General features: G+C 47.9%; 6 protein-coding genes and 1 non-coding gene across 11 annotated transcripts; 6 read left to right on the top strand and 1 right to left on the bottom strand.

Annotated features, from left to right (window-relative positions):
• Positions 1–13,898: 13,898 nt before the first annotated feature.
• On the top strand, positions 13,899–21,352 carry brox (BRO1 domain and CAAX motif containing). Of its 3 annotated transcripts, none has more exons than XM_067241545.1 (13): positions 13,899–14,015; positions 17,454–17,583; positions 17,724–17,830; positions 17,933–18,029; positions 18,176–18,271; positions 18,386–18,458; positions 18,640–18,745; positions 19,021–19,110; positions 19,413–19,498; positions 19,676–19,757; positions 20,096–20,246; positions 20,546–20,705; positions 21,007–21,352. In XM_067241545.1, exons 2-13 carry the CDS (start codon positions 17,483–17,485, stop codon positions 21,088–21,090), a joined length of 1,233 nt encoding a protein of 410 aa, XP_067097646.1. In that variant the 5' UTR covers positions 13,899–14,015; positions 17,454–17,482; the 3' UTR covers positions 21,091–21,352. The 3 variants fall into 3 exon arrangements, with proteins under 3 accessions (XP_067097646.1, XP_067097647.1, XP_067097645.1); XM_067241546.1 differs by lacking the exon at positions 13,899–14,015 and adding an exon at positions 16,761–16,800 and having other exon boundaries at positions 17,482–17,583; XM_067241544.1 differs by lacking the exon at positions 13,899–14,015 and adding an exon at positions 16,764–16,800 and having other exon boundaries at positions 17,451–17,583.
• On the top strand, positions 14,009–16,501 carry si:ch73-91k6.2 (alpha-1,6-mannosyl-glycoprotein 2-beta-N-acetylglucosaminyltransferase). The gene has a single exon (XM_067241543.1). It carries the CDS (start codon positions 14,066–14,068, stop codon positions 15,305–15,307), a length of 1,242 nt encoding a protein of 413 aa, XP_067097644.1. The 5' UTR covers positions 14,009–14,065; the 3' UTR covers positions 15,308–16,501.
• A 1,717-nt stretch (positions 21,353–23,069) lies between the features above and the next one.
• LOC136947982 (protein FAM177B) lies at positions 23,070–26,136 on the top strand. 2 transcript variants are annotated; one of them, XM_067242226.1, is made up of 5 exons: positions 23,070–23,207; positions 23,673–23,828; positions 24,295–24,337; positions 24,442–24,536; positions 25,213–26,136. In XM_067242226.1, the coding sequence occupies exons 1-5, from the start codon at positions 23,205–23,207 to the stop codon at positions 25,405–25,407; spliced, it is 492 nt and encodes a 163-aa protein (XP_067098327.1). In that variant the 5' UTR covers positions 23,070–23,204; the 3' UTR covers positions 25,408–26,136. The 2 variants fall into 2 exon arrangements, with proteins under 2 accessions (XP_067098327.1, XP_067098326.1); XM_067242225.1 differs by lacking the exon at positions 23,070–23,207 and adding an exon at positions 23,218–23,385.
• Positions 25,944–26,025, top strand: trnas-gcu (transfer RNA serine (anticodon GCU)). The gene has a single exon. It is a non-coding gene; the product is annotated as a tRNA-Ser (tRNA).
• A 238-nt stretch (positions 26,137–26,374) lies between the features above and the next one.
• Positions 26,375–37,013, top strand: tmem63a (transmembrane protein 63A). Its single transcript, XM_067242125.1, has 24 exons — positions 26,375–26,471; positions 27,348–27,529; positions 28,269–28,348; positions 28,461–28,530; positions 28,647–28,684; positions 28,827–28,969; positions 29,456–29,507; positions 29,733–29,841; positions 29,994–30,064; positions 30,326–30,406; positions 30,731–30,854; positions 31,204–31,337; positions 32,608–32,719; positions 32,845–32,894; positions 33,139–33,292; positions 33,537–33,643; positions 33,731–33,817; positions 34,576–34,641; positions 34,869–35,031; positions 35,143–35,248; positions 35,446–35,613; positions 36,108–36,223; positions 36,351–36,395; positions 36,550–37,013. Exons 2-24 carry the CDS (start codon positions 27,368–27,370, stop codon positions 36,679–36,681), a joined length of 2,370 nt encoding a protein of 789 aa, XP_067098226.1. The 5' UTR covers positions 26,375–26,471; positions 27,348–27,367; the 3' UTR covers positions 36,682–37,013.
• A 3,755-nt stretch (positions 37,014–40,768) lies between these two features.
• On the top strand, positions 40,769–44,455 carry rsph9 (radial spoke head component 9). 2 transcript variants are annotated; one of them, XM_067242238.1, is made up of 5 exons: positions 40,769–41,109; positions 41,312–41,486; positions 41,629–41,758; positions 42,027–42,173; positions 43,888–44,455. In XM_067242238.1, the coding sequence occupies exons 1-5, from the start codon at positions 40,883–40,885 to the stop codon at positions 44,046–44,048; spliced, it is 840 nt and encodes a 279-aa protein (XP_067098339.1). In that variant the 5' UTR covers positions 40,769–40,882; the 3' UTR covers positions 44,049–44,455. The 2 variants fall into 2 exon arrangements, with proteins under 2 accessions (XP_067098339.1, XP_067098340.1); XM_067242239.1 differs by having other exon boundaries at positions 40,883–41,109; positions 41,312–41,480.
• A 94-nt stretch (positions 44,456–44,549) lies between these two features.
• On the bottom strand, positions 44,550–47,194 carry mrps18a (mitochondrial ribosomal protein S18A). Its single transcript, XM_067241953.1, has 6 exons — positions 47,019–47,194; positions 46,605–46,636; positions 46,235–46,339; positions 45,691–45,814; positions 45,419–45,491; positions 44,550–45,202 (listed from the first exon to the last, which is right to left on the bottom strand). Exons 1-6 carry the CDS (start codon positions 47,170–47,172, stop codon positions 45,058–45,060), a joined length of 633 nt encoding a protein of 210 aa, XP_067098054.1. The 5' UTR covers positions 47,173–47,194; the 3' UTR covers positions 44,550–45,057.
• Between the last annotated feature and the right edge of the window lie 21,701 nt (positions 47,195–68,895).

Genomic DNA, 68,895 nt, shown 5'->3' with positions numbered 1-68,895 from the left:
GGAAGTGATGTTACAGGATGTCTTCTGTCCAGTGGGAGTCTCTGCTCTAGGCTCCTGATTCTGTGTGCTTGTGTGAAATTAAAAAACGTTTGCAGCAGAACATGAGTTTATTAGATGATTAATTTATTCGGTTATAGTGATGTCCTACACACTTTTTATTACTGCGACTGGGAAACACTGGATGTGTGTGCATGTGTGTGTGTGAGAGTGTGTTGTTCATGGAAAGTAATGTTGGTATGATGAAGTCAAATAATACATATATATATTATTTGCAATCCCTTTTTCCAAATGCATTTACATGCATGTTTGGTTAACATGCAATGAAAATTGCATGTCAATCAAAAATACATTGTGCATTTCATATTTCATAAACATTTTTGTAAAAATGTAAATGAAAGGATGACAGTGAATAATGATTTAGGAGAGTGTCTGACTGAGCTGTATGTAACCTCCATTAGAGGAACCAGAACAGATTCATGCAGCATTTCATAAACTATATTTATCTGTCCTGCAGGACTGAACTGACTACAGCCCAAGCCGAATAGTTTTTATGCGTGCTGTAACATCTGGAAATAATTTACACGTACGGTGAAAGTTATCTTGAGAAAGTCCCTGTGTGCCTCTCTGGTCTTCTCAGAAGGACGGTGGTATAGATACCAGATGCAGGTCCTGGTTATTCTGACTGATTCTGTTCTGTTGTGTTGCCACAGACTGATCGACCGTCAGTTAGAGAAAACCAGGTGCGTCATAAAAATGTAATTACTTCACAATAGTTTTACAAGGTTCTAGACAAATTAGTTTCCCCATGAAATAAAGCCCAGTGCGTGTGTGTGTGGGTTTGATGTGGTCCTGTTCCTGGGCCTCCACCCAGGAGAAATCACACGCCTGCTGAACACAGAACCTTCTCCTGATTGTGTTCCTTCATTTGTATCAGTCTGGAACCCAGAGGAAACCCCACTGATGGACTGAGAGAGATAGGGGGGGGGGGGGGGCGAGAGAGAGAGTGAAAGAGAGAATGAAAGTGAAAGAGAGAGGGAGATTGAGAGAGAGGGAGGGAGAGAGACTGAGAGAAAGTGAGTGAGTGAAAGAATGTGAGCTATCTCAGTAAACTGCACTGTCCAACAGAGAGATAGCTCTTACTAAACAAAACAGCATCGAAGTCAAAAGAAAGAAAACAAGACACTGCTTCAGACTTTCACCTCTGTCTTCACCAGACAGTGTCTGTTTACCAGCGTTGTGATGACTCAGGCCAGCCTCTCTTCAGACCAGCCAGGAGCTCACGCTGACATTGTTTCCGTTCTGGATGTGTTGTGTTTTTCTAACTACGTTTGTGTATTTTCCGTGGTACTCATTCAGACGTAGGTTTGTGTCGTTCGTCACTGTAAAGGTCAGGCTCATGAGATGGAAACCGGGGGGCTGGAATGTCCAGTCACCCCGCGACCCGCTGCTGTGGCAGGAGTGACGTGCTGCTGGCCTGGCAGCGGAGAGAAGGTCTGGTCCCGGACCGCCCTGCAGGCTCCCTGGTAACAGACCAGACCCTGAGGGAGAATCTACTACGACTCTAGTTCTGAGTCAGTGGGGCTGTCATCAGTGACCCACAGTTCCTGCCTTGCTTTCATCATTCAAATCAAATCCATTTCTACAGACTTTTTTCACAAGCAGTGTCACAGAGGGCTTCACAGATGCCCTCAGATCAATACTTAGAACCAACCTAAACCTCAGATCAGCACCTTAACCAAGCTAAACCTCAGATCAGCACCTATAACCAACCTAAACCTCAGAGAAGATAAGGAGAGCTCTAGAGGAGCGGCTGAGCGAGGGGGGATGAGAGGGATCCCCTCCTCCAGAGACGATTGCTGGGCGTCACTCAGCTGTCTCCGATCGACCAGTTAAGTCTGACGAGAGGCAGCGAGGGACCCGTGCGTTCACTTCCTGTGTGAACCGTCACCATGCATCCAAAGGATGACACACTTTCTGTGTGAACCGTCACCATGCATCCAAAGGATGACACACTTCCTGTGTGAACCGTCACCTTGCATCCAAAGGATGACAAATGCAGCTCGTTTGTGACCTGGATGCATGTGATGACGTCTCACGGATGTCGCAACGTTTTGAAGAATCTTCCCGTGACTGGAGGATTGCTGTCTAGGTCTCCTGGCAACGCCGATGGGAAGACCAGTGTTGCCAAAACAATCTCACCGGAAGTCGCTATTGGCTCTCTAAAAATCCTTAGCTTATGTGATGACGTTAATCCAAACCAAATTGAGCCTGTCATCCAAACCCAGCACAGAGGGGGAAGTACAATCACAATTATTTTGCCGCAACAAAGAACACAGAGATTTCGAAATTAGCGCAAAATCCCCAGATTTGTCGCTAGTCGTTAGAGAACATTTTTAGTTGTTAAGGAAGGTGAAGACACGACACCCAGACGCTGTAACACAGGACTGTTGTTAAAGCAAAGCTTTAGTCACGTGCTTCGAGCGTCTCTACAACCTCACAGAGCGCGTCATGGAAAGAAGACGTAAATGTGTATTGGACTGTAGTTACATTGTTAAAATACAGCAACACGGGGGGGGGGGGGTGTATGATTTTATCCAGGATTTTATATGAATGTTTCACATCCTGACTCCTGTTAACGATAAATCAATTTCCAAATGGAAGGAAATAGTTACAATCCTCAGGTGACTGAACACCTCCAGGAAAGCATTCAGGCTGGAACATGTCAACCCTGGCGTGACAAACACCCTTCCAGTTCTCAGTGTCACTGGTGTTGTGGTTGGCACATCAAGACCACAGATGAAAACTGTTTGGATGAGAGAATATGTGGGGCCTGCAGTATTTATTGCCTGCAGTGTTACACTTTGTCCTTTATCCTCCTTCGTTCACGCCAAGCGCCCAAAGCCTTGACTGGGCTCACCCCGAGAGAGTGTGCCAGTTCTGATAACACAAGTGACAATGTGAATTTCAATACTTGTTAGTAAACATGTTCCAGGGTTATGGAGAGCGACTTCCTCCTTCCTCCCTAGCACTGTTTCCCTTCTGGCCTTGCTGAGGCGCTGGCACGAGATTATATATAACATTGTGTTGCTTTCCGCGGTGAAAGATATTCACCTCCTGCTACAGCAACAGCCTCATCAAGGTATTGTCTGCGTTGTCGCAGAGACAATGTGTGACCACATTAAATAAGACTTTTTCCAATAGTGCATGAATAGCATTTCCCACCTCTCTCAGTTGAGGTTCCACAGAAACCGACAGCATGATTTAAGTCTTCCTCCAATCTTTTTGCCTTGTTGCACTCCATGACTCCGTGAAGATCTCAGGGCTTTTGTTGGGACCTTAGTAACCTTAGTAACCTTGGGACCTTAGGGACACTAGGGACACTGCTACCCCAACGTACACAGTCTCAGTCCGCCAACCTTAAAAATGGTTCAAAAACATACATTTTGTCAAAACTGCTGATAAGATTATGACTTGAACTAGTGACCCCACAGTCTCCAGCTAGTCTGTATCTTGCTGATTTATTGAGAAACGTAACTTTCCAGAGAGAACAGAGGTTAAGAAGGGTTGGCACAACCGTCCTCATTACAAGTTTCGAAATCCCCCAATGTTGGACAGCCTTCCGCCTATTATTTTGGAAGTTACTGAAGCTGTTGGCCTGTTTTTTTTACCCAATTTTCATCTGTAGACAAAGAGGCCAGTCAGCCGAGTAACAACAATATTAGACTCAAAACATAGTTTGAAGAAGCCACAGCAGCCAGCTCTAATCAGCTGTAGCTGAATCTGATAACTGGTAACAGATGCACTGCTAACCACACTGTGAATTTCTTCATTAATCTTCAAACATCGGATCGTCCGTCTAAGATTCATCATTCCTTCCAAGACTTTATAACAACCCACAGTTTGGGAATGTGGTTGTTATCGCCGTCTCCAAACCCAACTGCCTCAGCTACCAGATTCTGTGTAATTTTCATTATACATACTAACAATCAAAATAAAAAACTTTAAGAAAACAAGCTCTGTGTTAAAAGCTGCTCAAACGCAGGAGCAGCAGTCGACATTCCATTCCACACCACTCCATCCAGCCAATCAGGCAGCGTGTTCTCATTAGCATCACGCACGGCGGGCGATCAAGAACACATCTCCTTACATAGACTATCACAAGGTGTACCTGTCAGGCATGACCCAGGACAGCTTGATGGCTGAACAATTGTGCAAAAACGTTTTGGATTCCAGGAAACGTTCACAGATATGGAATGATTTGAAATATCCGTGAAGATTTCTTTCGTTTGACGTGATTTGCTTATCTGAGAAATATGTGTGTGTGAAAGCAATGTATTTAAAGAGCACTGTTGTTCTAGTTAGATTACGATGGAGATCAAGTGGATCCCAGTTTCATTAAAAGCATCTTAGTGGTTGAGAAAAAAACTTGAACATTTCCTGGACAAGCAGTCGTGTAACTGCTGGGAAGCTAGTTATAATGGGATCCAACGCTTGGTAATATCCTGCCATTCAAAGACAAGCATTTACCATCAACGATATGTATATTGTTTTAGCAGATTCTTTTATCCAAATCGATTCACTGTACAAGGGGTGATTTTAACTTGCTATGTCTTGACCTGCAGTCAAATTCTCTAACCACCAAGCCATACCCTCTGAGATGCGTCCCTGCATGCAGCTTTATCACCGCACATTAAAGACTGTTTCCTGGAACAGAACGCTACTGCTGGGAAGCACATCGTCAGGGGATCGAACTATTCTCAGTGTCCTCACATTCAAGGACCCTCTGCCATTAGACCAGGAGGACGTTGTGTGTGACGTGGGCTGAAACCTGACGCAGAAGAGCGGCTCATGTCGGATTAGGACTTGTTTTGTATTTATTCGAGGTTTAGATCGGTCGCTTGGAAAATGTCAAGAGGAGCACATAATTACACCTGTACCTATACTTGTTACAGATGATCAATAGGCTTGAACGGGATGCTGGGCCCTGTGAGGAAGTAGCATATTAAGACTTTTTACCTAATAACTTTCAGTTTCACATAACCTACATAGTTTTTATTTTCCTCAGTACAAACGCGAAACCAACATTAAGATACAATCTACTGGAGTTCATGACCTGTTCTCTGGAGAGGAAGAGATTGTGTGTGTTTGAGAGAGGGAGAGGGAGAGGGAGAGGGAGAGGGAGAGGGAGAGGGAGAGGGAGAGAGAGAGAGAGAGAGAGAGAGAGAGAGAGAGAGAGAGAGAGAGAGAGAGAGAGAGAGAGAGAGAGAGAGAGAGAGAGAGAGAGAGAGAGAGAGAGAGAGAGAGAGAGAGAGAGATTGTGTGTGTGTGAGAGAGAGAGTCCTGCTTTAAACGTTTTCTATTTCTATCCAAATGTTTATGTTGTTCCCTCTAGGATGCATGTCTGTGCATAACATCTCTTCTTTTGTTTTCACAGGGTTGTTCTTTCAGTCACTGCCAACCACATTAAATCAGATAGGATTATTGTGCAACCAGAACCTTCCTATTCTGTCTGTGTGTGAGAACAGGCACCGTCTCCTTGCAGCTCTCTCTGCAACAACAACCGCACAGCCTACTGACACTCTACCCAGCATCGCTGTAATAGGGTCCAAAATAACGCTACACTTAAATGTAATACTGCCCAGAGGACAGTATTATGGGGCTCTTTCACATTCAGTTTCTGTGCACAGCCCATGTACTGTGTACGCATGCAGGTCCACATATACACTGTGCTCACAGCCTAATGAAACAGCAGTAACAGTTTTGGTCAAATCTTCAACCCTTCACCTGCAATGTTAGGACTGCAGGCCTTGAGTGCATGTTTGAACTGTTGGAAAGGAAGCTGTCTATTTAGGGCAGTGACAACAGTGTGTACAGTTAGGTCTGCAGACAGGACAGGCGCTATGGCAACGCCCAACTGACAATTACAATGTGATGTCATGTTGCAATTGAGCTTTTTTCCCAACCTGTACAGGGGGGATTTGAACCTTCCTGACCGGCAGTCAAGTGCTCCCTTTCTCTCTCTTCCTCTAGCTCTCTCCCATTTTCTCTTTCTCCCTCTTCTTTCTTTCTTTCTTTCTTTCTTTACCTCTTTCTCTCCATGTCTCCCTATGTCTCTCGCTCTCTCTCTCTCACACACACACACACACTATTGCTACCTTTTCACATTCAGTCCACATGTAGTCTACAGCAGCTGCTGTTTCCTCATCACAGACAGCTGTTCCCTCATCTGTCTCTATGCTCTGACACACTAGTGACATGTCTTCATTTTGTATTTTTTATGTAAGTCTGGAGTTTCTTCTGTAGACAGATGGCTGGGTCGGTTTTGAAGGAGAAAGGACTATGGTTGGAGGTGAATGATAGCAGTTATCTTGACAGGCACAGTACAGGCTGGTACGGGGGTGGGAGCATGTGCAGTGAAACCTTTCATCGGTGGGGTGTTTCTCCCACGTATCTCAGAGAGTGAACACCAGCTTGGAATCTATAGTATCTGGAAGTGGACATCTCCAACACAAACATGTGTACCTCAATAAGTCACCTAAAGTCCAAAAGTTAAATATGGAACTGTGATACGACTTGCAGGCAAAGACTACAAAATGTTTACAATTTTTTCTGTTGGAATAATTTGTTAGTCCAGATTTACTGTCCCCTGGAGAGAAGGGGGCGGGGTTTAACACAACTTGAATTTCAGTCTTACATGTTCACTCACCACAAGTGTTTGTTATTGCTAAATAGATCAGTCTTTTAAATCGTCAAAAAGATTGTTTTACATGACGTGAAACACACATTATTAATCAGTCGTCTCTTCATCCACAGCTGGAGAAAGAATGCATGTGACGTGTGTTATTCTGTGGTAACAAAAAAGCTTCCAGTGTATTTAGCCTTTAGGTTAACATTACGGTACATCAAGGCCAACTTTTCTCATTCCCCATAAGTGGATCTTCTTAAGAACCAACTTGTCTCTATCCAAGTTCTGTCTAAAGCTGGATCCCTTGATGTACATTCATCATGCATCCTTTCAAACACTGCTCCCTTCTGGAAGGGGAACTAACAGTTCATCTGTGAAGCAAGGCTTTCCCACAGCTGCCTATAGTAAGCTTAGGAGAGGAAACAGGAGAGGAGACAGGAGAGGAGACAGGAGAGGAGACAGGAGAGGAGACAGGAGAGGAGACAGGAGAGAAGACGAGACCAGAGAGGATCTGGACAACAAGCCCAGATTTCCTCCAGGAGAGGCAGAGTTAGCTGAATCCAGATGTTCTGCATTCATAACACAGGGTACTGTGTGTGAGGGTCACAGTCTGTCTTCTGCATTCATAACACAGGGTACTGTGTGTGAGGGGTCACAGTCTGTCTTCTGCATTCATAACACATGGTACTGTGTGTGAGGGGTTCTGCAATGCACTGTACTCATGTAGCAGATGGTTTCATCCAAAGAGACACAGTACAGGGGGAGATTTGAACCGGCAACCTTTGCCTGCAGTCAAATGCTCTGAGCTATACCCATTTGTGAGCTTCTAACCTTTAAGTTCAGCTGGTATGCACTGTGTAATCTGTGTTGTGAGTAGTTCATGTAAAAAGAATGTCAAGAATGTTTTTATCTTTTTCTTGGCCATAAGCAGCAATTGACAATACGTTACTTTATGTTGAACTGTACCTGCGAACTCTCTTATTAGAGACTGCATCCATGAAATGGTTTCATGTTGCTCTTAATAGATGAGATTGTCTGGTCAGTACAATGCACATCCTGTACCCGTTCATAGGCACTATTACACCCTCTTGGGTGGACCTGACAAATATACCACTTTGACCTTGTCTGTGATGATGTCAGCTAGAAGACAGAGTGTGAAGCTGTTTGGGCTTCTTTCAGAAGGCGGTATGGGTGAGGCCAGTCTCATCAGCTCATATATAACTTGTATTCTATCTCTGAGAGAATAACATTTCCTTGAGTCACATCCAGTCCATAGATACAGATAGACACAGGTCCATATAAAGTGCTTTGAGGGAAATCCGAGAAGGATTAAAAAAGTGAATCATGACTCAGTCGAGCCCCTACCCTCCCTCAACAAACACACACACACACACACACTCACACTCACACACACATTCTCTCTCACACACACTCACACACAGATACACACACAAAACCAATCTCTAATTTCCTGGCTCCAGTAACTGTCCAAGTGTTAGGGGCAGGGCTGCATAACTGACATACTCTCATCTGTTTTCATTTATCTCATGTCATGACCATGACCAGCCGGCTTGACTCTGCTCTACCATTCTCTATTCTACTCTACCAATACTGTACTCTACTGTACTGTACTCTATCCTACCCTACCATTCTCTATTCTACTCTACCAATACTGTACTCTACTGTACTGTACTCTATCCTACCCTACCATTCTCTATTCTACTCTACCAATACTGTACTCTACTGTACTGTACTCTATCCTACCCTACCATTCTCTATTCTACTCTACCAATACTGCACTCTACTGTACTGTACTCTATCCTACCCTACCATGCTCTGCTCAACTCTAGTCTACTGTTTAATACTGCTCTACCTCTATACTCTGTACTGTTCTACCATACAGTCCTCTGGTCTAGCATCATTAACGTTACTCTGCTATGCTGTACTGTGTCTCTACGCCACTATATTTGTACCCTTCTCTGCTCTTTGTGTTTACAGTGTCGTGCACAGCGTTGTCCTACTATTGCTTCCAGCTGTCTGTTCTACAGGGTACAGGTTGTCTGTTGTTCTACAGGGTACAGGCTGTCTGTTGTTCTACAAGGTACAGGTTGTGTCATTGCTCTGAACAGAACCAGCTGGTGTAAAAACCCAGGAGAATGTGACACGGGGGCTCATGTGTTGTGCATCATGAGGTCATCGCTTGCAACATGCAGCCCTGGGCAAGATGTTCTGGTGAAAGGAGAGCCCCTTCTCTCTGTCTTATGGCTGTCTGACCTGGAGTCAGGGTGTGGGGGCTGGGGAGAGTGTGTGTGTGTGGGAGTGAGGGGGGGTTGCAGTCAACTCTTGAAGACCATGAGGAGCAAAATGAATACACTTAATTTTAGAATGGGGGATATATTGAAAATTTGACATGTTTGGACAATTCCTGATTCTGTATTGTGTTGTAATGGTGTCTCCTGCAGCCTTACACCCCCACCCGCCACCTACGGTCTTCTTCAGACAACCGCCTGGTGGTCCCACCGCTCAAGACCGCCCGGTCCCAACACAAGCTCTTCTCCTGTCTGGCCCCCCAGTGGTGGAATCAACTCCCCACCTCCATCAGAGACACTGACTGTCTCTCCACCTTCAAGAAAAGGCTCAAGACGCACTTGTTCCGGGAGTACAACGGTACTTAGGAACGGTTCGCTTGACCCAATGTTAGTTTCCTCAAGGATCACAATGACTCTTGCTTAGAGACTCTTTGCTCTTGTGGTTAGTGGTAACTGATTAAAAGTTTTGGTTCTCGCTGTGATATATTGTTTTATTACTGTTGCTTGCTTTTTCCCACAGGTACACTTGCACTTATAGCTGTTCATGTTGTTTGGTTGTGACTTGTTTAACTACATGCTCTTATGGTTCTTCCCTTTGGCACTTACTTTGGTTGTTCACAATGTGTGCTTCATGTTTTGGCTACTCGCGATGTTTTTTGGCTATCTTGTTGTTATGATCAGTGACCTATGCACTTTGTAAAGCTCTCTCTTGGAAGTCGCTTTGGATAAAAGCGTCTGCTAAATGAATAAATGTAAATGTAAATGTAATGGAGACAGACAACGATTTGGGTTATCTAAAATGTTAATATGTGCTACTTTTATTATGTTACTAATCAATGTAATGTATGCATGTCAAATAATAACAAATTCAAAAAACTCATGAAATGCGATCTACTCGAATCTAGGCGTTATTGTTTGCAAGATCATAAACAGACCGGTTGGCGCTTATACCAGACTTGGTATTCCACCGCAGTGTTTGTCAGTGTACTCCTTCAAACAGTTAGGACACTACAATGAAGTCAGAGCGCTAAATGTGAAACATATTTTCAAGGAAAAAAACAACTCACTTATATTTTCCAAACACTGGCTGTACTTTTTTTAGGGGGAGTGTTTGAATATCCCGAATAGAATATTTTAGAAGACTACACCTTGGAGTTTTGTGTGTAAGCTAGGCTTTGTACGTCGACATGGGCGTTGGTGATCGTTCCTGAAGTTCTGGTGTGATTGTGCAGTGCCTGGTGAGTGCGTAAACACTGGCTGGCACTGCTCACTTTCAAAACACACTAATGAAGCTTGCGCAAGTTCAGTCAGGCAAGACCAATCTCTGCACTCGGGCATAATCGTAGTGTACACTACTCACTCCCCCCGCTAAGAACGCCCTACCTTCCCCCGTTCCCTGGTCGGGCGGTCACTAGGGTTCAGGTCGATTAGCGCTCCCGCTATCAATTAATGGTGTCCCATGATCCGTGCCTTTAAATATGATTCTCTCCCTGTGTAGTTTGTCCATGCTATCAAGTGCGCGACCCTACACCACCCCGTCGCCGCCCGGTTCCTGTCTCAGTCTTCGGCTCGATTGGTCGTCGGCTGCCGCCACCAGTGTCTGGACTCCGTGGGGGATTCTTCTTCGGGCGTTGGGCAGGCGCCCGTTGATCTATATAATTCCCCGTGGGGTTCAAGCTCCAAACACCATAGTACATTTATTAGTCTGTAATAAACATCTTTCACTCATTCCAGGTCTCTCCTGATTGAAATCGTTTTCACGGCTCCACATGATCCACAGCCCTCATCTGGACACAGAGATACACCCGGATGAAAGGGTTTCTGTTCCTTTATGTTTAAGACTCAATCGAAAGCGAGAGACGACTCACGTGAGCACGTCATGGGCACAATCGACAACTTGGCCCATAAAACAAAGAAGGTTTATTGGTGATGAATCATATGTCATTAAATTATTTACACTGAAAGCACAATAACAGCATGTGGCTTTAATATGAGAGTCTTCTGAATGTCTGTTCTTGATTGTTCTGAATTCTGGTGCTTAGTCAAAGCTAAAATTAAATTTGTTCTTTGCCAGTCAGGCAGACGATTCTTCCACATCAATGTAGAAAAAGGACACATGATTATTTAATCCAGAAAAGTGTGTGAACATATTCCTGACGTATTTTGAATAATTGCTTGATCAAATGTTCATTTCTTTACAATGTACATTTTCCACAATATGACTGTGAAATATTAGTCCTTTCAGAGGACATTGTGTATTTATTTCATTTAGTCATTTAGCAGATGCTCTTATCCAGAGCAACGTACTGGGACATTCCCCCGAGGCAAATAGGGTGAAGTGCCTTTCCCAAGGACACAACATCATTAGCACGGCCAGGAATCGAAACTGACATTGCAGTTTGCCTACAGAGCCAACAGGTCTGTGGATGACACCGTTAACATGGCCCTCCACTTCACCCTGCAGCACCTGGACTCCCCAGCATCCTACGCCAGGATCCTGTTTGTGGACTTCAGCTCTGCCTTCAACACCATCATCCCCACCCTGCTTCAGGACAAGCTCTCCCAGCTGAACGTGCCTGACTCCACCTGCAGGTGGATCACAGACTTCCTGTCTGACAGGAAGCAGTGTGTTAAGCTGGGAACACAAGTCTCTGACTCCCGGTCCATCAGCACCAGATCTCCTCAGGGCTGCGTCCTTTCCCCTCGTGCGAGGAAGATTGTGGCCGACACCTCCCACCCTGGTCACTCCCTGTTCCAGCTACTCCCCTCCGGCAGAAGGCTGCGGTCCATCAGGACCAAAACCTCACACCACAAGAACAGTTTCTTTCCATCTGCTACTGGCCTCTTCAACAAGGCCAAGGACTCCCACTGACATTCATTCATCTATTTAGCTATCATAAGTCCCTCTAATGGCAATTACAGTATGCATAAGCCACCTTATCTCAGTATCTGATTGCACTATGTTGACCACTCACGCTGCTCATTCTATTCTTATTTATATATATATTTTATTTTATATTTAAATTGTTTTATTCTTAGATTGTTTAGTTCTTAGAAATAGTTAAACTTGAGTATTTTTACTTAATTTAAGATTCGTATATGTTTAGTGTTTTGCACCTCCCTGCCACAATAAATTCTGTGTTTGTATAACATACATGGCGAATAAACCGAATTCTGATTCTGATTCTGACAACTTCTGATAAATAGCCCGATTCCCTAACCGCTCAGCCATCTGACCCCATATTAAACTAGTTTGCTCTCTTTAATTTTCCTACGGATAAAATCTCTCCAGGATAACGTACATCATATAATTGAACAATGCTCCTTGATATCAGAATCCCAGAAGGTCTCCGATGTCGTATTAATAAGAACAACGTGTTCACTAAGCAGATACCAATGCAGAGGAGGGATTTGAACCTGTGCCCTCTTGAACTGCAGTCGAATGCTCCTACCCTGAACTATACCCACCCACAGTAAAAAATTACAATACACTTTATAAGAAAGGTAAAACAAGATTAGTATTATTTATGGGGAAATTAAAATGTACTCAGGTTGGAGAGAAGCAGACCCAAGGGTTCAAGCGAACACACTGGAAACCTGATAGTCACACCGGTGTAGTCTGTTGTTGCCATCTAGAGGTGAAAATAAATAAACATCCATTGGTCCTTCTCATTCTTTTACAACTTCTGACCCAAGTCACCTTAGTTGTGGCCCTACTTAGCATACTTGAATTACTTGTACTCCCCTACTTCTTGAAATACGTGTATTCCAAGCATACTTGTAATCCTGAATTGTTGCCTTATTTTGCATGCTTGTTTGCATATTAATTTGCCCCTGCCGTCGCAATAGTGTAAATTCCTAACTGGGTTCAATAAACTGCTGCTCTGCTCGCTCTAACAGGCTCTGCTCTGCTGTAACAGGCTCTGCTCTACCCTTTTTTGATGTGTACACTACTCATGTTGAGTCACTTCTATTACCTCTGTTATTACTGGAGTTTAGAGGCCATCTGGGTTGTGAGTAAATAAAACGTTTTTCCATTTCAGTTGCACCCTGCCTGCTAGTTACTTTGCACTGTTCCCAGTAAATGTGGTGCTTTTGCACTGTGTCACTCCTTACTAGTTTCTGACCCTGTATGTCACCTTAGTGTGGCCATACATACTGGTTATTCTTAGTTGTTGCCTTACTGTGCATGCTTGTTTGCATATTTTGTTGCCCCTGCTGTTGCAACAGTGCAAATTCCCCTTTGGGATCAATAAAAATGCTACTCTGCTGTACTGTTTACTGGTAGTGGTTACTTTGCAGTATACCTAGTAAATGTGTAAGGCTACCTTTGCACTGCTGCCCCCCTCCCTCCCTCCACTCCCCCCCCTCCCTCACTCCCTCCACTCCCCCCCCTCCCTCACTCCCTCCACTCCCCCCCCCCCCCCCCCCCCCCTCCACCACACACATACACAGTATAAGCAACTGCAAATACAAATTTCCCCGCAAATTGATTGATTTGCATGAGCTTTAAAACTACCACCTCATTTTACCCAACTAGGTTTGACTCGTTGACGAAGCACAATTGTCGTTTCCCGTTGGCTGGATAGTACACGTCAGCACACAGTTTTTCTAAGTTACTCCCAGCTCATAGCTGTACAAACCACCCACTTCCTAGTTAGAGAGCTATGACACATGACACCTCTACGGGTAAGTCGTCTCAACAGCGTTCCTCCATAAGTGGAAACATTCAGATAGGATTAAAGTCAAATGTATTTCCTGAATACAAAGCCATTAAGTTTTCTATCGAACTTTACCAAACAAAACATACAGTCATTCGATTCTCTGTTACTTCGCTTCACAGGTGTTCACGAGCTAGACATCATCATCGGTTTCGACCGAACAGAGAATCCCACGTCGACTCAGAAAAATAAACCATAACTTTCTGACAAAGTGAGGTTCACGGACACCGCAGTCACGAGTGTCCACTATGTTGCTATTGCCAACCACATGAACTGGATAATGAGGACGTTCACTGTAAGGTGATTCACAAGCTTTGTTTTCTATTTAAAAGCTGCCATTAGTTACGAAAATGAGGTTTCGTATTCTTAAAAAGAATCTGCTTGTTGCATTGGGTCTCTCATTCATATTTGTTACGGTCATGTTTTCAACTCGTGTTTTAATATCTGGCAACGACACAAGTAGTGTCGCTCATGAGAACGTATTACCTGGAGACACGAAGTTTCAATTCGACTCCGTACAGGACATGAAAACTTCCGTTTACAACGGCAATTATAAACAAAACATTCAGAACAGAGATATGTTTTCCGCTGAACCTCAACTGGTTCTAGTGATTCAGGTTCACAACCGACCAGACTACCTCAAAATACTAATAACATCGTTGGAAAAAGCAGCTGAGGTCCACAGTTTTCTGCTTATTTTCAGCCATGACTATTTTTCAGAGGAAATCAATAGCATTGTGCAGGGGATAACCTTCTGCAAAGTCTTGCAAATCTACTTCCCCTTCAGCACTCAGCTGTATCCCTCAGAGTTTCCTGGACAGGATCCAAGAGACTGCCAGCGAGACCTGTCCAGAGATGTGGCTGTTAAGGCGGGATGTCTTAACGCTGAGCATCCTGACTCCTATGGCCACTATAGAGAGGCCTCCATTACTCAGACCAAACACCACTGGTGGTGGAAGCTGCACTTTGTGTGGGAGCGAGTGCATGCGCTACAGGGATACAGCGGCTTCGCTATCTTCCTAGAAGAAGACAACTACATGCTACCTGACTTGTATCACCTGTACAAGGACATGTTAGCCTTCAGGAAGACCAGCTGCCCGGACTGTGACATGCTGGCTCTGGGGAACCACGACAGCTTGTCAGCAGACTTCTTCAAACTGTCTGACAAGGTGAGGACCACTGGTTGGATGTCCACCAAGCACAACATAGGCATGGGCATCTCCAGGGAGGTGTACTACAAGCTGATGGGCTGTGGGGATGACTTTTGCTCCTACGACGACTACAACTGGGACTGGACTCTGCAGCACCTTTCGGGCGGCTGCATAGCCAAGCCTCTGAAGGTACTGATGGCCCAGGGGTCCAGGGTCCTCCACACCGGAAACTGCGGCCTGCATCAGAAGGAGAACTGCCGGCCAGAGTGGGCCCTACAGAAGGCAGAAGAATTTCTCCAGCAGGCGAAGGACTCCCTCTTCCCACAATCCCTTGAGCTGTCCATCGCAGAGCCGGTGGAGCACAAGATCCATGTGAAGAATGGGGGTTGGGGGGACATTAGAGATCATATTCTCTGTAAAAACTATGCCAAACGTCTCTAAAACCGTGGGTGCTTTTCTTTGGTCTCACGTCGTATGGGATGTACTGAGGAAAATAAAGGCCATTATTACTTGTTCTTTTCAGGGTTTCCAGAGGTTGCAGCCTGTTAGGATTTGTGTCTGTGATTGTCCAAAAGACGGGATGTGTTTTGGAGACGGTGTCGAATGCAGCTCATTTTAAAGCTTGTTGATGTTTCTACCAAACACCATTGCCAAAGATTTCAATCATTTTGTCATGCGTTGTGCACACATAGACATTTTAATTTGTAGCTTTTTCCCATCAGGTTTTCGTTTAGTTGCGTTGAATTGAATTTTTAAGCTTACTTAATGTGTTAAAGGTTCATGTAATGCTCCTGCATCAGTTAGGCATAACGGTAAACATTCCTGAACAACTCGCCAAGTAGTGTGTGCTAACTGGTTTGCTTTAATATGGCATTTCTGTATTGGTACACATGCTGCTTACAGTAAAGATAAGCAAAGATGCAGACACTATGACATATGCTCAATGCCATGTTTGGAAGTGACACCGATAAATTATTGCTATTTTGCCACTAAGTCGGTGCTCAGGTTGTCGTGGACTAAACATTACAGTACTTATATACATACACTAATTTGAGTCATAAAATAATACCTTTCTCTAGCCCTTGATGAAGGTGGAGAAAGATAATTTTTGTGATTAGGTTTAGGAATACTTTGTGATCTTGAAAAGTATAAAGCTAAACATATTGCTTCTACTGACTGACTTAGCTGAGGGTGAGTTTGCATTTTCATGTTATTTACATAGAGTATAGATCCTATGTGTGAGGCCTGACCAAATTAAGACGTATTGCACAGACACACACACACACAGATATTTGAGGGAGTTTGTTTCATCTTGGACGTGGGGTTCTTGAAGTTAACCATGGAACTCAATGCCTTTACAGATGGTTCTGCTATCTTGGTAATATACATGATGATTGTATCCTTGATGATTGAACTGTATCAGATTTATTATTGCAAAGCACAATCTTTTCAATGTAGCTTCATTTTATGTAAACTGCTGTTTACTGGGTGACTGAGAATGTGTTTGGAAGTTACAATGATGAAATGTAAATACTGTACATCTGTCTGTCACTGTCTTCTGAACGTATCACTTGAAATATCTTGGTAGTTTTTCCTCTGAATGTTTGACGAGATGGGAAAGTAAAAACGTCCTTGTTTTCCTTTGGTTGTATTGTCACCCTCATTTGTCAGAGAATTTGAACACAAGTTGTAAACTATGGATGACAACATTAATGAATAATGTTGCTGCGCTGTTGCATAAAACAGGCGTACACACAGAAACTTTAGGTAACTTCGCCAGGAGTGTCTAGTCATGTGATTATTAAGCCCCGCTTCAACTGGTCAGGGACCTTTATGATGCATTTATTTCCGGAAGTTGGCTATCTGGCTGGTTAATCGACTACGAAGCAGGATTTGTTTACGTTAGTTAGCACATTAACAACAGTATAGAAAAGGTAAAAAATAATAATATTGTTTTAGTAATGTCTATATTTCTGAACTGAAAAGTAGTTGTTTTTTCAGCTTTGTTACTCGATAACGTTGAAGACAGTTAGCTTGCTAAGCTAGACTTGCGAGACAGCTCTCTCCCAAGCAAATGTTAGCTGTCACTGACTGTACTGAGCATACGTAATGGAGATGCTTTTTTAAATGTATGCTTTATAAACTTTATTTCATCGACACATTCAGTCGATAGTTAATCTGTTGTTTTAAAAATCGTGTAAGCTTGTCAGCTAGCTGACTAGTAGCATGCTAAACATTAGGCCAAGAAAGACCTATTCCCTGGGCGGAACAAAACGGCCATTCTCGCCCTTTATTCAACGCCTCCAAGTTAATTCAAAATTCTACATTCCTTTGTCTCATTACAACACAAAACATTACTATTAAAGGCAAAGCAACAATTAAAGGTATCATATTAAGACGTAGAAGGTTGTCTCCGTGGCGTTAAAGCGAACACAGCTTCAAACAAACGACAATTTTTACATTCAGTATTTGATAAATGTACGAAATAAAACAAGGAAACTATGTCAGTCTCATAAGAGCTATCCACCCTTTGAAAAGAAGGTAACATATCCTGGATTTTCATGGGATTCTATATCGCTTCCAGCAGATCTCAGGTTTCACCATTGAATCCCCAGAATGGCGCATTGGTTCCACCGAAACCCATTGAAAGCTACAGCGCCCGTCTCCTTTAACTTCTATGGAGTTGCTGGAAGCCAAGCTGCAAACAAAATATGCAAGTATGTCATTTGGTCATCGAATTGAGTTTTAATGTTCAGTATCATCAAGATGCTGCTTTGTGAATGTATTTGTTTCGCCTCAATCGCTTTTGGACCAATGGGATTTGATGCAGTGGTTTTCTTTGAACTTTTCCTATCAGTGACTTGAGAACCACCAGAGCCAGGCTCCTAGAGATGTTCACAGATCTCACCTGCAACCCTGAGATCATGAAAAATGCTACAGATGCATATTTCTCCCTCCTACAAGGTTTGTTCTGTTCAGGTGTCACCCTCCTTCCCCCAGTGTCTTAAGTGATGAGGAACTATGTCTGTATCAACAAGCTCTTGCTGGTCTCTCTGAATGCTTAAGGCTTCATCGTGTCACTGGATGGTACCACGCAAGAGAACAAGCTACGGTTTATGCAGAACTTCAAGTGGACCGACACTTTACAGGGGAACACACCAAGGTAGAGACTGTTCAGAGGCAAGGAGGCATGACACTGGTTTTTGTCTTACATTATAATAACTGCTGGTCATCTCTGTCTCTCTCTGTCTCTCTCTCTCTGCCTCTCTCTCTGTCTCTCTCTCTCCCTCCCCCTGTACTGTATGACAGTGCTCAGCAAGATGCCATCTTTGAACTGGTCTCCATGGCTTTCAATGTTGCAGTCTGGTACACCAAGTTTGCCTCAAGACTAGCAGGAAAGGAAAAGTAAGTGACAGCAGTGTAGCTAGAAGATATTATTACATCGTAAATAGTTCCCTTAATGAATGCCTTGTCAAAACTACACACATGATATTCCTCCTGGTTCCACCTCTTTTCCAGCATAACGGAACCTGAGGCTAAGGATGTCCACCGAAGCCTGAAACTGGCTGCCGGGATCTTTAAACACCTCAAGGTTTCTGACTCCTCCTTCTGCTGTTCCTCCAACCCCAAGCATGCTACATATAATAACATAACAGTGTTTTTAATGCATGCATCTAGCAGACACTTTCATCCAAAACCTCTGAGCTATAAATGCACACCTGCCTCAGGTGTGGGGGTGTAAACACTGGTCTCCCTGTTGTGTCTCCCGGCAGGAAGTGTATATCCCTCGCCTGATCACGCCAGCTGAGAAGGGCCGGGACCTGGAGCCCAGGGTCATAGACACCTACATCGTACAGTGCCAAGCAGAGGCACAAGAAGGTCAGGGTTCACACTTGACCTAGATTGGATGTATTGATAAGAATAGCAGCTCATAAAGGATTAGGAATAATGTATTTATTACAGGTTTAGATTATTGATTATAGGTTTAGACAAGCCACTAGGAAACTGTCAGGAGGAGCAATACCAAAGGATTCCAGCTCACTTGTTACAAATGGGAAATAAACCTGAAACGCTGCTGTATCTTCAATGAATCTCCGGTTATGGACAGAGATTGTCACCTGCACCGATAATACTTTTTTCTCCCTTTGTCATAGTGACCATCGCCAGGGCGATTGAGCTGAAGCACAATGCCACTCTCATCGCTGCCTTGGCGTTCGAAACAGCCAACTTCTATCAGAAGGCTGGTAAGGCATTCATATCTGATAACAATCACATTTGACATGTTATTATACCTTAGTGTGATTTCCTGTTGCATCATTATTCATGATGTTGTAAATAAGCATCAAGATGTGGTCTGATTGGTCGTTCCTGCTCTCCTCTCTCCTCCTGTGGCCTGATTGGTCCTCCCTGCTCTCCTCTCTCCTCCTGTGGTCTGATTGGTCGTTCCTGCTCTCCTCTCTCCTCCTGTGGTCTGATTGGTCGTCCCTGCTCTCCTCTCTCCTCCTGTGGTCTGATTGGTCGTCCCTGCTCTCCTCCTGTGCTGCAGACCACACTCTGAACACCCTGGAGCCAGAGTGCAGCGGCAAATGGAGGAAGTACCTTCAGCTGAAGCAGCATTTCTACATGGCCTACGTAAGGACGGGGGGGGGGGGGGGGGGTAGGCAGATGTGCTGTTTTCAATGTATAATGAAACCTACGCCCCTGGTTAGATATGCGTGTAGGCTATTCTTTGCCAGCTCTACAGGGTAACATTTAAACCCCAGTCCTGAAGTCAGGATTAGTGATGGGTGTTCTGTGTCTTGCCTACAGGCCTTCTGTTACCATGGACAGACCCTGCTGGCTAGTGACAAGTGTGGAGAGTCAATCCGATCACTCCTAGAGGCCGAGAAATGTTAGTATTCTAGTCCACTTCCTGTCCCTGTCTATTCCATGTTCTTGTCTCTGTCCCTTCCCTCTTCCTGTTCACTTCCTGTCCCTTCCCTCTTCCTGTTCCTGTTCACTTCCTGTCCCTTCCCTCTTCCTGCTCCTGTTCACGTCCTGTTGTCCACTGTTCCGTAGACTGAGCTGAAGACACTGAAAGAGCTACAATCATGAGCATTCATTCCCTTTTACGTCTCTGTTGTAATGAACAAATCTACCTGGCATTAATGTACTTGTGGTACCACAGGACACTTTCCAGGTCACTCTCCCCTCATCATCAGCAGCAGTTGTTGTGTTGTGAATGTGCAGGTTACTCCAGGGCCGAGGCTCTGTGTAAAGAGTACCGTCAGACCAAAGGCCCAGGCAGCACAGCCAAGCCCTCTGAGCAGCTGTTCTTCCTCAAGCTGGGTGGCCAGATCAAGATCACCCTGGAGAAGTGCCAGAGAGAGAACGGCTTCATGTGAGGCTAGCACACACACACACACAGATATAAACAGACGTGTGAAGAGACACTCAATTATGCACAAAATATAAATATATACTCCCCTGTCAAACACACACAAATAGTTTCAAGTCTATATGAAGTACGACCATACACAGACACACTCACTGTCACAAAATATGCGAAGTTTATAGAGTCTCATGTATGAAATGTGATCATATAAAAGTATATTTGCCTTGCCTTGAAAGTTGAAGTGTGAAAAAATGATGTTTGTGTTCAGATAAGTTGAAATGTTAAAAGATGAAGTTTGTGTTCAGATACTTCCACAAGGTCCCTGCTGACGCACCCCAGCTGGAGCTTAAGGCCAGCTATGGCCTGGCTGATCCAATCACCTTCGAGCTCCCGCACCTCAGCGACCTGTGCACCCCGGAAGTCTACGCAACATTCGACCTCACCAAGGGGGCTAAAGATGAGAAGGTGAGAGGTGTTCACCTGTTCAGACCTCTGTGATGGGACTGTGTAGTCCAGTCAGGATCAGGGCGATGTGAGATGATCTTCCTCCCTTCAGCCAGGGATGACACCCAGGAGGTGATGATGCAGCTGGTTAACTCAGTGTTTACCAAGGGGGAGATGCCATCATTGTAGCTCTGTGATTGGGATGTTTCTTTTATTGAATATTTATAACATATTATCTGCAGTACTTTGGTGTACTATTTGGTTGAAAGCGTCTCCTGAGTAACTGCAGTGTTTGAGATCCTGAGTGTGTGTGTGTGTCCAGGCCAAACCCAAGGAGGTGGAGGTGAAGCCGGTGAAGGAGCCGGACCTGAAGCCAGAGAAGGACACAGGATGTGTGGTCTCCTAAACACACGCATGTACACACACTCTCACACATATACACACATATATACACACCCTGGCTGCTTTGTCTCCTAAGCATCATGGGAAGGGGACTCTCCGGCAGCCTCTAAAAGCCCCCACAGCCTCTACAAGCCCCCACAGCCTCTACAAGCCCCCACAGCCTCTACAAGCCCCCACAGCCTCTAAAAGCCCCCACAGCCTCTACAAGCCCCCACAGCCTCTACAAGCCCCCACAGCCTCTACAAGCTTCTACAAGCCCCCACAGCCTCTAAAAGCCCCCACAGCCTCTAAAAGCCCCCACAGCCTCTACAAGCCCCCACAGCCTCTACAAGCCCCCACAGCCTCTACAAGCTTCTACAAGCCCCCACAGCCTCTACAAGCCTACCCTACACAGAGTCCATCCCCTTTCCTTGAAAAGTAAACTTCCATAAGAAATGTACTTTTTTATTTTTTACTCATATGAAGTACTGTGTCTGCACTTCCTCTGACCAAGGCCTGATCATTTAAGCTGGATGTTGACTGTACTGTAAGATGGGCCTCACAGGCAGGCTGTAGGGGCCTCACAGGCAGGCTGTAGGGGCCTCACAGGCAGGCTGTAGGGGCCTCACAGGCAGGCTGTAGGGGACAACTTGGATCAGGAGAGGGAAATCAATCAACAATTAACAACAATTCAAGAAAAGGATGCATGGAATCTATTAATACATTTCGTTTGTTTTTATCTGTGGTGTTTTTTGAGGTTGCATGACTATCTATTGCAGTTCATTTTATACATGGTAGATAGTTGTTTTCTATTTTCTATTCAGTTTATAATACATTTAAATATTATTGGCTCTGTTTTGAGGTTGAGGTATTCTTAACTATTGGGACTGTAGGGGATTATAAAAAATGATTTTGTGTTAGAATCTTAATTTATTGTTTTCCTGTATACATAATATATTACTAGTGAACCACTCCAACATTTCTATACAATCTATGGTAGAACAAATAATTTTTTTCTGTATTTAATTTACTAGAAGATCTAAAAACACTCCAACACAAGCCTATTTTACTGCTCTTGTAAAACTCTGTAGCTGGAAAATTGTTTATACTGAAATCTGATGTATTTAAATGAAATCCTCTGTCTAGCTGCAGACTGACACTCAGACAGCATTCCACAGGCACCACTGGGTCATACTGATGGTTTGATCTCCTGTAGGGTATAAACATATTTGAAAACCTTTCTGAAGGAGTTTATGTATTTGTTGTACTTGTTCACACACTTCAGCTGCAGTGCTGCGTGACCCTGCTACCTGTCTGCAGTCAGTTACACTGTTTTTAGCCTTAAGAACTTAACTGTGTTATGTAAAATGAATTAATCTCATGTTGATGATTTATCTATGAATGACAATGATGTACTCATCTTGCAGTGAATGCATTTAAATATCTGTTAATCAGTTACATTTGGTAATAACTGTATAACCATGAATCAAATATGTCTAGGACATATACAAGACAATGCAGTCCTTGACATAATATAGGTTTACCTTCCACGTTATTTGTAAATGTAGCAATGTGCAGAATACTAAAAAATATAACTAGTTGAAATAGGAAAAAAGGCTTGGAGACTAAGATTGATCTTTGTGCCCTTATGTTAAGAGCAAACCATCAATGTGATTTGAGTAATGGGATTCTCACTGAAAAAATTTGGATTTTTAGAGGACCCGTTTTCTTTACTCCTTAATTAAAGCAGCTGTTTATACTATGGTTTGCTGTGTCATCATTACAGTGTACACACAAGCCAACTGTAGCTCTCTCTCATCCAATCATGTCTTGTCTTTGACAATGTGTCTCAATAAAGTTACGACTATGAAACTGGAATCTGCTTTGTGTGATGAGGAACAGGGTCTGAGAAACACCAGTAGAGAGCACAGTGCACTTCACATGACATGACCACATTCTGCACAGTACAGCCGGCCCAACCCTTAGGTCTTGTGTTTGAAGCTCTCAGAAGGAGGCCCAGCCCTCCTTGAGAGTGAAACTGACATTGGTTCTACTCAACAAGAGAACTGAAATGGGTTTCCACCCAAATCAGGTAGGCGTCACCCTTCCAGGAACGTGTTAGACAGGATCATCACAGACATGGTAACTGATGTAGGACACCTGAATTCTGTTTCTTTCAGTACTCTTTAAAGCTTTTCCTTTCGTCTGTCACAGTGCATGTGCTTGTAAGATATATGTTCACTGCAAAAACCTGCTGGGCTGCTAAAGTACCAGGAAAATACATTTGTATGTGTCAAGGATGAACAACAATCTCCAGGAAGTAAGTGCTGTTAAATATGCGTACAACCTGTTGAAAGCAAACATCTCAAATTGTTGTGTGTATCTAGGTCTTTTGTTTCCTGTACCTTAAATGAACAGAGCGAATGTAATCATATATCTGGTCTTTCCCTTAGCAAATACAGGCCATGTGAGGTGTGCTAAGTCTATGATGGCACATGTGTACACACACACACACACACACACACACACACACAGGGCATTAACATTAGCATACTGTGCTGGACATGCCCAGGTTTCAGACAGCTTTTGAGACTGTATATCTCTCAGGGTGTTGACATCCAGGAGACTGAGTTTGGGGGTCCCTCCTTGTCCAAGGAGAGGAGGGTCATCCACTTCTCTAGCGGCGAGACCCTGGAGGAGGAAGGCAGCGAGGAGGAGGACGGAGAGAAGGACCAGCCAGCCTTCACAGAACCTGCAAACACAGTGAGTTCAAGACGTCTCTGGGCTTGGGATGTTTTTCTTTTTTGTTCACCACACCTGGTAGCTGAGATGTAGTTAGTTTACACTGTGCCTGGTTGCTCAGATGTGGTCAGTTTACACTGTGCCTGGTTGCTCAGATGTGGTTAGTTTACACTGTGCCTGGTTGCTCAGATGTGGTTAGTTTACACTGTGCCTGGTTGCTCAGATGTGGTTAGTTTACACTGTGCCTGGTTGCTCAGATGTAGTTACTTTGCGATGTGGCTAAATACAGACCATTCCTTGACTCTGAACACTGAAATACTGTTATAACAATACACTTGTGATCCTGCTGTATATGTATGTCGTTCTGGGTAAGTATTTGACAATGAATAAAATGTGAAATATTTAACAGTGACTGGTTCTATAGGGTCATCATGATGCCCTGTCTGGCAATAACTCTCTCTTTCTTCAAACCGTGTGTTCATTGTAGAGTAAATTCTCCTGGAGGACTGTGGCCAGGAGGTCTCTGCAGAGTAAGTATAATCATGTGATTAAACCACATGTTGTGCAATATCTGTACTGTGGGTGGGTGAAACAAGTGTTGATCTATACTCTTAATTTTATAATTTGCTTTTAGCGTGTGATTTTCTGGGGGGAAAACTGGCTGGTGTACTTGGACTGAACGCAGCCAAGTACCAGTATGCCATAGACGAGTTCTGCCGTGACAGCAAGGTACCTGTCCAAAGCCCTCCATGCTAGCCTGCCTGGTTCTCACACACAACTCCACGCTCACAATTCAACATTAAACACTTAATGGAGGATTAGGATAAGGGGGATCTAGAGTTTCAGATCTCCATGGACAACAACAAATAAAATCATTTTACAATAGATTTTTTACAGCCTATACAAAACAGAATGATTCGGATCTGTAACTGATTAAAACGGTACAGGAATATATTTTCCGCTGTACTTTCTACATGCACTATTTGAATGTCATCACATGTACATGTAACTGAATGAAATTAAAATGTGTAATATAGAAACAATGTGTAGAACTCTAAGGTTTTAACTGTAAGGTATACACAGACAGTCAACTACCACACATTGTAATGGTTATGTCATCATGTCATAGTTAAATAATTTGACAATGATTAGAATAATGAAATAGGAATAGTAATAATGAAGTAATGGAGTCAGGTGGCTGAGCGGTGAGGGAATCGGGCTAGTAATCCGAAGGTTGCCAGTTTGATTCCCGGTCATGCCAACTGACGTTGTGTCCTTGGGCAAGGCACTTCACCCTACTTGCCTCGGGGGAATGTCCCTGTACTTACTGTAAGTCGCTCTGGATAAGAGCGTCTGCTAAATGACTAAATGTAAATGTAAGTAATGAAGGCCCCCTCCTGCTCAGCCTGCAGATCGTAACCCAGACGAGGCCTCGTCTGAGGATGGAAGAGAGAAGGTGCACCTCTCTCCCAGGAACAGTGTTGCATACGGAACAACCGGTTCTCCTGCGTTCCTCGGTCCTCCAGCCCCTCGTGAACATTCTGGACACACAGGTGGAGGATCTGTCAACACGGGGTACCAGGAGGACCATGAACAATGATTAAATTACATTTTGATAAACAGTTGTGCTTGAATGGAGAGATGTGCTGTGCTTTCTCTCTCTCTATCTTTGTCTCTCTCTCTGTCTCTGTCTCAGGACAGAAAACGTCAGTCTTAAACACTTAAAACAATACTTATATGGACATACAGCTGCAAAATGTATATAATAAATCTAAATAAATACTGGCAAAAATAAACTTCTCAGCGAAGCGACAATAACACAATCTGACCACGAAGGGGCGCTGCAACACAAAAAATCCGCGGGATGAAGTGAGGTTAATTTACTGATAGACAGCTGCCGCTCTCTTTTTCTTTTGGAGGAAATGGTAAAATCGGAACAGCGCCAAAAAACCTACCAGAGGCTGTCAGAATATTACATCCGTAGTGGTTTAGCACAACGTTTTATGGATTTTTAGCTAAAGAATCCTCGGTTGCGGGCAATAAGAGGTTAAATATATCGTAGTTCCTTTAAAATATATATTTATTAACTTCCTGAATGCTTTCTTTAAAAATGTTGTATTGTGAGAACATGACATCGACGAGGTGGCCGAGTGGTTAAGGCGATGGACTGCTAATCCATTGTGCTCTGCACGCGTGGGTTCGAATCCCATCCTCGTCGACAATTTTCATTTTTAACTTAGGTAATACTGTAACTGTAACCGTTTAATTTAAAGTACTTTCGATTATATAAAATGATTACATCATAAGGATTTCCTGTATAATGGGTAGACTCAATCAATTTTTTGTATAACTCAATCAATTTTAAGACGCAGTTTATTGATGTAAATATGTTGTGATGAAGTGCAGTAAACCCATGTGTTAAAGAATAATAATAAACTAAGTAAGACAGAGAGACAGAGAGAGAGACATAGAGAGAGACATACAGAGAGAGAGAGACATACAGAGAGAGAGAGACATACAGAGAGAGAGACAGAGAGAGCACAACTCGCAGTTGCGCATACGGATGTATCATAGCCAGCTTGTCCGGTTGTGTCTGAACACCAAACGGATCTGCTCTTCAAGATTTTTGATTTTACAAGCTTTCTAATTGAAGACACTCCTGGGGTATGTTGGCACAGCCTACAACAACGTATCTAGTTGACTAGCTAGCTAACTAACTAAACGTTTGATATGTTCTGACAAAGACAGTAAAACAGCTTGTTGCAGAAGCTAGCTAGCAAGCCAATGTGACCGAGTGCAACCGCTAACAACTACTGTTAGTCAGACATACTGCTACCGTAACCAGCCAGCTATCCTGTCTGTCGCTATCCAGTTAGCCGTATACAACAACATCAACAGTGGAGTAGATCTGCTGACCGTGTGAACAGCTGTTTAGACGGGAAGCCTGGTGTGAACAGATGATGGACCACATACTAGAGCTAGGGTGTTGCCACAGACCATTTAGAGCTTGTGTCGCTACAGATCATAGGATAATAGAGTTCATCTTAAACCTTGAAGTTCAAGTTGAACCAGTAGTTCACGCACTTTACTGAGTTTGGGTGCAATGATAGTACCTATCGCAGTCGGGTCTTATAGAAGACTACAGCCTAGTCTCAGTAGGCTATAGTTAACAACAGCATGTCATTGTTTATCATTTAGAGAAATCGTGTTGTTTATAGTGTAGCTTGCTGGATGTAAATCAAAAGACTTCTGACAGTGATGGACAAGCGGGAGGCTGGCCACGCGTGACCCGTGACTGGTTAAGTCTGAAGCTTGTGACTTCACCGTCATGCTATTAAAACGATCATCTATGGGGTGCTACTCTTAATGCCTCTTTTGATTTAGGCTGTACACCTACTTCACATTTCCTTATACAACATTTCATTGTGGATACCTGAACATTATAAAACTAAAGTTCACCCGCCCCCCCCCCCCCCCCCCCCAAAAAAACAAACCCTTCATTATCTCAGTTCCTTAATCTGATTCGTGTTTTTTTCGAAGCCTCCTTCCTGCAGGTCCGGATGGAGTTCCCGTGGCAGGAGCGCCCCCTGCTTTCCGGGAACGGTAGTGTAGCGCACGTGGACAACAGCAGCTGCTTTAGCAGCACTCAGAGCACTGTTCTTAAGGGGGTCAGCTTCGGGGGCGTGCCTGTGGTGCTGCTCATCGACTTCACTGTCTTTCTGGTGTGTGTGTGTGTGTCTGCGTGTGTGTGTGTGCGCCTGCCCGTCCGTAGCGCACGTGTGCCCAGGGGCTAGCCTTTGGTTGTGTCAAGTGACAGTCAAAATGAAACACTTGTTTTTACACATTTCAAACTGCACACATAGACACACACTCTTTCACGTCCTCAAGACTACACATGTAAATGCATGCTTTGGGATACAGTATATGTTGGTAATTAAACATTGGACATTCATTGAACATACCCATTGAACAAGTCATTGAGTAATAACAAATGTAAGAGTAATGACACCAGTAATGACACAGTAATAACACAGTAATGACACTGTAATAACAGTTATAACGCAGTAATAACACAGTAATAACACTAATAACAGTAATAACGGCAACTTATATTTATTCCACTTAGTACTGCTAGTCTATGTACCCTTAGTATAGTTAGTCCACATATTTAAATTTTAGGTATATGTTTATTGTATGCACCTTCCTGCCAAAGCAAATTCCTTGTCTGTGCAAACTTTCATGGCGAATAAATCCCTTTCTGATTCTGATTCTGAATAACACAGTAATAACAGTAATAACAGTAGAAACAGTAATAACACAGTAATAACAGTAATGACACTGTAATAACACTGTAATAACACTGTAATAACACAGTAATAACAGTAGAAACACAGTAATAACAGTAATAACAGTAATAACACAGTAATAACACAGTAATAACACAGTAATAACACGCTGCAGGTGCTGCTCCTCCTGTTCTCCGCCATCAGGGGGAAGCTGTGGGACTACGGCCGGCTGGCGCTCGTCTCCGACAGCGAAGGGTCAGTCACCTGCTGCTTCTGTTTGACCCCTGACCCCTGCCCTATATGAACTCTGACCCTTGCCTCCTCGCTTTGTGAACGTTGACCCCTGACCCTGCCCTGTGTGATGCAGGTTCAATGAAACGTCCCACCGTCGCTACGGACGCACGCTGTCTAGTGGGGAGGAGCCTGAGCATGAAATGGTGAGGGAGGGGTGATGTCATCATCATCATCATCAGCATCATCATCATCGCTGCAACAGCAGTGCTGTATAACCATCTCATGACTGTAATAACAATATTCCTGTCTCTGTTCTTAGGGGTTCTGCTCCTGGCTGCCGTTCATCATCAGGATGGAGTGAGTGTGTCTTCTTTACTGTCTGCTGTTATGATGATATGGTAATAATGTGTGTTAGACAGTATGTGTTTGTTTATTTAACTGTTGTGTGTGTTTTACACCTTTATTCTGTGTGTGTGTGTGTGTGTGTGTGTGTGCGCAGCGAGGACAAGGTGAAGGCCAGGTGTGGTACAGATGCTGTTCACTACCTGTCCTTCCAGCGTCACCTGATCATCCTGATGGTGCTCATCACCATCACCTCCGTGTCTGTCATCCTGCCTGTCAACATGTCTGGAGACCTTCTGGGTGGGCACACACACACACACCTGGAGACCTGCTGGGTGGGCACACACACACACCCCTGGAGACCTTCTGGGTGGGCACACACACACACACACCTGGAGACCTGCTGGGTGGGCACACACACACACACAGATACACACAGATATACACCTAAACACACATACACACACACACCACATACACGCACATGCATACACTTACATACACCACACATTCACACACACATTCATATACACTCAGCAAGCAAACACACCAAAAATACAAACACACAAGACACACAGGATGTATGTTCCTCACAAACACAACTTAAATACAGAGCAAACATAAACTCAACATCACCCTCTGGAGCACCTGGCAGACTCATCACTATCAACCTCCAGACTCCAGAGTTGCAACAGAGATGTGTGAGGCACAGCATCCCCAAGTACAGAAACAGTGTTTGATCATGCTGTTGCAACACTCTGGAACTTGTGATTTGTCTCGTTTCAGGAAATGACCCCTACAGTTTTGGGAGGACAACAGTTGGTAATCTCCAGAAAGGGTAAGAACACGAGCCTTGTGCAAACAGCAACTTTGGACAAAGAATTAGTTTTGATATCAATGTTGTGGAGATTTATTTTTCTACATTTTACAAACCTTTTCACTGATATAGAGATGTAATTTATGTTTTTCTACTTCTACGATGAAAAAAATATTAAGTTAATAACATGATAACAATGATGTTGATATAGTTATTTAGTGTGTGGTGTTTTGGCCCCTGTGTAAGGAACAAGCTGTTGTGGCTGCACACCGTGTTCGCAGTGCTCTACCTCATCCTGACGGTGGCGCTGCTCAGGAGACACACCTCCCAGATAAAGGGCATGCGCAGAGAGACGGTGCCTTCACCTGCTTCCTGTTTCCTGTTTATCTACATCCTCCTCCTCTGTTTACACGCACGCACTCTCACAAGCACACTCACACACACACACACACACACACACACACACACACACTACAGTTGAGTTTGACCTTGCTCCCTCCCCACTAGGCCAGAACCACTCTGTTTGTGCGTCCCATCCCTAAAGAAGCCAGCGACCAGGACATCCAGACCCACTTCAGGTGAGCCGACCTGACCCACCTCACGCTGCTTCTCAGGGACCAGACACAGACGACTACTATCTCACAACTCTGTGTGATCAGACCTTGATCATGTCTCGGTCTGGTTAGGACGTGTTACCTGAGTGCTATGTAACCAGCCCTATCCTGATCTCTCCTCCCTTTCTCTCCTCCCTTTCTCTCCTCCCTTTCTCTCCTCCCTTTCTCTCCTCCCTTTCTCTCCTCCCTTTCTCTCCTCCCTTTCTCTCCTCCCTTTCTCTCCAGTGAGGCCTACCCCACATGCCAAGTGGCTGATGTACATCTGAGCTACGACGTGGCCAAACTCATGCACCTCGACAAGGAGAGGTGGGGTTGGTGGTGTGGGGCTGGTGGTGTTTATACAGGACCAGGAGAGGTGGGGCTGGTGGTGTTTATACAGGACTAGGAGAGGTGGGGCTGGTGGTGTTTATACAGGACTAGGAGAGGTGGGGCTGGTGGTGTTTATACAGGACTAGGAGAGGTGGGGCTGGTGGTGTTTATACAGGACTAGGAGAGGTGGGGCTGGTGGTGTTTATACAGGACCAGGAGAGGACTGCTTTTAACCAGACTTATGATTCACAAAGAAATCTGTTCTGAACGAGACCTACAATGAAGCATGTGGGAATGCTGTTATGATGTTTCATCTCCTAGGAAACGAGCAGAGAAGAACCTGCGTTACTACGAGCATGAGCTGGAGCGCCGGGGGAGGAGGGAGGTGATCAACCCCCGTCTGTGTGGTCTGCTCTGCTGCTGCACCACCCGCCACTGTGAGGAGGTGAGGCGGACTGAACCACTGGAGACGGGACACGGGGGGGGGGGGGGGGGGGGGGGGGGGGGGGCTGGACCTCAGGACTGAGCAGGGATGACTGTGAGACTGACCTGGACAGTCCCTAATAGATGCTGTTGACTGAGAAATGTAGATGTTGTGTAGATGTGGGAAACATTCTGCTCTCTGGTTTAGTTTAGTTTTCTAGAAATTAGTTCCTTCCAAGGACATTGACAAGTTTTGATTTGTGTGTTTTTGTAAAGTTTTGACATGTGTGTGCTTGTATGTATGTATGTATGTATGTGTGTGTGTGTGTGTGTGTATGTGTGTGTGTGTGTGTGTGTGTGTGAGGGAGCAGGTGGATGCTATAGACTTCTACAGCCAGCAGCAGGCCAGCCTGCAGGAGCAGGTGCAGACCGAGAGAGAGCTGGTCCCACAGCGCCCCCTAGGGATGGCCTTCGTCACCCTGCAGTCTGAGGCCATGGCCACATAGTGAGTCTGCTCTAACCCTGCATTACACACCTGGTAGTTAATGTAACCTTATAGGTATAAAAAAATTCTAACAAAAGGGTTTATTTTGTAGTTTGACCACTAGAAAGGTGTAATTTTCAAGATTGCGTCCAAGATGGGCTGGAAGCCCTTAAAATATCCTAACTCCTTCATTATTTGACCTAGCCAAGTAATCTTGGTGTTTTCTGGGTCTATCAATCCATTGGACTTTTCTAAATTGCACTGACATGATTACATACTTAAGGAATACATGATTTTGTGAGATTACTGTAAGGTTTTATCTTTGTTTGGGGTGAACCAGAGATGTAAAGGATTTAGCCTATGTCATGTAACTCCTACTCGGTATGTGTTTTTTGCTAAAACATAGACTTGACATTCAATGTAAAAGTTAACTCTGAATTAGCCCGAACAGAGGCCTGTGTGTGAACCCTCTAAAATGGTCACTCATTTCAATTTGAATAAGCTAATACATGCATCCTAGATGTTTTTGAGTATATAGGTGACATTATACTAAACCCAACAAAACTAAATTCACAATTTTCAGCAATTCAGAAGATGGTGGAAGACAATACTGATATTTGATATTGCTTGCCTCATTGAAATGTTGTTGCCAGCACAGTGTATATCATTTTGCTCAAACAAAATTAATCCTTGAGTACGTAAACCACCCCGCCCCCCCCACACCTCCTCCCTGGGAACAGTCATTTTCCCGCAGTCTTGCAACAGGAGGGGCTCCACCATCAAAGTTGCCCAAGATCGTTTGGCAAAACGATATGAGAAAGGAGAAATATGCAATTACTTAAGGGAAATGGTACTTACTTTCGCATAAATATGCTTGTAACCAATTGCTTTAATATATAATCGTACTTGTAATCACTTATCTATCATGCAAATATGCTCATTAGAATATTGAAAATGTCCAAAACATGTATCGGGTACCAGTATTCCTGGTCTAGGAGGAATACAAATGAGTAATGGTCATTTTAAGGACCTGACGGACGCCATTTTGAAAATGGGGCCTTTCTTGTAGTCAAACTTTGGTAAACTTTTAGGATGTTTACATCTGATACTACTGTAAACCACTGAGAAACCTTTTGTTCGATTTTTTTGGGGGTCAATCCATATCTGCCAGATAGTGTGCTTACCTGACCTGCCTCTGTTGAAGTGGGATTTAGTGATGACTGGTTCAGTGTTGCTGCCAGGCCTAGTGGGCGGGGCCCACAGTGATTGACAGCTGTCACTCATCTTGCAGCATCCTGAGAGACTTCAACGCGCTGGCCTGTGGGGGCGAGGCCAGTGACGGGTCAGTCAGGTGTGTGTGTGGATGGGAGCCCCAGCCCTCGTCTGTCAGCCCGGCCCTGAAGGTGTGTGTGTGTGTGTGTGTGTGTGTGTATGTGTGTGTGTAGGTAGATGCTGTAAAGTACTACAGAAATGTGTGTGTGAATGCCAGTAGAGTGTTCCAGTAACGTGTGTGTGTGTGTGTGTGCAGGTGAAGCAGTGGAGAGTGCAGTATGCCCCGAACCCCAGGAACGTCTACTGGTGAGAGAACCCTGTCAGACGCTACAGTCAGTCTCCTTACGTCTCATACCAGTCATGTGTTTAGAGGAAGGTGAGCACAAGGATAACTGAGGTGTAACTGAGAACGACACGTTTAACTATTCTTCTTGTCCTCCTCCTTTCTTCCTGTTCTTCTCCTTCTCTTCCTTCCCTCCCCCCACCCCCTCTTCCCCTCCCCCCCTCCTCCCCTCCCCCCTCCCCCCCTCCCCCCCTCCTCCCCCTCCAGGGAGAACTTGTCAGTCCAGGGGATCTGCTGGTGGCTGCGAGTGCTGCTGCTGAATCTCTTCCTGCTGGTTCTCCTCACCTTCCTCACCACCCCCTCCATCATCATCAGCACCATGGACAAGTTCAACGTCACCAAGCCCATCTACTACCTCAACGTGAGAACGAGAGCACATACACTTACACACACACACACACACACACTACTAGGTATGTTTGTGTCCATGTTGTTCATTGTTCGGTCAGGTAGATGTTTTGTCACTGACCTGCCTAGTGGACATAGCCTTAAGAGCCTCCTGTGTGTGTGTGTGTATATATGGATGTGTGTATATATGTGTGTGTGTGTGTATATGTGTGTGTGTGTGTGTGTGTGTGTATATGTGTGTGTGTGTGTGTGTGCAGAGTGCTGTGGTCAGTCAGTTCTTCCCCACTCTGCTGCTGTGGTCCTTTTCTTCTCTGCTGCCCACTGTCGTCTACTACTCTACCCTGGGAGAGGCTCACTGGAGCAGGTACACACACACACACACACACACACACTTTCTCACACACACCACGACACACACCTAACAGTTCCTGTCCTGTGTGTGTGTGTGTAGGTCCAGTGAGCAGTTGAGCATGATGCACAAGCTGTACATCTTCCTACTGTTCATGGTTCTGATCCTGCCTTCCCTCGGACTCACCAGGTCAATAACAACAACATCCACAACACTCATCAATAACAACAACATCCACAACACTCATCAATAACAACAACATCCACAACACTCATCAATGGGGAGTCAGGTGGCTGAGCGGTTAGGGAAGCGGGCTAGTAATCAGAAGGTTGCCAGTTCGATTCCTGGCCGTGCAAAAAAAAAAAAATGACATTGTGTCCTTGGGCAAGGCACTTCACCCTACTTGCCTCAGGGGGAATGTCCCTGTACTTACTGTAAGTCACTCTGGATAAGAGTGCTAAATGACTAAATGTAAATAACAACAACATCCACAACAACAGCGCCCATCACCAACTTGTCTGTGTATCAGCCACCATGCTATTTCATTAGACATACCGGTCATCATCACAAAATGGCATGGTAAAATGCATGGTTACAAACCTGAAACTAGTGTTAGAAGTCACAGAACTATCCATATTCTTCCAACAGATTTATCTACCCCTGTTTTATCTGTTAATACCCCACAGATGAAACTGGCCCTTCTAAATGTTAGATCACTATAAAAACAAAACATTTCTAGTTAATCATCTGGTCAAACAACAACTTAGACTGTAACAGCTTGTCTTTCTGTCAGTCTGCTGTTCCTCATAGATAACCTTGTTGACCTCAGCAGGGGAAATAACCGTTAATAAGCAGAATTCTGAAGGTGTCTCTGAAAATGACACATGGTATGGCATGTTGTTGTGTCATGGAAGGTACGTAACGTGATGTTTTCTCTCCCTGCACAGTCTGGCTGTGTTCTTCCGCTGGCTGTTTGATAAGGAGTTCCTGTTAGACGGCAAGCTGAGGTTTGAGTAAGTATTCCTGTTCTCTGACTGTTCCACCTGCAGTCTTCCTGTTCTCTGACTGTTCCACCTGCAGTATTCCTGTTCTCTGACTGTTCCACCTGCAGTATTCCTGTTCTCTGACTGTTCCGCCTGCAGTCTTCCTGTTCTCTGACTGTTCCACCTGCAGTCTTCCTGTTTTAAACACGCATTACTGACTGTGCTGTATGCTTCAGCGCTTCTCTCTCTCCCCCCAGGTGTGTGTTCCTACCTGACCAGGGGGCGTTCTTTGTCAATTATGTCATAGCAGCCGGCTTGGTGGGCTCTGGCATGGAGCTTCTCCGGTTGCCAGGGTTACTGCTGTACACCATCCGCATGATGTTGGCCCGCTCCGCCGCCGAGAGGAAGTACGTCACCCAGGTGAGTCCTGGTTGCCAAGGTTACGCACGTCACCATGTTGCCATGGTTATCCATCCCAGCGTGTCATGGCTGCAGAAGTGACCCTTGACCCCGTGTGTGTGGTGTCTGCAGAACCAGGCGTATGAGTGTGAGTACGGGTCCATGTATGGCTGGACTCTGTGTGTGTTCACCGTCATCATGGCCTACAGCATCGTCTGCCCTGTCATCGTGCCCTTTGGTGAGTACACACACACACACACAGACACATATACACAAACTCACATACACACACACTCACTCAGACACTGCAACTCCCACAGAAATCCAAACACACCTCACACACACACATATACACACTCACACCACACACACAGTCTTCCACTCTTCTTCCAGCTGTTTGGTTCCTACTCATCCAATCCCCCCCCCTCCCCCCAGGTCTGTTGTACCTGCTGCTGAGACACCTGGTGGATAAACACAACATGTACTATGCCTTCCTACCTGCTCGCCTGGATCGGCAGGTGCACCTGGGAGCTGTCAATCAAGCTCTGGCCGCACCCATCATTTGCCTCATCTGGCTGTACTTCTTCTCTGTCCTCCGGACAGGTACACACACAGATACACACACACACAGATACACACACACACAGATACACACACACACAGATACACGTCCGTATAAGCACACATACTGTATATACACACGTACTGTATATAGACACACACACATTCACATTCGTACAGATACTGTATCCATACACATTTACATTTACATTTAGTCATTTAGCAGACACTCTTATCCAGAGCGACTTACAGTAAGTACAGGGACATTCCCCCGAGGCAAGTAGGGTGAAGTGCCTTGCCCAAGGACACAACATCATTTTGCTCGGCCGGGAATCGAACCAGCGACCTTCTGATTACTAGCCCGATTCTTTAACCGCTCAGCCACCTGACTCCCCCTAGCTGGCCATACATGGCATGTATTTAAATTGACATGTATGTAGCTGTACATAGCCACACATGGCATGTATTTAAATTTACATGTATGTAGCTGTACATAAGCAGATTTAGTTAAACAGTTTTGTGTGTGTGTGTGTCAGGTTTCATGGCTGACACCTCTCTCTTCACTCTGGTGGTCATGTGCATCACCATCTTCATCTGCATCAGCTACACCTGCTTTGGACACTTCAAATACCTCAGCCCACACAACTACGTGGTGAGTGTGTGTGTGTCTGTGTGTGTCTGTGTGTCTGTGTGTGTGTGTCTGTGTGTGTGTTCTACCTCCCCCAACACCCTTCTTAATGCTCCCCTCTGCCTGCCTGTGTGTGTATCTGTGTGTGCAGGTAAAGGAGGAGGAGGATGCTGAAGGACTGCAGGAGAACAGCACGGTCAGTACTGAACACACACACCTTGACCTGTGTGTGAGAGTGAGAGTGAGCGAGCGAGTCAGGGAGCGAGGGAGGGCTTGTGTGTGTGGTAACCAAGATATACAACAGCCTTTGTTCCTGCACACGCTCACTTTTTCAGTCCTCCTGTCTGCAGCCCTACCTTCCCAGAGTCCTTTACAACACGCCCGCATCACCAGAGGGGGGGAAATCCTACCTATCGTATGGCTCGACCGAAGGAAGCCCCTCCCACACCAGCCCATTGGACGACAATCCCCTGGAGTCATAGAGGATTGGTTCTTCTGAACCAGCCAGGTCCACGCAGCCAATCTGGAACACACCCCAACATCTCCAACTGTAGGAGACACTGGGAACCAATCAGCAGGCCACATTCCACACCTCACCCTAGCTAGCCACCCTCCAGCCCCCCTCACCCTAGCTAGCCACCCTCCAGCCCCCCTCACCCTAGCTAGCCACCCTCCAGCCCCCCTCACCCTAGCTAGCCACCCTCCAGCCCCCCTCACCCTAGCTAGCCACCCTCCAGCCCCCCTCACCCTAGCTAGCCACCCTCCAGCCCCCCTCACCCTAGCTAGCCACCCTCCAGCCCCCCTCACCCTAGCTAGCCACCCTCCAGTCCCCCTTCACCCTAGCTAGCCACCCTCCAGCCCCCATCACCCTAGCTAGCCACCCTCCAGCCCCCCTCGCCCTAGCTAGCCACCCTCCAGCCCCCCTCGCCCTAGCTAGCCACCCTCCAGCCCCCCTCGCCCTAGCTAGCCACCCTCCAGCCCCCCTCGCCCTAGCTAGCCACCCTCCAGCCCCCCTCACCTTAGCTACCCACCCTTCATCCCCCTCACCTTAGCTACCCACCCTTCATCCCCCTCGCCCTAGCTATCCACCCTCCAGCCCTCTTCCAGAAACCTTAGCAGAATAAAGCGAACAGAAATCTAGGTGCCTTAGCCATAGATCAATCATGCAGTATTGACATATCTATTATCTCACATGCTTTTACCGGGTCTCACTGCCGACTCTTTCTTTGCCTCAAGTGCCCTCTTAAACTACTGGTATGCCCAAAGACCTTCAGCGATAACTGTCCAAACCTAGACGACCTTCTGACCCCTGGAGACCCAGAGACTGGGACGCACTGGTGGTCATGGTTACTGCAGCACCACTGGTGGTCATGGTTACCGCAGCACCACTGATGGTCATGGTTACTGCAACACCACAAACGTTCATGAACAACTGCACATTCCTGTTTGTACTGTACACAGTCTAGTCATGCTCAGAGGGAGATGTCTTACCAACAGATGGCAGGATTGTACCATGGATGTTTGTATGTTTTATAGAACTGCTGCTCTATGCCACCAAGACTTTCAAAGGTAATATTTGCAAAACACCAAAAGTATTGAAACGTCTTGAGTCAGGGCTATTGCAAGGCGAGTTCATGTATTTACATGTGAATGTGAGGATACATTCGTTTAACTGTTTTTCATAAGTGATGGGTCAAAACATTTTTTTAAGTGCTTTCCAAAGTGGTTGTGCTAAATTAAATTCTAGTGTGGACAGTTCTTTTTACAACGTTTGTTTAAATGTTGATTAATATGTCCAATAGATAAAGTTGAATATTTATATATGTAACTATGGGAACTGGAACTATACTTTTTATACTTTTCATGTTTTTCCTTTATGAAGTTTAATTTTAAACTAATTGTAAATCAGTTTAAATTTGAATAGTTGTTCAGGCTTACAGAGCATGGCAGTGGACAGGCCTGCAGATGAACTGGTAGTGCTGTTGTCCTCTTCTCATGTTGCTAATAAAAATTTGAGATTGATTTGGAATTAGTCCTCAACAAGCCTCATCAGCCCCCTCATTACTTTTTTTACTTTTACCTTGAAATTGAAACTTCACAGCACCAAAACCATCATCTTTACCACAACAGAACCATCATCTTTACCACAACAGAACTGTCATCACCACAATTGAAGTATACCCTGAACTGGGAGGCTTTAAAGTGAGAGTGGGAAGAGGCTGATGAAATAAGATAACTGTCTCTCTTTCTCACCTCTCCTCACCCCTCATCTCCTCCTCCATCCTGATGGGATTACTGTTTATGTGTGAGGAAAGAAAGGAAGATGAGACTGGCTCAGAGTATTTAGACTCGGCCGATGTCTGGTGAGTTAGATCAGGTGCCAGATGAAGGCTGATCGCTTGTCTGGGCTACCATCCATAGACTGCATTAAGGCATTTATCCTCTGCTAGATGTGGGTGAGTGTGTGTATGCATGTGTGTGTATGCATGTGTGTGTATGTGTGTGTGTCAAGAACCCATTGAACCCGGGGCTCTCACATTATTGCCATTTTGTCATTTTGTGCTTCATCAAACCATCAACACAATTTTATAATCTTTCTTTTTATGAGCACTGAACTTACAAGAGCCTGTGTGAGTTAGGTGTACGTGTAGGTGTGTGTAAATGTGTGTGTAAGCGCGCAAGTTAGGTGTGTGTGTGTAAGTGCATGTGTGTGTATCGGATGGTAAACTCTGCTAGACTCCGTTGGGTGTCACTGTTCCTCCATGTCACCACCATGATCGATGGAGCTCACCTCTGACCCTGCAGATTTGTATACAAACTCAGTAGCAGCCAATCACATCATCGCGTGGGCCGCTGCCAGCCAATGGGACGCCTCTCAGGGATCGTACTCCGCTGAGTTCCCACCTTTTGTCCCTCCGGATTAGTTCCTTGGCAACGGTGGTCGCTGGGGAGGTGAGTTTCCCAGAGAAGTAACCATACACACACACATTTACCCCCTCGGTCATCTGGGGATCACACACATCCTCGGACTTGAAAACGTCCACATTACGAGCCAAGATGGTGAGGTTGATTAATGAGGGTGGCATAAACAGGTGTGAGTGAGGGAGTGTGTGTGTGAGGTAAGACCCAAAGGTCACTCTGTATATCTGGTTCCAGAGCAGTGTGTGTGTGTGTGTCTCCTCCCCTCCTCCTCCCCGCATCAATAGCATGAGATTCCCCACAGAGACCCTGATGGTAGACTGTTTCTCACACACTCACACACACACACACTCACACACTCACACACACACACACTCACACACACACACACACAAGGCATTAGGTTGTTAACGTGTGGCTTCCAGCCGAAGGCAGGCTTGGGAAGTCAGAGCAGGTACTGGTGGCCTTCCCTACTGGTCCAGTCAGGTACCGTTGGCCTTCCCTGCTGGTCCAGTCAGGTACCGTTGGCATTCCCTGCTGGTCCAGTCAGGTACCGTTGGCATTCCCTGCTGGTCCAGAGTCCAGAGTTATGAGACTCATCTAAAGGCAGCAGGGGTGAGAGGGGGTGGGCAGAGCTGTGCTTAAATCGGTGGTTAGGATTGGGGATGGATGAAGTTACTTGCTACTAAACAAACATGCTGTAGCTTAGTGGTTGAATGTTGAGTGTGCTGGTCATGTAAGAGCTTGTGTCCTGGTTTCAGACAGTGTCCTCCTGTGCTGTACTAGTCAGCTCTCAGGGGAAACGGAGAGTGAGAAAATGGTCAGTCTTTGACGCAAAACCCACGATCATCCTTTTCATACACAGTTACAATAATCTCTTTTCCATGTTTTGTACTTCCTGCCTGCCCCCTTCCTCCGTCATTCTTCTATCCCTCTCATCACCCCCCTCCCCCAGGTTCATCCTCTCTTCCGTTCCATCTCGTGTCATGCTGTAGTTCCATCTCGTGTCATGCTGTAGTTCAGGGATCAGAGCATCCTGTCAGCTGTGCACAGGGATTACTGTCTCTGTCACACTCTCTCTCTCTCTCTCTTTCTTTCTTCCCTCCCTCCCTCCCTCCCTCCCTCCCTCCCTCCCTCGCTCCCTCGCTCCCTCCCTCCCTCCCTCCCTCCCTCCCTCTCTCCCTCCCTCCCTCCCTCCCTCCCTCCCTCCCTCCCTCCCTCCCTCCCTCCCTCCCTCCCTCCCTCCCTCCCTCCCTCCCCCTCCTTCCCTCCCTCCTTCCCTCCCTCCCTCCCTCCCTCCCCCTCCTTCCCTCCCTGCTTCCCTCCCTCCTTCCCTCCCTCCCTCCCCTTCCATCTTTCTCTACCGCTCTCTCTCTCAACACTACCATCCTCTCCTCCCCAGACTCATTTATCTTATCCTCTCTTTGTTCCATTTCATGAGATTTCTTAATAAAAACTATATATAATTTTTTTGATATATGTTTATAAAAACATCCAACGCATTTTCTTAAACATGTAACTTTTTGTAAGTAATTTGAATATGTTGTAGCTAATAGTTTGGTTTGCTCAACAACAAAAACTCCCAGATCAGTGCGCGCTCTGCGTTGCTGTGGCAACACGCGTAACTTGGATATTTGTTTTCCCTAGCAACCGGACTGCTTACTACAGCTAATCTCACACCTAGCAATTTTTGCCGTTTAGACTTCTGACATTTCCTATTTTTACGTATATTTTGCCAATTAAAGTCACGTATTGACTCGTAAAATGGATTCCAACACGCTATACTATTCATTGGACCTCGTTTCTGGTACTGGGTTGACTTTGAGCAGTGAGCAAAGAGCGGCCCTGCATACTTCCCTGGTGATCCTGAAGAAAAACTACAAATTCAACCGTGTCCTGCTTTGGGGCAAGATTTTGGGCATAAAGGGCGACTATTTCATAGCACAAGGAGTTAAAGATGATGAAATGCGTGACAAAAATATCCTCTACAGGTAAGCGGTATTACTAAAACAAGTATCTAATATATATGACATCTACTGATTGTTCTGTGTCAAAAGAAGCTAACAACGTTACAGTACTAGCTATATAGCTAGTCTAACTAGCTTGCACACTATCTAATTCACCTACAATCATGATTGAATTTCAATTCAATTCTGGGGTCACCTGTGTGAAAGTGTGTTCCCTCCTCTCTAGTTTTAACTGTGTAGACTGGCACCTGCTTCCACCTACCACCGAGGACATGCTGGCGGAGGTGTCGGCGGCAGCGAAGGGCCGTTTCGTGGGCGACCCGTCCCATGAATATGAGCATACAGAGACCCGCAGGCAGGGCGAGGGTGACGAGGCTGTAGAGGAGGAAGTCTCGGTACGGGTGAGCGTGATGAGCTGTTGTTGAAAGGTCACGTAAATGTTGATACAACGGTGTTTTACTTAGCGGTCGTGATTAACGGCCGTGTAATGGACTCGGTTGCGTGTTAGTCGTGACTCAGTGGAGGCTGTTTGTGGTTGCGCAGATCAAGGTGAAGGAGGAAGTGAGGCTGGCAGCCACGGTCCACACCATCGATACGGAAGTTTCCGTGGTTCCACGAGGAGCCTTTATCCGGAGTCCCCACGGCCTGGTTCAGACCAACCGCAGCTTTGAAGGTCCGCCTACGTGACACATCCACTCTGTGTGTTTCCGGTCAAGTGTGTGGTCCCTGGAGAGTTAAAAAACAGCATGTTACTGCTTGGAAATGTACCAGACAACACGTGTGTGTGTAGACAGTGAAATGTGTGTATGTACATGTGTGTATAGACAGTGTAAATGAGCATGTGGATGTGTGTGTGTATCGTAACTGTGTGTAGACTGTGTATGTAGATGAGTGTGTGCGTGTAGATGTGTGTAGCCTGTGTGTGTGTGTGTGTGTCGCAGGTCTGTCGTTCTCTGAGGCGGACAAGCTGAGAAACTTCCTCCACTTCACGGAGCCCCGGAGTCTGAAGCAGAAGTCCATCCTAGAGACTGCTGAGCAGGACCCCTCCATAGACTTCCTGGACCCCCTGAGCAGCGATGTCCCCAAAGGTACTCACCCCACTGGAGGACCCCAGACAGACTCACCCCACTGGAGGACCCCAGACAGACTCACCCCACTGGAGGACCCCAGACAGACTCACCACCCAAACCTCCCCATGATAAAACATGTTTTACATTCTGGTAAAAGTAGGGGGTCGGACCACTGACACCTGAAGCAGGGGGCAGGTAACAGTGAAGACATGCTGTTTCACTGAGTCTGTTCAGGCAGCACGATAGCTGGTGTCTGAGCTTGGCTGAACAGTGATCTACTCCAGATGGAACAGATTCCAGAGTATGATGGAGAAAGCTACGCATGTTTAAACTGTCCGTCAGTGATTAATATTTTTTGGGGAAATGTAATGTCGAGGTAAGAGATATAGCCCGGCTACTGACATCTCGTCCCTGCATTTCTAAATGACAGTATTACTGTCATGGTTTACTACACAGGGAAACCACAGGCCTAGTGTGATGGTGAGAAAGATATTCCAACCTGAGGAAACCTCCTAATCAGTGTTTCCCCTACCATTATATTAGGGGCACCCCCCACCTCCCTGGAAGGTCAAGTTATTTTTTATCTATAGCGCCCGATCACAAAATAAGTCATTTAAGGTTACCTTTCCTATAAAACAGGTCTATAGATTGCTCTTTTATTAAACAAAGTAAATGGGCTTATTTTATTTATCTTATTTACACTTATTTTAAACCTAGGGGAAACACTGTCCTAATGTTTTGAGGTTGTTCAGCTGGATTCACACTAGCAAACGATACGCGTGCATGTGTATATAACCATCTGACCAAAACACTTCGTAGTTGTCAACAAAAGACTACTTAATGTAGTCCATTTGTGAAACCTTGCCAGACCATTCAACACACAGCCTTGTGTGACAGGGCAGAAGTCACAATCATTAAGAGCTTCACTACATCTATGAACTCAACAAAGAAGCAGAAACTGAGTCTGTGCTTCCAGGAATGTGGAGGATGTCACATCACAGACAGTTTATCTAGAACATTTCTTGGGCACAAATCATGTTTGATAGTTTGAGGGTGGAAAAGAACCAAGCCTCAGAAAATAAACAGTCTGCAGGTCATTGAAAATAGCCAAAGCTCACAGACGACCATCTGGATCACTGAGGTGAAGATTCATCGAAGCTGTTTAGCCGAACGCCCTGATACACTTTTAGAAATGACTTCCAGAGAGAGGTGGTGAGGCTCAGTGTGCCTTGAATGTTTTGGTTCTGGATCTTGCTCTCTCGGCATTAACACGGTGTTCTCCAGCCCTGGGTGCCAGCCAACACAACAGCTGCAGGCTGGGTGGCCCACCTTGATCTGCAACTCACATTAGGACAAGTACACAAGTTACATACACAGTAATACAGGACAGCTCCATTCTAACCCTCATGGTAATACAGGACAGTTCCATTCTAACCCTCATGGTAATACAGGACAGTTCCATTCTAACCCTCATGGTAATACAGGACAGCTCCATTCTAACCCTAACCCTCGTACAGGACCAGCTGTGTGCAGCTACATGCTCCACAGAGAGATCGGGTGTGGTGGACAAGGAGTCTGGAAGCAATAAAATATACAGACAATATGGAACTGTTTGTGTGAGAGATGATGCCAAGTCATGAAAACATGGATGTGCTATATGTCTGCTGTGTGTGTGACTGTACTGTATGTGTATAGGGTCTGTGTACGTATAATACTGTGTGTGTGTGTGTAGGGTCCTGGAGCCTGCAGTTTGAGCGGGGCAGCAGTGTGTGTGTGGTGCGTAGCCTGCTGTGGCTTGGCCTGACCGGCTACCACGTCCCCAACACGCCCCAGCATGGCTACATCTACATGGGCGACGGACTCAAGAACATGGACCTGCCCTTCATGCTGTAGACCAGGGGAACATGGACCTGCTCTTCATGCTGTAGACCAGGGGAACATGGACCTGCCCTTCATGCTGTAGACCAGGGGAACATGGACCTGCTCTTCATGCTGTAGACCAGGGGAACATGGACCTGCCCTTCATGCTGTAGACCAGGGGAACATGGACCTGCCCTTCATGCTGTAGACCAGGGGAACATGGACCTGCCCTTCATGCTGTAGACCAGGGGAACATGAACCTGCCCTTCATGCTGTAGACCAGGGGAACATGGACCTGACTTCACTCTAACTCTCTACACACATACACAGGACTTAACCTTACCCTCAACTCTACACAAGCTCATCTCACAAAAAAAAAACTTTTAGTTGTATTTATGCAAAATATGTTTTCCCAGTTGTTGAAGTACAAAATAAACATGAAAAAAAGTGGATAGTTGCTGTTGTGACTTACTTCCATATGCCAAGTTGGAAGTTCTCTCTCACACACACACACAGTAAACAGAGAAGATGGAGTAAACGGATACGTTTTATTTGCACATCTGGGTTGATGTTACGTATACACGCTCATACACGCTCCACATCCCACCTACATCGAAGCTGTGAGACGGACTGGCTTCCAGAAGGCTGTCGCAGAGTTAAGAGTTAATGTTCTGGGCATCTTCAAATAGAAGCAGAAACATTAACTAGTCTGGCTGTTTGAGGGTGTGGAGATGACCTTTGACTCGACAATATATCAATACCAGAACAGCTGCACTCCAATGGAGTCTCCTGAAAGTTCAACGGACCAATCCAAAACGAGAGGGCCATTCTTGGAGACAGGCATGGGGTCAGTGTTTGAGGTACAGGGGTCAGGGCCAGTGTCAGGGGTCAAGGTTGGAGGTCAGGGCCAGTGTCAGGGGTCAAGGTTGGAGGTCAGGGCCAGTGTCAGGTTGGAGGTCAGGGCCAGTGTCAGGGGTCAAGGTTGGAGGTCAGGGGTAAAGGTTGGAGGTCAGGGCTCGGGTCAGTGTTGTAGGTACAGCGGTCAGTGTTTGAGGTACAGGGGCTTCTTGCCATAGCGTATGTTGTCAGAAAGAGCAACATGGCCGACAGAAACTCTTTTCTTGCACCACTTCAGACCAGACCGGTAGATGGGCTTCACAGAGTCCACCGACCAGCGCGTCAGGTACCTGCACAACAACAACACAGGGTGGGCTGTCAGGAGGGGGAACCACTGCTCTGAAAACACCCAGGCCAGCTCCACAGCTGGGTTATACTCTCATCGTCAGGTGACCGTATAACTGCATGAACATGCCATATGTGAAGGGAGGTACTAAATCAGAATTCTTTCAATTCAATGATGTGCACACACACGCATGTACACGTGCACACACACGTGCACATACCTGTTGAGCTGGGGCTTGGGCCTCTTTGGAACATGGCCCTCGGGTAGTTTGGGCTTGTGGTCAGGGAGGAGACCTGGAAGACAGCTGGGCCTTTAGAACGCTGTGGGAGTGAGGTCATCTCACTTCCTGTCTAACAAAACATCTCATGCACAAGCTAACTTGCCCCACACACACCCACACAAACACAGGTTAATCTGCCACACACACACAGGCTAACCTGCCACACACAGGCTGATCTGCCACACACACAGGCTAACCTGCTACACACACACCTGCTCTGAAGGCCATCTGGACGCAGGCAGAGATCTTGCGGTGCTCGTCAGCACAGAGGCCTGTGATTCGTCGAGGCAGCATTCCTCCGTCCGAACGGATGAACTGACTGAGCAGGAGAACGTCCTGGAGGAACCAGACCAGAATATCACTAACCCTGTACCACTGACCCTACTGAGCCTGATTCAATACTAACACACAATAACCCTGGTTCTGGACTGTATATATATATATTCATATATATGGAATGTATTTTTTCCCCATATTTCCCTGGTCCAAATATCAAAACGTCCCCTTAGCTATGATTGAACTGGTTCTGGTTATGTGCGTAAGCCATCAGCATTTAGATTACAAGTCATGAACAGATTCATAACTGAAACTGGCCCATGTAATGGCTGTGTGCCGTCGCTGTGCCAGTGAGGGTGCCGTCGCTGTGCCAGTGAGGGTGCCGTCGCTGTGCCAGTGAGGGTGCCGTCGCTGTGCCAGTGAGGGTGCCGTCGCTGTGCCAGTGAGGGTGCCGTCGCTGTGCCAGTGGTGCAGCCTTACCGTGTAGTTGTACTTGTTCTGCAGGTTCCAGCGGTACATGGGACACTTAGCTGTGGAGTTGGGGGGCTGCAGATCTGCGGGCGACTCCACCATCACCCCCTCAATCTGAGCTCGCAGAGGGAGAAGCTTGAGTTAGGGTACCACACATCCACAACCACACAGAATAATAATAATATGTATTATTTAGCAGGCCAAAGAATTTAGCATAAACAAACATATTTTAAGTATATGTTTGCAGTATTGTATGCATACTGGTAAATAATTAAAAGTGTACCAAAAAGTGTTCACAAGTATGCCGGTTCAGATGAAAAACTAACTTGAACCATAAAATTATGCTAGATGAAATGACCGACCAAATTCAAGAACTTACGATTGTCGTTTTGCCGTCTTGCTTTTCCACCACTGTTGACACACAAAACAGTTGAATCTTAAATTCTCAAACTAGAGGATTAGATAACTATGTTCAAGTGTTGGAATAGTAATTGTCTCACACAGAACCCCAGGTAGCCAGGTAGCTAACTAGCCTCGTAACAAACATTACATTACTAGCTAGCTACAGTAGCTTATTTGTCGATGTAGCCTAATAGATAGACGCATCAAGCGTGTCTTGTGGGCTCATTACCGTAAAACAAACGCGAACAGGCATATGACAATCATTCATTTCATGTTTATGACATCAAGGCTAGCTTTGGCTTAGTTAACTGGTAGCTAGCTAGCAATCGTGAATGCATACTGCATTGCTACTCGTCATTAGCCGGCGGTTAGCAAAGGATGCGATACTCACCCTCCCGGATTCCTCTTGTCTGAATATTTACAAAAGCTGGAAGTTGGGGAAAAATATTAATCCTCTTCAGAACATTTACACTGCCTCTGCTCGCAACACCTTTAACACCAGATAACGAAATCCAGATAGACCCTAACACACTGCGCGCCGCCATGTTGGAATTTTGACCTTCTGTCAGTTCCTGGTGCTCTAGGGCATTTCCGGTGTAACAGCGACGCCCTCGGTCTCTGCACAAACTGACCAGTGACTTCCAGGCGGAGAGAGTTGAAAGAATTGAACGAACATCGACAAAATAAATATAAATATTCGAAATGCGAATATAAATAACTGTAAAACAAACTAAAGGAAGGAGGGATATCGTCAGTCTCTGAAAGGGGATGTGGTGCAGGACAAATTGTTTGGGAGTCTCTTACACCCATATCCCGCAGAAGCAAGTGTAGTCTACTAGGCTAACCAGATAGGATCACTTTCATAATTATATTATTTTCTTCAAGTTGGAGTGTAGGTCTATTTGGAGCTGTCAGTTTATCATTAACTAGCAATATTGGTGTATGTTCTTTCAAGACGTGACTAAAATAAGATTTTTTTCCTTGTACTTGATGTCAGAATCAGAATCAGAATGGGATTTATTCGCCATGAAAGTTTGCACAGACAAGGACATGGAATTTGCTTTGGCAGGAAGGTGCATACAATAAACATATGGGAACCTAACATTTAAATACGTGGACTATCTATACTAAGGGTACATAAACTAGCAGTACTAAGTGGAATTAGAATTAAATAAAATATACAATAAAATATAAGTTGCCGTAATTTACAATATAAAAATACAAATATTACAAAAAATACAAATGTACAAGATACAATTTTGTAATGCAGTGCAAAAAGCAGTGTGTTTTAAGCAGGAAGTCATTAGAGTCAGTGTGAACCCTTGGCCTTGTTGAAGAGGCCAACAGCGGAAGGGAAGAAACTGTTTTTGTGGCGTGAGGTATTGGTCCTGATGGACCGCAGCCTTCTGCCGGAGGGGAGTGACTGAAACAGGGAGTGTCCAGGGTGGGAGGAGTCGGCCACAATCTTCCTCGCTCGACTCAGGGTCCTCGAGGGTAGGCAAATTGCAGCCAATCACCTTCTCAGCAGTGCGGATGATACACTGCAGCCTGCTCTTGTCCTTGGCAGTGGCATCAGTACCAGACGGTGATGGAGGAGGTGAGGATGGACTCAATGATGGCTGAGTAGAAGTGCACCATCATTGTCTTTGGCAGGTTGAACTTCTTCAGCTGCTGAAGGAAGTACATCCTCTGTTGTGCTTTCTTGATAAGGGAGCCGATGTTCGGTTCCCACTTGATGTCCTGGGAGAGGATAGTGCCCAGGAAGCGGAAGGACTCCACAGTGTTGACTGGGGAGTCACACAGGGTGATGGGGTGAGTGGGACTGTGTTCTTCCTGAAGTCCACAACCATCTCCACTGTCTTAAGAGCATTGAGCTCTAAGTTGTTCTGGCTGCACCAGGTCACCAGGTTGGCCGCTTCCCACCTATAATCAGACTCGTCTCCACCAGAGATGAGCCCAATAAGGGTGGTGTCGTCCACAAACTTCAGGAGTTTGACGGACGGATGACTGGAGGTGCAGCTGTTGGTGTACAGGGAGAAGAGCAGAGGAGAAAGGACGCAGCCCTGAGGAGATCCGGTGCTGATGGACCGGGAGTCAGAGACTTGTGTTTCCAGCTTAACGCACTGCTTCCTGTCAGACAGGAAGTCTGTGATCCACCTGCAGGTGGAATCAGGCACGTTCAGCTGGGAGAGCTTGTCCTGAAGCAGGGCGGGGATGATGGTATTGAAGGCAGAGCTGAAGTCCACAAACAGGATCCTGGCATATGATGCTGGGGAGTCCAGGTGCTGTAGGGTGAAGTGGAGGGCCATGTTAACTGCATCGTCCACAGACCTGTTGGCTCTGTAGGCAAACTGCAGGGGGTCAAGCAGAGAGTCTGTGATGGATTTAAGGTGTGCCAGCACCAGGCGCTCAAAAGACTTCATTACCACAGAGGTCAGGGCGACGGGTCTGTAGTCATTATGTCCTGTTGGCCTTGGCTTTTTGGGCACAGGGATGATGGCGGAGGACTTGAGACAGTAATATGAGGTTTAAAACAACTGTCATGTGACAATAGTTTCACTATTACGTTTCACATCGTTGACAATCTGTTAACATCTCCAAGGCCGATAGAAGGAGATAAACCAGTGAAAACACAAGGATAGGGGTGCCTATGTAATAGTCTTGTTATTCTTTCCATAGATACTGATCACGTAAGGGGACTTTGTAGGTCCAGGAGTGTGGTACTTGTCAGTTACAGTACATCTGCTTCTCTGAATAAAAAAGTTCACATCTTCATACTGCCCAGTGGCGACCTTCATCGACTTTAAATCACAAATGCATCTGAGTTGCATGCCTAAACATAGGCCAGTTGGGCCTTCAACTCTCTCCTCCCCGGTGTATTCTACTGGGTTAAACGGTCATTTCAACAACTACACGCAAACCAAGAAAGCAACCAAATCCCTTCTCATGAAACGACATCGGCTTGAAGTGGAACAGGGTCTCAAGTTATAGCTTCAGCATGAGCCAACATTTCCTGCCGCACTTTTCGGCCCTCTAAATTTACGATCAGTCATGCGGAGGAAACACGGTATTTCCAGATGTGCGGAACATGTAGCCTCTGCTGTGATTTGTACCCATGTGAGGATATGACTCCAAATATATCAGCATGTTCAAGGGAAAGGTATAAATAATAAGGCGGTAATGTATACGAACATATAACACGTTCTCTGCATTGTTGGTGTTAGGTTCCTTGTGTTGATGATCGTGCCAAGAATCCTCCACATAGCGAGGGGTCACAGACTGGTCCTCGACTCTAACCACCGAAATAAAGTTAGAACTACACTGATCCTTGATTTCTTGCTATTCTTTCTACTTTCTATACGTATCTTGGATAAATGCCTCTTCTTAATTTAATTTAATTTTAATGTCACGCACGCAGCTCCTCCACCCAGCTCATTGTCGGACGGGAGGCAGGCGGAGGGGCGGCGCAGCGACATGCCCTGGCTGTGTAGCGGATCCAGGTGGCTGGCGGAGGGGCGGCGCAGCGACATGCCCTGGCTGTGTAGCGGATCCAGGTGGCGGTTCCATGCCAGACAGAAGATGAGGAGACACCGCTGATTCTGAGATAGCGCGAGCGCCGGATCGCGTGCCTCTGAAAACACAAAAGCTGTTGATGATAAACTTTACAGACAAAATGTTTTTTTCATAGAAGACTAGAGAAGAATAAAAGGCCAACCCTTCAATCTTCACCCCTATTCTCTCCTTTAATCTTTAGATGGGGTTTGCCATTGGCATACAAGACGCCACTATTATGTTATAAAATGTAGCCGCTTAAAGTTGGACTGACAACGGTCTCAGAACTCAAGTCTGTGGACTTTCATTTTCACAACCTTAGTTAATCACGTCAAAATAAACTATATATTTTTATTTTATTCATGTAGCAGACACCTTTATCCAAAGTGACATGTGACTGTGCATACAGAAAGTACAGCAGGAAATCACGGATCAGAAGTGTCTAGTTCTAACTGTACTTAGATGGTCAGAGTCGAGGAACATCCTGTATTACCACCGTTAGACCTCAAACATCTCAGGATGTAAAAAAAAAAAAAATCTAAACTGGAGTTCAGCTCACATCTTCATTACGAGGTCATAAACATAAATTGAGGCAGAAGATCATTGGCCACTCACCTACTGGTCTCCTCACCTCCTGGTCTCCTCACCTCCTGGTATCCTCACCTCCTGGTCTCCTCACCTCCTGGTCTCCTCACCTCCTGGTCCTCCTCACCTCCTGGTCTCCTCACCTCCTGGTCCTCCTCACCTCCTGGTCCTCCTCACCTCCTGGTCCTCCTCACCTCCTGGTCTCCTCACCTCCTGGTCTCCTCACCTCCTGGTCGGAATAACGGCTCTTTTCTTTACCTCGGGGTAAGGTTGTACCTTCCAACAGAACCAGTTGTGAAAGGGAAACCATTAAGATGGCCTGGGGCCCTGAACATGGAGCTCCTCTCACGTGATTTACAGACGTTGCTACCGGATACGCTCCTTACAGGGGTCAACAGAACATTAATGGACAGAGAGGGTTCCTGTGGTTGCCTAGAGACAAGGAATGCCTCTTCATTCTGAACACCCCGTTTTGATCTAGTTTTGATCTTGAGGGTCACAGTTTAGTTCAGAAGGCCGGGTCCACCAAGACCAAACTTGTTTACAACCCTAATAGCTGTTTTTAAACCTATTTGTCTTCATCGATTTTCAGAAAGTTTCTCTGGCAGTGTTGCCATGGCGGTGATGGACTGGGTCTGCCGTGGTGGGGGAAGGGAGCTTCAGAGACAGGAAAACCACAATGGAATAATAATGTGTTCATGTATAATAGTAATGTGTTCTTTTACCACGATGATGTGTTAGTCTAGCAGACCTTTTCTCCGAAGTGACGTACGGAGGGATTTGAACTTGAGACCTCTTAATCTGCAATCAAAGGCTCTATCCCATAATGATACCCATCCCGTAACCATCACTGCTCTACTGGACCAGTGAGGTTCAAAACTGTTCAACAAGTCCTTGAATGTTGCCTAGCCCAGCAGAACTGTGGTCCGAGATGTAAAAAGGCATCTCTGGTGATCCAATCAATGAGCAGAGAGGGTTGAATGATAGAGATTACTGTCGCCCCACAGTCACAAAGACACCATTGTCTCGATGACCCTCTCCCTTCGTCAAGGACACTTAAGCGGTCACATTCCTTGAAAGAAGCCCCCAAAAATTCAGTTTAAAGTGTCCGGCCACCATCTCGCTGCCTTTGATATTCAAATGAAACATGGCCCTACACAAACAGAGGGAAAGGGGCGAGAAGAGGAAATCAGATTGCGGAGTAAATCAGATTGGATTTCCCTCAGATGAAAAGAAGTGTCCTGACACCTTCACAGCGAGCGCTGGGAGACACTGGGGGCTCATGTTGGTTTAATGTCATGGTGGGAAGTTATGGCTGCGAGGAAAGGTTAGCCGCCTCACCAGGCCTTCTGGAGAACAGCTCCACACAGCCCGAGTGGAGCTGAGGGGATGAGACCAGGGGATGAGAGGAGCTGATCACGCCACACACAGCCCTGCCCCCTTCCCCTTCATCCCTCCTCATCCCCTCTCATCCAGACGAGCAGATGATGATGAGCTCTGTGTCCTCAGGGCGGAGGGGCGTGACTTGGGGCTTGTGAAGCCGTCTGGCTGACCCGGCACACAGATGCCTTGCAGAAGCCGTGGGAACACGCCCTGTTCCTCTCACTCAAGCACCGCTGAAGAGTGGATCTGCCTCAGCGCTCCTTGTGCTTCCTAATGACGGGCCCTCACCGCTTCCCATCCCAGTCACACACTCAGCTCTGGGCCTCAGGCCTGTGTCTGTTTCCTCTGACTGCAGGAGCGATCTGCATCAGACACCCCCCCCCCCCCCCCCCCGACAGGATAACTCATTCCCATGCTGATGGAATGTCTGGATTTGCCTTTCTGTGATGGGCAAGGCCTGGCATGGAGCTGTCACTGGCGGTCTGTCCTGAGTGGCTCACTTGGAAGGGCTGATGGAAGTGACCTGAACACAATTAGTCCATTTGAAGAGAAGGGATTTGAGAAGCTCATGGAGGTGAGGAATAAGTCTGGTGAATCACCCCGGCACAGATTTGATGCTGCCAGCTTCAGACCTGCTGTCTCTCTCCCTCCCCATGTCTCTACCCCTCCCCCTGTCTCTACCCCTCCCTGTCTTTCCTCCCCCCTTTGTTTCTCTCCCTCCCCCCTGTCCCCTCCTCACTCAGTCTCTCTCCCTCCCCCCTGTCCCCTCCTCACCCAGTCTCTCTCAGGGGGAGCCTGTCCACCCCTCTCCGCCAGACACCCCTCCCCTCCCCTTGGGCGTACGTGCTGACTGGCAGCACCTCCTGTGAAAAATCAATGCTTTTTGGAGTCTCTTGTACCAGCACTTCCCCCTCTCTCTGCCAACAGTCTAGTCTACTCTCTGCTCCCCTCTCTGCTTCTCTCTTATCCTCTCTTCCTCTCCTCACTTCCCCCTCTCTCTGCCAGCAGTGTAGTCTCCTCTCTTCTCCTTCTTCTTTCTGCTCTCTTCTCTCCTAATCTCCACCTCCCCTCTCCTCCTCATGTCCACCTCCTCTCTCCTCCTTGTCCTCTCCTCCCCTCTCCTCTCTCCTCCTCACCTCCACCTCCTCTCTCCTCCTCCTCTCCTCTCCTGCTCTCTCCTCCTCATTTCCACCTTCTCTCCTCCTCCTGTCCTCTCCTGCTCTCTCCTCCTCACCTCCACCTCTCTCCTCCTCCTCTCCTCTCCTGCTCTCTCCTCCTCATCTCCACCTCCTCTCTCCTCCTCTCCTCTCCTGCTCTCTCCTCCTCATCTCCCCTCTCCTCTCTCCTCCTCATCTCCACCTCCTCTCTCCTCCTCATCTCCTCTCTTGCTCTCTCCTCCTCATCTCCACCTCCTCTCCTCCTCCTCCTCTCCTCTCCCCCTCCTCCTCTCCTATCCTCTCCTCCTCTCTTCTCCTCCTCTCCTCTCTCCTCCTCTCTCCTCCTCATCTCCACCTCCTCTCCTCCTCCTCCTCTCCTCTCCCCTTCCTCCTCTCCTATCCTCTCCTATCCTCTCCTCCTCTCCTCTCCCCCTCCTCCTCTCCTATCCTCTCCTCCTCTCCTCTCCTATCCTCCTCTCCTCTCCTCTCCTCTCCTCTCCTCTCCTCTCCTATCCTATCCTATCCTCTCCTCTCCTCCTCTCTCCTCTCCTCTCCTCCTCTCTCCTCCTCTCTCCTCCTCATCTCCACCTCCTCTCCTCCTCCTCCTCTCCTCTCCCCCTCCTCCTCTCCTATCCTCTCCTCCTCTCCTCTCCTCCTCTCTCCTCCTCTCCTCTCCTCCTCTCTCCTCCTCTCTCCTCCTCTCTCCTCTCCTCCTCTCTCCTCCCCTCCTCTCCTCCTCTCTCCTCCTCTCTCCTCCTCTCTCCTCTCCTCCTCTCTCCTCCTCTCTGCCAGAGTGATCTGCTTCTGTCCTCACATACTCCGCTGGCGCCTTTGTCTCCGACACAAGCTGGTCTACTGACACACACACTTGCAGACACACACACACTTGCAGACACACACACACACACACACTTGCAGACTCACACACACACACTTGCAGACACACACACACACTTGCAGACACACACACACACACACTTGCAGACACACACACACACACACACTTGCAGACACACACACACACACACTTGCAGACACACACACACTTGCAGACACACACACACACAAGTCTCAGTGTGTTGCTGGCCCCCTGGATGCATCATTAATGCAGGGAACGTTTGACACAATGACCGCCCGGATCCTCAAAGCTCCTATTCAGATGAAAACAAGCTCCACTCTCCCTTGCACGCCTCTCCTTCTGGGTGTTTAGTTTCTGATGCACCTCCTCCTGCACCTCCTCCTGCACCTCCTCCTGGGTTTTCAGCTCCTCCTGTCGTTCTTATTCAACGAAGCTGTTGTCTGATCTGTCCCAGTCAACCCTTGGACCAGCCAATAAGAAGCCCTGCAGCTTGTTGAGGTGGAACAGTATAGATATGTTTCTGGATTTTGAAAGAACTTGAGTATTTGTGCGTGTGTGTTTGAAACCACCAGTGTTGATTTGTGTGTTTTTGTTTACATGTCCGTGCCTCTTGAGACCTGGCTAGAAGTCCGTAGAGCTGATTCCAGACTCTCAATGCTTCCGACATGACCTGGCACGGACTTGAGGCTACAGCGCAAGGAAACGATCTCAGGCGACAACGAAAAGAAAACAATAAACAAAGATTTAATTAAGTTCAGACTGTCTTTCTGACGCACACACACACACACACACACACACACAGAAGCCCGGCTCAGACTCCCAGCCCCATTAAAACCATCTCTACTCCTCTCTCACAGCTGTGTCTCTGATAGCAGACGGTCTCATCCTAAGCAACACACCAAGCAGTGCATGCAGAATGCACGGCAGAGAACCAGGGATCAGAGATATCGTGGTTCTAACTGGGCTCTAACAGGGTTCAAACAGGATTCTAACAGCGTTCTAACAACGTTCTAACAGCGTTCTAACAGCGTTCTAACAGCGCTCTAAAAGCGTTCTAACAGCATTCTAAAAGCGTTTTATCAGTGTTCTAACAGCGTTCCGCTGGTCAGACTCAGGGAGCGCTCCTTCCTGCTTGAGCATTTCCATGACGCCCCCGGTGGCATTCTGGAGCCGAGTGCCTCGCCATCGCTCCCCCCAGCGCTGAGAGCTGCCCTAGGGTGGTCAGGTGACCCCAGGGTGGTCTGGTGACCCCAGGGTGGTCAGGTGACCCCAGGGTGGTCAGGTGACCCCAGGGTGGTCAGGTGACCCCAGGGTGGTCTGGTGACCCCAGGGTGGTCAGGTGACCCCAGGGTGGTCAGGTGACCCCAGGGCTGCCCAGTGCCATCAAACACACAGGCATTGATGTTTTATGTTTTGAAAGCGTGTGCTGGATGAACAACATGTAATCAAGACACACTTAGCCTTAGACAGGGGACTGGCCAGCAGGGGGCAGTGGTGTTATTCAGGTGCTAATGATCCTCCCTTCCTCCCTCTACCTCTCTCTCCCCCTTTCTCTCACCCCTCTCTTCCCCTCCCTCCCCCTCTACAGACTCAGTGCCTTGTGGGAGATGAACCTCCACTGGTCATCGCTGAGGTCACTTGTATTCCGGCCCTACCTTTGATGACAGCAGATGTGGTCATCATTTTAATGCCCCCGATGAGAAATAGTTCCCTCCTCTCCTGAAACGTATACAAATCGTTCAGGGTAATCAGAGCCCAGGGAATTCAGCTCCAGACCTCTGCACAGAGCCAGGAGGAATGTTTCCCTGGCAGGTTCAGAAGTTAAACGATAAGACATAAACGTTTACGGGAGATTATAGCCTTTATCTGGATGAACTGCGTAAGCCTCAGTGGCCCTGTTTAAACAACGGAATCATGAGCAATAAACGACTTTTTGTCTGTAGAGTCAGGGTTTCAGAGTGAATACCTCTCCACCGCAGTCCTCCTGCTTCAGTGTGTGTTCCAAAGAGTATGTCTGCTTTCTGTGCGCCCTGGGGAGAGACTGGTGACCTTTGCCCTCCAGCTCTGTCCTTGCTCCGTGGTGGGTGATTCACAGGATCAACTTGAGACTGTTATCTGACACACAATCACAGCCGTCGGTCACCACTGTTTCCAGGGAAACTCCAATCAGAGAGGAAGGCACGTGTTCTTCCGGTCTCTATAATGGAGGAGGGGGAGGAGGAGGGGGAGTACAGTAAACTCAGTCAAGTGCTCCTCCAGTCCAAATCCTCAGCCTAATTAGGAGATATTCGCTGACAAAAGATTTGAAACAGAAGAGGACCTGGCCTCCTTATCCTTCCCCCTACCTCCCCCCCAGCAGACTACCCCCCCACCCTAGAACCCCCCCACCACCACCCTAGAACCCCTCCACCACCACCACCTTCCCCTCTGAAGTCCCTAGTCTCAGGCATCACAGTAATCAACTGTTGCTAGATATCTGATTCAGGTTAGCTATCTACCTGATGCAGGTTGGATATCTGCTTGATACGTGATGCAGGTTAGATATCTGCTTGATACATGATGCGGGTTAGATATCTGCTTGATACATGATGCGGGTTAAATATCTGCTTGATATCCGATCCAGATGAATGTGCTCGATGGCGATGAGAAGACAGATGTCTTCAATCTGAGGTTGTGTCTCTCTCTCCTCCATCCACTCTGTCTTGCAGCTGCAGCCCGGGTTCCAGTGCTGGACCCCCCTCAGCCGAGCCGCAGTTTTACTGTCCTGAAACTCAGCACCAGGACAGCTCTCCCTGTGTCACAAGCAGCACATGCAAAACCAACCCAGACATGAGCCGGGAGGAACCGATACATCACATCTTCAAAGACGAGGCCGGACGGTTTTTATGCCTGGGTTCTATTGTTCTATTGTTCCATATTTTTATTCTCAAGAGTCAGAGTTACCGAGTTAACGTGTTGAATTTTGAAGATGCTATTATAAGTTGCAGTATTATATATCGTCAACAGAAGATCTGATTAGAATCTGATTGGTTGGGTGACTGGAATGAAATGTCAAAGACCCAGACCTGACACTAGTATGTGCTCTGGTGCTGGGAAGGATGAGTGCAGCTTCTATGGTTTAGACCTCATTCCTCCAGCAGGGTTCAGAAGGAGCTGGTGGGGGGCGAGTCTGGAAGGAGCCTCGTCCAACGAGCAGCACATGTTTCAGGTTAGGATGATAACATTTGGATTCTTTCCTTTCTCCACGCAGGGGAAGATGCAGGTTAGTATGGCGCTGCCCCCGCTGGGATCATCCTCCTGGGGTCCCCACCGGCCTCAGAGCAGCCTGGAGGACAGCACGGCTCAGAGCAGCCTGGAGGACAGCACGGCTCAGAGCAGCCTGGAGGACAGCACGGCTCAGAGCAGCCTGGAGGACAGCACGGCTCAGAGCAGCCTGGAGGACAGCACGGCTCAGAGCAGCCTGGAGGACAGCACGGCTCAGAGCAGCCTGGAGGACAGCACGGCTCAGAGCAGCCTGGAGGACAGCACGGCTCAGAGCAGCCTGGAGGACAGCACGGCTCAGAGCAGCCTGGAGGACAGCACGGCTCAGAGCAGCCTGGAGGACAGCACGGCTCAGAGCAGCCTGGAGGACAGCACGCCTCAGAGCAGCCTGGAGGACAGCACGGCTCAGAGCAGCCTGGAGGACAGCACGGCTCAGAGCAGCCTGGAGGACAGCACGGCTCAGAGCAGCCTGGAGGACAGCACGGCTCAGAGCAGCCTGGAGGACAGCACGGCTCAGAGCAGCCTGGAGGACAGCACGGCTCAGAGCAGCCTGGAGGACAGCACGGCTCAGAGCAGCCTGGAGGACAGCACGGCTCAGAGCAGCCTGGAGGACAGCACGCCTCAGAGCAGCCTGGAGGACAGCACGGCTCAGAGCAGCCTGGAGGACAGCACGCCTCAGAGCAGCCTGGAGGACAGCACGGCTCAGAGCAGCCTGGAGGACAGCATGGCTCAGAGCAGCCTGGAGGACAGCACGGAACACTCAGAGCAGCCTGGAGGACAGCACGCCTCAGAGCAGACTGGAGGACAGCACGGAACACTCAGAGCAGCCTGGAGGACAGCACGGCTCAGAGCAGCCTGGAGGACAGCACGGAACACTCAGAGCAGCCTGGAGGACAGCACGGCTCAGAGCAGACTGGAGGACAGCACGGAACACTCAGAGCAGCCTGGAGGACAGCATGGCTCAGAGCAGCCTGGAGGACAGCACGGCTCAGAGCAGTCTGGAGGACAGCATGGCTCAGAGCAGCCTGGAGGACAGCACGGCTCAGAGCAGCCTGGAGGACAGCACGGAACACAGTCCACACAGCACGACACACAGTCCTCACAACACGACACACAGTCCTCACAGCACACAGTCCTCACAACACGACACACAGTCCTCACAACACGACACACAGTCCTCACAACACACAGTCCTCACAACACGACACACAGTCCTCACAACACACAGTCCTCACAACACACAGTCCTCACAGCACGGAACACAGTCCTCACAACACGACAGTAACAGTAACCTGACATAATTGGTCTGTTCAGTTGCATAAATACTGGAAAAAGCTCAATACTGAACATCTGGATGAATGTGAAAGATTATTTTTAATTCCCATAAAAGAAAGAGAAATGAGTAATGCGGTCTGAGAAAACTTGGAAGAGGAACAAGTCAATATTTGGATTCATAAACGCCCCCCCAGCTCACAGGATAGTATGATAACTGAAATGTCTCAGCGTCAAGGAAACCGTCTCCATGGAGCAGGAGATGGGTGTCAGGTCTGAGTAGGTCCCTGGAGACGCATCCTGTTTGATAACACGTTGCAGCCCTCCAGCCCTGCTGCTGGGGGCCCTGCTCTGAGGCCCTCCAGCCCTGCTCTGAGGCCCTCCAGCCCTGCTCTGAGGCCCTCCAGCCCTGCTGCTGAGAGCCCTGCTCTGAGGCCCTCCAGCCCTGCGGCTGGGGGCCCTGCTCTGAGGCCCTCCAGCCCTGCTGCTGAGACCCCTGCTCTGAGGCCCTCCAGCCCTGCTGCTGAAGGCTCTGCTCTGAGGCCCTCCAGCCCTGCTGCTGGTACTGGAGCTTCTGGTAGAGAGAGGACTTCCTCTACGCTGTTACGTAAACTGTTGCAGAGAATCTCCTGTCCCACATGTGCCCATGTTTTCTCTTTGTTGGGGTAAGCAAAATAAACTGGAGCCTAGCATAGGGACCCTCACACACACACACATGGACACACACACACACACAGTGCCACTCACACACTGGGAGGGAGAGAGGGAGAGAGTGATGGCACTGCAGGGAGATGAAGAACACAGGGAACGAGCCTCCCCCCACAGCCTCCCCTAGCCTCCCCGCTCCTCCAGCCTCCCCGCTCCTCCAGCCTCCCCGCTCCTCCAGCCTCCCCGCTCCTCCAGCCTCCCCTCTCCTCCAGCCTCCCCGCTCCTCCAGCCTCCCCCCTCCTCCAGCCTCCCCGCTCCTCCAGCCTCCCCCCTCCTCCAGCCTCCCCAGCCTCCCCCCTCCTCCAGCCTCCCCGCTCCTCCAGCCTCCCCGCTCCTCCAGCCTCCCCAGCCTCCCCCCTCCTCCAGCCTCCCCCCTCCTCCAGCCTCCCCCAGCCTCCCCCCTCCTCCAGCCTCCCCCCTCCTCCAGCCTACCCCAGCCTCCCCACTCCCCCAGCCTCCCCCCAGCCTCCCCCTCCCCCAGCCTCCCTGTGTGCTTAACGCTGAGGAGAGAGACAGCCCAAACACACATCAAAGCCTCTTCTCCGGAGCCGTACACCAGATCGGGTCTTTAATGTTCCTGACCTCCCAGCTGTCGGGGAGAGGGGAGGTTGGGTGCTCTTTGGGGGCATTTCTAGATCTTTTTCGACCCCTGGTCGTCCCACTTCCTCAGTGCCACTCCAGCTGTCAGCCATTCTGCTGCGTCAGATCCCACCAAGCAGCAGGACGTGTCAGCAGAATCACCACTGATAACCGCAAAGATCACTGTACCGTTAAAGCTTTCTAGAAGAACCACCCTGGCCTTGGAAGGTCAAACATCTGACATGTTGTTCATTCAGCGGACGCTTTAATCCAAAGCCTAGTAGAACTAGAACATATAGAGAGTACAGTAACAGTTATTGCCGGTGAAAGGATGGGTGCAGTTTAGTGGTTGAGCGCTTGGCTGCACTTGTGTTATTGATATTTTCTTAGCATGTGCTATGCTTACATGTAATATTTCATATGTATACATGTATTGTATATTATCCGTGAGTGATTTACTTCCATGCTGACATGAACATGAGAAGCGTTCTCCTGTGTGCTTACCTCCTCACCTGTGATGTGTTTCACAGATGGCGGCAGACGCAGTAGACACTTTATTGATCCCCAAGGGCAGAATGCTGGGGGTGTTTAAACAAGCGCCGGGGCAGGCTCTTCTCTGGGGCCTGTAATCTGCTCTGATCTCCAGGAAATCTTCAGGTATTTGGTCTGAGGAAGATCTCTGTGAGAACCAGTGTGTTTCAGACGGTAGATTCAGAACTGCGAGTGTCTTCGGCTCTCCGTGTTTACAGAGGAGCAAACACAGAGAGCAGATGTAGCTGGTCCTGAGAAGCTGTTTGCTGCCTGTGAGGGCCATGCTGAGGGGCTGTTTGCTGCCTGTGAGGGCCATGCTGTTTGCTGCCTGTGAGGGCCATGCTGTTTGCTGCCTGTGAGGGCCATGCTGAGGGGCTGTTTGCTGCCTGTGAGGGCCATGCTGAGGGGCTGTTTGCTGCCTGTGAGGGCCATGCTGAGGGGCTGTTTGCTGCCTGTGAGGGCCATGCTGAGGGGCTGTTTGCTGCCTGTGAGGGCCATGCTGAGGGGCTGTTTGCTGCCTGTGAGAGCCATGCTGAGGGGCTGTTTGCTGCCTGTGAGAGCCATGCTGAGGGGCTTTTGGCTGCCTGTGAGGGCCATGCTGAGGGGCTGTTTGCTGCCTGTGAGGGCCATGCTGAGGGGCTGTTTGCTGCCTGTGAGGGCCATGCTGAGGGGCTGTTTGCTGCCTGTGAGGGCCATGCTGTTTGCTGCCTGTGAGGGCCATGCTGAGGGGCTGTTTGCTGCCTGTGAGGGCCATGCTGTTTGCTGCCTGTGAGGGCCATGCTGAGGGGCTTTTTGCTGCCTGTGAGGGCCATGCTGAGGGGCTGTTTGCTGCCTGTGAGGGCCATGCTGAGGGGCTGTTTGCTGCCTGTGAGGGCCATGCTGTTTGCTGCCTGTGAGGGCCATGCTGTTTGCTGCCTGTGAGGGCCATGCTGAGGGGCTGTTTGCTGCCTGTGAGGGCCATGCTGTTTGCTGCCTGTGAGGGCCATGCTGAGGGGCTGTTTGCTGCCTGTGAGGGCTGTCCACACCCCCACTGTTCTCACGGCTCCCCTGGACACCTCACACAGTTGGACCTCACAACCATGAGACAGCATCATCATAGACTGGGCCTTGAGTCCCAAACCAGACCCCCTCCTCTCCTCCCTTCCCTCCTCTTCCTCTCCCTCGCCAGCCGCAGCAGATTAGGGGTCTGTATGGAATAAGCAGCCTAAGGGGACCCAGGAGGCTCTAATGTAAAGCAGATATAGCTTTAGCACAATTGGCTCACCCACTGACAAAGACATACCTCTGTCATCATCCAGGAAATCATGTTAAACTCCCACACTCAGGCCTCGCGGATCACAGCTCCAGCCCAGATCTCCGAGCACTGTCTCGCTGGATGCAGGGGATTACCTGTCTGTGCCTCCACAGATCTTTCCCCCTACAGTAATATCAGCATGGCCCGAGGCTCTGCAGGGTTTTGGGGAGAGTTCACTCACGCTCACATGCTGTGGTTAGAAGAGACCTGCGCCATCAAAAACTCTTCCCTGTAGAAACATTTGGTATCCCACCAATCTGCTACCAGAACGTTCCTACACTTTTGATCTTAATTAGAGGACATGCGGATGGAGGCTCCCCAGTGTAAACACCGCCCACCCTCAACAGTGAAGAGCTGGCTTTTGGGTGGCGTAGCAGGTTAAAGCTGTATACTGTAAGCTGACCTGTTGAGCCCTCCGTCAGAATACTATGCCCTTTGGCATAGTATTCTGACGGAGGAGTAAACAGTTTTCCATCTTAAATGCAACACTTGAACACACCCGGCGACAACAAGAGGAAATCACGGCAGGAACATCTGCTTCCTGCGTGTCTGGTAGTCCCTCTCTCCCAGGGCCTGGCGATCCCAAGTCCCCAAAATCAACGTCCACACCTGCCCTGCCGACACTCCTTCCTCCTCCGCTGGATCCCTCCACAGCTCCCAGGGGCCGTTCAGTGTGTCCATCCAAGCTGTCCTTCTTTAGAACAAGCCTCCCTGCTCAGACCTACCTAATCCCTGAACACCTTCCTGGGATTTCGGCCAGAACGCAATCAAACTGGCTGCCAATCAACGACAGACCTCAGAGGGCTTTCTTTATACAAAGAACTGTTTGTTAGTTATTCCTACTGTTATGATTTATCCCTTTTGTATCACTTTACAATGCTTTAAAACTGCCCATGGGTTTTCATTTTCATGATGGTTATAAATGTCCCTCGCATCTTATGCTCCAGAAACGTCTGCATGCTGGTACTGGTATCAGGTTTTCTTTTGTCTTACACAAAGGGGGAGGAGGCGGGAGGGAGGGAGGGGTGTGTTTATATAACTAACCTCTCATTAGATGTGGCTCAGGACAACCACAGAAAACAAGAATATCATCTGGACAGAGTTTCTACTATCCTCTGTATGGAGTCCCTGTTGACTTCTTAAGACGTGTGTGTGTGTATGCTCGTTGGTGCAGAGAGTTGCAGGACCTCAGGTTAGGTGTGTGTGTGTGTGTGCCCGTTGGTACAGGTTAGGTGTGTGTGTGTGTGTGCAGAACATGAGGATGTTCCTCCCCAGGCCTCGTCCCAGCAGAGCGTCTGTGATCTCTGCGTCCGGGCTGCAGACCCAGGCGGAGGGGATCCCTGCTCTGAGCAGAGGCCCGGCTGGAAATTCAATTACCTCCACAGCACCCTGGTGGTCACAGGGAAAAAACCTGAGGGATAACATTGCTTTTCAGATGCCTGAAGTTTATAGTCTCGGATGAACGGCTACAGGCCCCTTCCAGCTGTTTGGGTTGCAGGTTCTGACGATCATCAGTTTGTATGATTTTGTTGTTGAACATGTTCAAAAGATGTTGCAGGTTGTTGAACATGATTATTTAATGTTGTAGGCTGTTGTAAATGTTTATAAGAAGTTGTGAGTTGTTGAACATGCTGATATGATGTTGTAGGTTGTCATACATACCTGTTGAAACATAAGCGATATGTTGCTTGTGTGGCGCAGATTGGAAAAGTGATTTTTCACGGACATCACCGATCGTCATGCCTGTGTCCGGTAATGCATCGTTAGCTCCGTTTAGGAGTTCCCAGTTCTTTTCTATGAACACATGTTACATGTTTAAAACACAGTTGTTACAGCCGCAAGCGCCAACACTACCGTCTGTATTAGTTTGTAACGTCACGGTTAGTTTGTGGCACTTAGGGCGCTCTCCCTGACAAGCCGGGCTTTCCGTCTTGTTTTACACGAGGCGGAAACGACTTGGACGTCTGTACACATCCACCTGGTTTCCGGGTCAGAGAACTTGGCAGAGGAGATAATAGTTACTAAACTCAAACGTTCTGCATTTGTGTCTCTATACATTTACATTTAGTCATTTAGCAGACGCTCTTATCCAGAGCGACTTACAGTAAGTACAGGGACATTCTCCCCGAGGCAAGTAGGGTGAAGTGCCTTGCCCAAGGACACAACGTCATTTGGAACGGTCCAAATTCCACGCCAAGCCAACCACACCAAAAACACTCACTAAAACGAGGATCTGTTTTATCGTTTTCCGTAATATGATGAGAATGTCGAAGGACGATCCTTCATGTCCTGCAGCTCAACGCTCCATCACACAAACTGAGACAGTGACCCACTAAAGGCCCCATTTCAGGGGTTTTGATCTTCGGTTTTGTCAGAAAGCGAATGACGGTGACAAATCTGAAAACTCTTCAGCAGCGCCCTCTCGCTTCCTTTTTTCTCTTCCTCCTTCTCATCCCTCTCTCATCCCTCTCTCATCTCTCTCTCATCTCTCTCTCATCTGTACTCCGTCTCTCATCTCTTGGTGTTGTCAGTGCCTCCCTTCTCTCCAGCGTCAGGACGTCAGGACAGCTTGAGGACTGATGAGCAGAAGCAGGGGGCTGTGTTGAAGTGCAGACTGGGGCAGGGGCCTTTGGCAGACTGGGTGCAGTGCAGACTGGGGCAGGGGCCTTTGGCAGACTGGGTGCAGTGCAGACTGGGGCAGGGGCCTTTGGCAGACTGGGTGCAGTGCAGACTGGGGCAGGGGCCTTTGGCAGACTGGGTGCAGTGCAGACTGGGGCAGGGGCCTTTGGCAGACTGGGTGCAGTGCAGACTGGGGCAGGGGCCTTTGGCAGACTGGGTGCAGTGCAGACTGGGGCAGGGGCCTTTGGCAGACTGGGTGCAGTGCAGACTGGGGCAGGGGCCTTTGGCAGACTGGGTGCAGTGCAGACTGGGGCAGGGGCCTTTGGCAGACTGGGTGCAGTGCAGACTGGGGCAGGGGCCTTTGGCAGACTGGGTGCAGTGCAGACTGGGGCAGGGGCCTTTGGCAGACTGGGTGCAGTGCAGACTGGGGCAGGGGCCTTTGGCAGACTGGGTGCAGTGCAGACTGGGGCAGGGGCCTTTGGCAGACTGGGTGCAGTGCAGACTGGGGCAGGGGCCTTTGGCAGACTGGGTGCAGTGCAGACTGGGGCAGGGGCCTTTGGCAGACTGGGTGCAGTGCAGACTGGGGCAGGGGCCTTTGGCAGACTGGGTGCAGTGCAGACTGGGGCAGGGGCCTTTGGCAGACTGGGTGCAGTGCAGACTGGGGCAGGGGCCTTTGGCAGACTGGGTGCAGTGCAGACTGGGGCAGGGGCCTTTGGCAGACTGGGTGCAGTGCAGACTGGGGCAGGGGCCTTTGGCAGACTGGGTGCAGTGCAGACTGGGGCAGGGGCCTTTGGCAGACTGGGTGCAGTGCAGACTGGGGCAGGGGCCTTTGGCAGACTGGGTGCAGTGCAGACTGGGGCAGGGGCCTTTGGCAGACTGGGTGCAGTGCAGACTGGGGCAGGGGCCTTTGGCAGACTGGGTGCAGTGCAGACTGGGGCAGGGGCCTTTGGCAGACTGGGTGCAGTGCAGACTGGGGCAGGGGCCTTTGGCAGACTGGGTGCAGTGCAGACTGGGGCAGGGGCCTTTGGCAGACTGGGTGCAGTGCAGACTGGGGCAGGGGCCTTTGGCAGACTGGGTGCAGTGCAGACTGGGGCAGGGGCCTTTGGCAGACTGGGTGCAGTGCAGACTGGGGCAGGGGCCTTTGGCAGACTGGGTGCAGTGCAGACTGGGGCAGGGGCCTTTGGCAGACTGGGTGCAGTGCAGACTGGGGCAGGGGCCTTTGGCAGACTGGGTGCAGTGCAGACTGGGGCAGGGGCCTTTGGCAGACTGGGTGCAGTGCAGACTGGGGCAGGGGCCTTTGGCAGACTGGGTGCAGTGCAGACTGGGGCAGGGGCCTTTGGCAGAAACACTAGTCGCTAGTCACTTTGCAAGTCAACACGACGCAGGAATCCCAGACACCACGCTGGCCGTCAACATCAACCAACAGGACGCCAGTCTAATGACCCAAGCTGGATTGTTAAGTGTCTCCAGTAAAAGGTGAGAGGCTGCTTTGTGTTGAGAGGTACATCTCAGCCTAGCTAGCCTAGCGTGCTGTATGCCAACCGGCCCCTCTCAATCCTGCTCGTACAGAATGGAGTGGAGTGGGTTCAGAGAGAGAGAGAGAGAGAGAGAGAGAGAGAGAGAGAGAGAGAGAGAGAGAGAGAGAGAGAGAGAGAGAGAGAGAGAGAGAGAGAGAGAGAGAGAGAGAGGGAGAGAGAGAGAGAGAGAGAGAGAGAGAGAGGGAGAGAGAGAGAGAGAGAGAGAGAGAGAGAGAGAGAGAGAGAGGGAGAGAGAGACTTATGACTTATGAAAAGTTGCTCTACCTCCATTTCTCTGTGGGATCACAGAGAACATAATATATAAACTTGACCCAGAAGAAGGTTGTGTTTTCTTGTATTAGATGTTTTCAGGCTTGTGTGTCCTTGTTTACACAGCCCCAGGGTGCCAGCCTGTGTTTTCAATGTTATTATTTCCTGTCAGATGCTGTTCCTTCCTACATCTCAGTCCCACCACCCAGACAGTGGTGACCCCCCCCCCATCACCATACACACACGTAGCCCCCCCATCACCACACACACACACGTAGCCCCCCCATCACCACACACCCACACGTAGCCCCCCCATCACCACACACACACACGTAGCCCCCCCATCACCACACACGTAGCCCCCCCATCACCACACACACACACGTAGCCCCCCCATCACCACACACACACACGTAGCCCCCCCATCACCACACACACACATGTAGCCCCCCCATCACCACACACACACAAAGATCCTTCCCTCAAACGTGGCTCCAGGACCCTGTTCCTTCCTCGGTCTCGTCCAGCCTGAGCAGGGAGGAGGTCTGGGCTCCTGGCTGGACGTGAGGCCTCATCCTGGGGGTGGAGGGACCAGGACTGGGGCCTGATGAGGGGCCCCTCTGTGAGGAATGAAGTGATGACAGTTGCATGTTGTTTGTGTATCTAAAGAAAACAAAGAGAAGCCGTTCTGAACAAGTCTGCTCTCTCTCAGAGTGACAGCCCTCGACCTGAGACAGCTCAGGAAGTTTGGTGAACCCAAAACAACGCAAGGCCTGTGTGTGTGTGTGTATGTTTTAGGTCGTTTCACACATGATTTGCCGACTGCAATTTGAAGGTCATTTGAAAGAGACCATTTATTTGTATTTTTTTTAGCTTGTTTTGTTGAGCCAAGCACCAATCATCCAGACTTCCTCTGAAACAGCCAACGTTAAAAGCTCCTTTCCTCTGCTGTCAAAAGGAGCTACTGTCCCCGTCTCCTCCTCCCCCCCTCCCCCCCTCCCCCCCTCCCCCCCTCCCCCATCCCCCCTCCTCTCCCTGCTTGGTATCATTGTTCCTGTATCAAGTGCGGCATATATTCCAGTGCGGTTTATACTTAATTTACAAACACAAAGCTCCATTCTGGTATGCGTCTTATTTTCCAAAAATGCAGTAAACACAAGGCTGCCAACTGTCACGCATTGGCCGTGACGGAGACACACGCATTTCAACCAGTTCTCACGCTCTCATGCCACACCTTGTAGTTCTCACGCAGAGAAGACTACGCCAAACAAGTAGTCCTGCTAACGTTGTAAACACAGAGTGAAGCAACATAGACGCGCGAACACCCGTGAAAGCTCGTCTGGGGGGGGGGGGGGGGGGGGGGGGGGGGGGGGGGGGGGGGGGGGGGGGGGGTTGGGGGGGGGATGCAAACACACTTGAAATGTCGTCCGGGGGGGAGATATAATTCACAGCGAGTACAAATAGTTAAATCAGTTACAACTAACCAACAAGAGCAATACGTCCCTCAATAATTGTACTTGTGTTCCTGGAGAAAATAAGCTAACATCTGATCCAACAAATCTTTCTTAAGTACCGTTGTACTCCCAGAACAAGTGCATCTTTAGCCCTTTCTGGATGGAGGTGGGGAGATGATTCCACCATTGGGGGGCCAGACAGGAGAAGAGCTTGTGTTGGGACCGGGCGCTCTTGAGCGGTGGGACCACCAGACGGTTATCATAAGAAGGCCGAAGGTGGCGGGTGGGGGTGTAAGGCTGGAGGAGAGACTGGATGTAGGCAGGTGCAGTCCCGTTCACCACTCAGAAGGTCAGTACCAGGGTCTTGAATCTGATTATGGGTACAGAAATGTCACCATGGCTGAACAGTGCTATTAATGACCTGTCCTTACCAGACCTGCTCTGGTATCAATCCTGGCCCTGACTCCACCCCACACACACACTGTTGTTCTGGCTTGGTGTGTGTGTGGGGTGCCAGAGTAAATCAGCTGTGAGATGTTCCGGCAAAGTATGCAGATCTGACAGCTGCATATATCTCAGTTTACATCAAACTGCCTCGCCTGTTAAGGCTACTCACATGGATCAGTGTGAGTTTGTATATATGTGTGTGTATGCCTGTGTATGCCTGTGTGTGTTTGTGTGTGTTTGTATATATATATATGCTGTGTGTGTGCATGTGTGTGTTCACATGACTAACCTCCTCTGGGTTGTTCATCATCATCATTAATGTTCAAGTTGCCTACTTCCAGTACACAGCTCATCACACCTGGTACAGTACCTCAGCTCTGCTGGTCTACTGCATTACAGCTTACATCCATAAACACCTGGTCTGAGCACTGGTTGAGTTCGGGTGACGACTTATCACCTAAAATGTATTTTCTTACACACATGGACACACACACCTGCTCACACTTACACACTCACACTCACACGTGCACCCCCCCACACACACACACACCCACACACACACACCCCCAACACACACACACCCAACACACACACACCCCCACACACACACACACACACACCCACACCCCCACACACACACACACCCACACACACACACACACACACCCACACACACACCCACACACACACACACACCCACACACACACACCCCCACACACACACCCACAGCAGGCTGGGTCGGGTGCCCTCAGTGACCTGTGCCGTGCTTTGCCCTCAGT

This window comes from Osmerus mordax, chromosome 8, assembly GCF_038355195.1.
Source record: "Osmerus mordax isolate fOsmMor3 chromosome 8, fOsmMor3.pri, whole genome shotgun sequence".
NCBI classification, from domain to species: domain Eukaryota; kingdom Metazoa; phylum Chordata; class Actinopteri; order Osmeriformes; family Osmeridae; genus Osmerus; species Osmerus mordax.
This window is presented reverse-complemented; position numbering and strand designations above follow the sequence as displayed.

Excerpts from the sequence above, each read along its gene's own strand:
- si:ch73-91k6.2 (XM_067241543.1), top strand. The coding sequence starts at position 14,066 with ATGAGGTTTCGTATTCTTAAAAAGAATCTGCTTGTTGCATTGGGTCTC.
- brox (XM_067241545.1), top strand. The coding sequence starts at position 17,483 with ATGGCGCATTGGTTCCACCGAAACCCATTGAAAGCTACAGCGCCCGTC. Across the intron at positions 17,831-17,932 it reads ATATTTCTCCCTCCTACAAG|GCTTCATCGTGTCACTGGAT; the intron begins GTTTGTTCTGTT and ends TGAATGCTTAAG. Across the intron at positions 18,030-18,175 it reads TTACAGGGGAACACACCAAG|TGCTCAGCAAGATGCCATCT; the intron begins GTAGAGACTGTT and ends ACTGTATGACAG.
- LOC136947982 (XM_067242225.1), top strand. The coding sequence starts at position 23,365 with ATGAACAACAATCTCCAGGAA. Across the intron at positions 23,829-24,294 it reads TCACAGAACCTGCAAACACA|AGTAAATTCTCCTGGAGGAC; the intron begins GTGAGTTCAAGA and ends TGTTCATTGTAG. Across the intron at positions 24,537-25,212 it reads AGTTCTGCCGTGACAGCAAG|CCTGCAGATCGTAACCCAGA; the intron begins GTACCTGTCCAA and ends CCTCCTGCTCAG.
- tmem63a (XM_067242125.1), top strand. The coding sequence starts at position 27,368 with ATGGAGTTCCCGTGGCAGGAGCGCCCCCTGCTTTCCGGGAACGGTAGT. Across the intron at positions 30,855-31,203 it reads CCACCCGCCACTGTGAGGAG|GTGGATGCTATAGACTTCTA; the intron begins GTGAGGCGGACT and ends GTGAGGGAGCAG. Across the intron at positions 34,642-34,868 it reads GACGGCAAGCTGAGGTTTGA|GTGTGTGTTCCTACCTGACC; the intron begins GTAAGTATTCCT and ends CTCTCCCCCCAG.
- rsph9 (XM_067242238.1), top strand. The coding sequence starts at position 40,883 with ATGGATTCCAACACGCTATACTATTCATTGGACCTCGTTTCTGGTACT. Across the intron at positions 41,110-41,311 it reads GACAAAAATATCCTCTACAG|TTTTAACTGTGTAGACTGGC; the intron begins GTAAGCGGTATT and ends CCTCCTCTCTAG. Across the intron at positions 42,174-43,887 it reads GAGCAGCGATGTCCCCAAAG|GGTCCTGGAGCCTGCAGTTT; the intron begins GTACTCACCCCA and ends GTGTGTGTGTAG.
- mrps18a (XM_067241953.1), bottom strand. The coding sequence starts at position 47,172 with ATGGCGGCGCGCAGTGTGTTAGGGTCTATCTGGATTTCGTTATCTGGT. Across the intron at positions 45,815-46,234 it reads AGAACAAGTACAACTACACG|GACGTTCTCCTGCTCAGTCA; the intron begins GTAAGGCTGCAC and ends TGGTTCCTCCAG. Across the intron at positions 45,203-45,418 it reads CCCAAGCCCCAGCTCAACAG|GTACCTGACGCGCTGGTCGG; the intron begins GTATGTGCACGT and ends GTTGTTGTGCAG.